Source organism: Juglans regia, chromosome 8 (assembly GCF_001411555.2).
Source record: "Juglans regia cultivar Chandler chromosome 8, Walnut 2.0, whole genome shotgun sequence".
Lineage (NCBI taxonomy): Eukaryota > Viridiplantae > Streptophyta > Magnoliopsida > Fagales > Juglandaceae > Juglans > Juglans regia.
The window spans coordinates 11,994,162-12,066,100 of NC_049908.1; the positions used below are offsets into that span (position 1 = coordinate 11,994,162).

Sequence of the window (71,939 nt, forward strand, 5' to 3'; positions counted from 1 at the left end):
TTATTACTATGCTTCTCCTTTCTCTTCGTGGTGGTGATTGATAAACGTCCTCTTAGAGCATTAGTATTGGCTTATGGATAATTGTAGCTAAATTTAAACTTAAAAGGAGATCCAAGTGATTTCAGCTAACTTCAATCAACTTCATCCCACATTGAATGAGGTATGAGTTGGCTAATTTTCTTTTTCTTTTTTATCATTTTCAAGCCACGATGTATTGCCAGCTACGATGACTATCAAGATGTTAGAGAGAGAGAGAGAGAGAGTATAGCATCCAATGACGTGGGAGACATTGAGAGGTTGTTTCTGGCTCAAGAGTGGTGTTTGAGGGTAAAGAAGCACTAGTCGATGATTTTTGTGGAAGCCATGGTGGTTTCCGGCGTGGGGAAAAGTTTTGAGTTTTCAATGACAAGAGAGACCATGAAAGACATTGAGAGAGAGAGAGAGAGAGAGAGAGAGAGAGAACAGTGAGAGGTTGTGTCTTGCTCAAGGGTGCGTGGCGTCTGGTGGTATAGAAGGGCTGATCGGCTACGCTTCTGCGTGGCGTCTAATAGAGAGATTTACGTTTTCAGGTTAAGTTGTTAAAGTGTTAGATTGAAAATAATGATCTGAGAATAAAATTAAAAAGCACAAGAAAGAGAAAAGAAAATCTAACACAATCGTAATATTGAGTAACTCTAGATATAATTTTAGGATATATAAGTCCTATACACTATTTTTCTTTTAAAAAGTAAAATTTATTATTCGCTTATTCAAAAAGAGTATGCAGTCCTAGAACAAAATTAGAAGCTCTTGTTTAGAGGGCCAAATGGAGTTGAAATGTACAATCTGTCATCTCATTGAATCTAAAAATAAAAGAATAAAAAATAGTGTTGTACCCTTTTAGGTGCATATATATATATATATATATATATATATATTTTATGCAAAGAGATGGTGTGTTTCGAATCCAAATTTTTTATTTGAAAAATCAGGTCATATGTCATCTATTAGACTCTTAGCAATATATGTCATCTTTTAAGATGCAATGTTACCTTTTTATCTTTACAACTTTCCATAACTTAAACAAAATCTCTATTTCATCACTAATATATGCAAGTACATAATCTACACACACACATAGGTATAAGCTAGCCAATCAAATCTGAAACTTTGAGAACACTGGAGATCAGCTCCTACGTAAAATTTATAAATCTAACCGTATTAAATAGCGATTAGAGCAAAACAATTTAATTGGACCAAAATTCATTTGAAAACTTAAAAAACCACAACTAAGGAAGACTTTTCCATATTATACAAATACTTATTCTTTTTTAATAATTTGTAAATTAAATAGATTGTAGGTTAAACTTTGAAGATGGCTAAGGCTTGTTAGCATGCTTAAAGTATTTTAAGATTTTGTGAATAGCAGTAGAATAGCTTGAGCGAAAATGTTTTATTGAATTTTGGGAAAAGAGGAAAAAAACTAAATAAAAATATATTTTAAAATAAATATTTTATTGGAGGTTGTGAAAATGAATAGATAAAGTTAAAAAATTGTTTGAATATAATTTTTCAGTATTAATTTTGTTTTGAAGTTTGTAAAAGTTGTATTGATTTTTGTGTTTGAATAATAATTACGTAATGATTATATGTAAATGTAAAAAAATTGAAATTAGAAAGTGTTTTATATTTGAGTAATGTTTGATAATAAAATTATGAAAAAAATCTCATCTTTGCCAACATGCTCCTAAATTTGATGGGTTCTCACTTTTTTTAATTATTAAAACTTAATATATAAATAATTTTATTTTAAAAAATCAAAACTAAGGAGGACCATAGTCCATGCCGATTAGCCCTAGTTTCGCATTCACATAAGATCTTAAAATTATACAAATTATGAGTATTGTTGCTGAGTTATTCGAAACTTACCTCTCAGATGACCCTCTTGGTATAGCATCACCAAGTAGTGCCACAAGATTTATTAAAACATAAAATATATACTCAAACTAAAATGACGTCCGAAATATAAAATGAGGAAGACTAAGGCCCAGTTTGGATGCAATAAGTATTTCATCTCATCTCATCATTATAACTTTTTTAAATTTCTACACAAAATATAATAAACAATTCAAATTTTTAAAATTTCAAAACAATAATAATATTAAGAAATAATATTCTAACAATATTTTATTCAACTTTCATCTCAACTTATCTTATCTGAACTTACTATCTAAACAGCACCAAAGACTGTGTTTGGGTAGTGAACACTACTATTCAATATTTTATCATTATTTTCTACCAAATTGTCATTATTTTTTTACTATTATTCAATATTTTATCATTACTTTTTCATAATTTTTTCACTACTATTCATAGATCATCTGAAATCACCTCACTACCTAAACGTAGTCAAACTCTAAGTTCCCTCCACTGCTTTTATATTTATATTTTTTAATTTTTTTAATAAATTCAATGATCTCATATGGTGTTACATTAAAGTCTCATTTCGTTGTTAAATTCATCTGAGCTCTACTCAGTTCAGTCTAATTTTAAGTCAAATCTAACATCTAAATGCACAACTCTCAAATTGCTAAACTTATATCAACTCAAAACCTCTTTACACGTGAGACCCACAACCGTTTTCAACTTTTTATAAATATATCTAAATTATTCTTAACATTCAAATACATTTAGATTACGTTTCGATGTTGAGCTGAGTTGGGATGAGTTGAGTTCTTTAGGAATAATAGTGAGTTGAGATGGTGGAGTAAATGTATTTGGATGCTAAAATGAGTTTAGATATATTTATAGAAATTTGAAAAAGGTTGTGGATCCCGCATGTAAAGAGGTGTTGAGTTGAAAAAGGTTATGGGTCCCGTGTATAAAAAGGTTTTGAGTTGAGATGAGTTTAGTGGTTTGAGAGTTGGGTGTTTGGATATTAAACTCAGCTTAAAATTAGATTGAACTGAGTTGATCTCAGTGCAATCCAACAACCAAACAGGGTCTTTAACTTATTTTAAGTAGACTCTACAAAACTCACTCTCTATCATCTCAACTCACTATTATTCATAAAAAACTCAACTCAGCTCAATTTAGCTCAACATCCAAACATAGCCTAAGAGAATATAAGTTTCACGTGTCCAAATAGAATTTTTCTACAAAATAGTTCTCCCGATATTTTCCTAACGCTGTAATCTCTAAACCGCAACGTTAACTTTATGTCACAATTACCAATAGGGGTGTAGAATCGGGCCAGATTTTTTTCCTATCTGGTCAAAACTCGAAATCCTGGAGCATCTGGGTGTTTATCCACTCGAATTACACCTAGAGTGGTAAGATAAACCTAGATCCGGTTACGAATCCAGTTTTGTGACTCGGTTATCCATAATCGGATTCCTTTTTTTTTCTTGTTCTTTAAAAACTCTACAACGATGTGAAAAAAAGGGTGCCGATGATTTCATAGAGAAGGGAGATTTGAAGTCTCCTATAGATTAAGGTTGATTCTGCCATTTATACAAAACAAAATATTGGAACTTTGGACATAAGCAAAACATCAGTTTATTTTGCATTATTATTAGTTATGAAGTACTATTATTTGTTTTATTCTTTGTAAGCTAATATCTGCATTGTGATGTAATAACATATTATTTATTTTGTTATTTATTTTTTTTTTAAACTTTTAAAAAGTGTTTAAATTATTTTTTTTTTAAATCTGGGCAATTTAAACATGATATCTTAATTTTTTTAAAAAAGTGCTATACAAATATTTTTAAAGTTTTAAACAGTTTTTTTTAAGTATTAATATTTATTTTGGATTAAATCTAGTTACAATCCGGACTAAATGTGGATTAAATCTAGTTATAATCCAAATATCTGGATCTATAGCCGAAAAAGGGAGAAAAATCCAGATACAACCTGGATATCCGGTTATCCATTCGGATTATTTTATTTTCTAAAAAACACTGTTTTTGTTCCAAATTTGATAATACAAGTTGTTTGATCAATACTTGTACAGAAAATATTCGACAATATTATTTTTTTTTGCATTGTTATGTATTAGTTTAATTAGTTGTGATGTATTATTATTTGTTTTGTTCTTTGTAAATTTATGTATTGCATTTTGATATAACAACAATATTATCTATTTTGTATTTTTATTTATTTTGTTCTTTAATTTTGTTTTTTTTTATAAAAATCTTTTAAAAAGTGTTTAAATTATTTTTTTTTTTTTAAATCTGGACAATTTAAGCATGAAATCAATTTTTTTTAAAAAAACAAAAGTGGTATAAAAACATTTTTTTAAAGTTTTAAAGTCTTCTTTTTTATTAAAAAAAATTAAAAATCTGGATTAAATCCGGATATTGGGTTTATAGTAAAAAATGTGAAAAATCTGGATATTCGATTACAAAACGGATATCCAAATTGAATCTAATTATCCATCCAAATTATTTCTAGATTAATCCTGACGATTATCTGTATGCATTTTAACATCCGCATCCGGTTGAAAACCCTAATTGCCAAGTTACTCTCCCCAAAATAAAGACTACTCTCTATCTCTCTCTCTCTCTCTCTCTTAATGGTTAATATATAGGGTGCCGTCGAGAAGCATCCTTATTCTTTATTACTTCATAGCCTAACACAACGAGTTTTCGTGGCTCCCAAGCACCCGTCAGATTTAGAAGTTCATGAAGAACCTAACTCTTCAGCCAGTATTTCCCTGAAGAATTATTCAAGCAATCAAAAGAGAACAATTAAAGCTGTCTCAGGCAAACTTGCTGAGTCGATTATGTTTGATTTTATCTGTTCAAGACAACAACTGTTACTTACATACAGGAGGACCCAATTGGGTTTCATTCAGAAAAATGCATTCTTTTTTGTCAAGTCATTTGCATCAATAGGTTTATTTCAATATGAGATCAAGCAACAAGAAGGGAAACCTTCTGTTATAGTGTCTTACCTCATAAATTCTTGTGGGTTGTCCCCAAAATCAACTATTTTAGCTTCCAAGAATGTAGACCTTAAAAATCCAAATAGACCAGATTCAGTGCGTAACCTACTCAAAGAGAATGGATTCACCGATATCCAAATCACTAAAATTGTACAAATGCGCCCACAATTGCTTTTAACTGATCTTGGTAAAATTATTTTGCCCAAAATTGAGTCTTTTCGTTCTATAGGGGTTTTAAGCTCTGAACTCTAGAAAATCATCACCATGTGCCCTAAACTACTGCGAAGAAGCTTAAATCAACATCTTATACCCTACTATAATTTTCTTAAGAGCATACTTGAAGATGATAAAGTCGTCACTACTTTAAAGCGCTCGTCACAGGCCTATCTAAATAGTGTAGTGGATAATATGGTTCCAAATATTAAACTTTTGATAGCGATTTGAGCACCTCAATCTACCATCTCTCTGCTAGTGACTAATTTGCCGGATATGGCGTTCATTAAGCATATTAGGTTTGATATGGCTCTCCAGGAGGTGAGAGAAATGGGATTTGATCCTTCAAAATCAGCATTTGTCATTGCACTCCAAGTAATTTTAAAAGTGAAGAAACCAAAATGGGAATCTATATTGGAGGTATATAAAAGGTGGGGTTGGTCCAAGGGTGTTGCTTTCTTAGCTTTTAAAAGGGCTCCCCAATGTATGCTTGTATCAGAAGAGAAGATTTGCAAAGCAATGGACCTTAGATGTTCAGTTGTTAAAATTTTGCAAGCCAATGGTTTTCTCAAGAATGATATAAGCTCAGGGACTTTCTTACTCTACCTACTGAAAAGCGCTTTCTAGACAAGTTCGTGATCAAATTTCTAGATCATGCCCCTCAACTGATGAATGTGTACCGAACTCAGATTGAGCTTCTTGATGTAGAAATCCATCTACTAAGGTAAGGACTGAACGGTTGTAACAATTGAATTTAAACTTGGATATCTTGGGTTCTAATCTTTCAATTTTGTTTGTTTTGTGTTAGATTTGAAATATCTGTATATGAATGTAGTTTCCAAGACAATAATCTGGGATAAATTAGTAGCTTCAAAATAGACGTTTCAACTTATGCTTGTAACTACTATGTAGAATAAAAAGGATCTCTAGTTGGAGCCTCCTTGATAAAGGGACATGAGTAATTTTGATGGCTTTAGCTTTATCATGTAACTTTCCTAAGTACTTAACTTGATTTGTGCCATGTTCGCAGTGTATTTGGCATCATGTATCTAGCAATGCCATCGACTTGCCTTCAATTGGGTCAGTAATGAGATCTCATAGAAATTGAGTCTTGACAATGTTGAGTTTTCAAAGTAGATTGAGATACAATTAGCAATTTTGAATTGAGAATCTCTTTGTATGACTTGTGTTATTATATATGCGAGTTAAATATATTAAACTGAAATTGAATTGACTTATTAGATGTCTTTTGGGTGCATCTAACTTGTGGTTCTAACTTTCTAGGTTTAGTACCTAGGTTTTCTAATGTGGTACAGACTCATCTGTTGTAGGACTACCTTATATGCACTCCGGAGTTATATTCATTTTTTTTTATACCGTAACGTAACGGCTGGTACGGCCAATATATGATGTACTGGCCATCAGTCTGGTACAGATAATAGCTCTGTTTTGTACCACCCCAAATACGGTTCACATTCTGCAGCATGCTTGGATGGTATTTTCACAATTTCAGTAAACATCTATATTTCGAAAAAAGTATGTTTGTTGTAACTATTTGTTTTTTTTTTTATATGAAGTTTGTTGTAACTGAAAACTTAAGAACTTATGTTAGTTGTAACTTAAAACTTGTATTGAGAATTATAGAGTTTATGACTTATTTTGTTGTTATTTTGGAATACAGTTAATGCTTATATATATATATATATATATATAATATTTATCTAGGTATAAACTATTTCGAAACGGTATACGAAACGGTACCGATATCGAAATCGAAATATTATTCCGAAACGATACACGAAACGGTACCGGTACTGAAATATTTCGATCTGGTGCCTTGATCGGTACAGTCTCCGGTATGGTATTTAAAACTTTGGTTATATTTCCACTTTTTGTACGCTCCAATATCAGGGATTTATGATGTCTTACGTAACTGATTTGTACATATATTGTCCTGTGGTTGTATGCTTCCACTCTCTACGAGTGAACCATTGCCCTTTTACAAAACCAGCAAACTCAGAGGGGCTAACAACCCATTATTTCAAAGAGCGTCGCCTGTATTGCTCTCTTCTGAGTGTGCTGCAATTCAGAATCCCACTCTTATAATTTGTTATCACTAATTCCTTAGATTGCCACAAAAAATGGTAATGCTAAGGTTTATCCATGTTGTGTTCAAATGTAAATGAGACGCATCTGTAAAGGATATGGAATTCTTCACACTATAAATGGAAAATTATATGTACGTGTTTCATCAAGAAGAATTGATTAAGACTCAAAAACAATCCAGGGAAGGTATTCCAGAGCTCTAGCAAGATTCAAGTCCCGCATGAGGTAAAAAAAAATTCAATATTACTCATCCACAACCAACATGTACATGGAAAGTATCACCTCATCTTCTAAAGAATAAGGCTACTCCATCTAAAAGCTCATGTATTTAACTCAGTTCAAATCCTCAAAATCAAAAGGCATACCATAACAAAGTGAATTGCTCCAATGTCAAAGATGCCAAGTTGTTCTTATTTCTATTTGTAGAGCCTCTGCCATTGACCAAATAGTTGTAGCTGCCCGTGCACCTGAAAACACTAAATGCTGAGGAGAATTGCAACAAATGAGTACGTTTTAAACAATCTAAAATGCCAAACAGATAGTCGTCAAAAGTGGAAAATACATCTAGAACAAGCTACTGATAATCTCCATTCTTGTGACTTCCTTGGATTTTTGTATTTTTGGGTTCACATGAGAGAGAGAGAGAGAGAGAGAGTGTGTGTGTGTGGAAGGAGGAGGTGGAGTTCTGAACTACTCGGGAACAGTGGAGGAGGTCTTTTGGGATTTCAGAGGCAGTCGAATATGCATACTCAAAGCCCTCACTATTGATGCTGAAGAATTCTATCGGCAGTGTGATCCAGAGAAGGAGAATCTATGCTTGTATGGCCTTCTTGGTGAGCAATGGGAAGTTAATTTACCTACTGAGGAAGTGCCTCCTGAGCTCCCAGAGCTTGCACTGGGAATAAACTTTGCCAGAAATAGCATGCAAGAAAAGGACTGGTTATCTTTAGTTGTTGTCCATAGTGATGCATGGCTGCTTGGTGTTGCCTTCTATTTGGGTGCTAGATTTGGATTTGATAAGGCTGAGAGGAAGCGGCTCTTTGACATGATAAATGAACTTCCAACAGTCTTTGAAGTGGTGACCAATACTGCATAAAAACAAGTAAAGGAAGAGTCGTCTGTCTCAAATCATGGTAGTAACAAATCCAAGTCAAACTCCAAACTACTGACATCATAATCTCAAGAAAAATATCTGAAGGGCATGCAGGCAGAGGACGAACATCAAATCATTGATGAGGATGAAGAGCATGGATTGACCTTGTGTGGATCATGTGCGGAGAGTTTTGCATCAGATGAATTTTGGATTTGCTGCGACATCTACGAGAAGTGGTTCCATGGCAAGTGTGTAAAGGTTACCCTAGCTAGGGCTGAGCATATTAAGTGGTACATGTGTCTATCATGCAGCAACAAGAACGCTGCATGATGGACACTGCTAAGTGCTTGGCCGGGGTCAATGATCTGTCTCTCTCTTTAGTTTTAGTTTTAAAAATTAGTACAACTTGCGAATGCGTCTTAATTTTCGATATCTTGTTATTCAATTGTAGTTTGAATGTTTTCCCCTGTTTATCTTGACACGCCTTGTTATCTTTCTAATTTAAGAAATCTATCTATTTGTAGTGGGGCAAGTTTTTGTGGCTCCCAAGCACTCGTCAGATTCAGAAGTTCATGAAGAACTTGACTCTTCAGCCAGTATTTCCCTGAATGATTATTCAAGCAATCAGAAGAGAACAGTTAAAGCTGTCTCAGGCAAACTTGGTGAGTCGATTATGTTTGGTTCTATCTGTTCATGACAACAACTGTTACTCACATACAGGAGGACCCAACTGGGTTTCATTCAGAAAAATGCATTTTTTTTTGTCAAGTCATTTGCATCAATAGGTTTATTTCAATATGAGGACAAGCAACAAAAAGGGAAACCTTCTTTTACAGTGTCTTACCTCATAAATTCTTGTGAGTTGTCCCCAAAATCAGCTATTTTAGCTTCCAAGAATTTAGACCTTGAAAACCCGGATAGACAAGATTCAGTGTGTAACCTACTCAAAGAGAATGGATTCGCCGATATCCAAGTCACTAAAATTGTACAAAGACGCCCACAATTGCTTTTAGTTGATCCTGGCAAAATCCTTTTGTCCAAAATTGAGATTTTTCGTTCTATAGGTGTTTCAAGCTCTAAACTCCAGAAAATCATCACCAAGTCCCTTGGACTACTACGAAGAAGCTTAAATCAACATCTTATACCCTGCTATAATTTTCTAAAGAGCGTACTTCTTGAAGATGATAAAGTCATCACTACTTTAAAGCGCTTGTCACGGTCCTTTCTAAATAGTGTAGTGGATAATATGGTTCCAAATATTGAACTTTTGAGAGAGATTGGAGTGGCTCAATCTACCATCTCTCTGCTAGTGAGTGATTATCCGGATATGGCATTCATGAAGCATAGTAGGTATGATGTGGCTCTCCAGGAGGTGAAAGAAATGGGATTTGATCCTTCAAAATCAGCGTTTGTCATTGCACTTCAAGTGCTTTTAAAAGTGAAGAAACCAAAATGGGAATCTAAATTGGAGGTTTATAAGAGGTGGGATTGGTCCACGAATGTTGCTTTCTTAGTGTTTAAAAGGGCTCCCCAATGTATGCTTGTATCAGAAGAGAAGATTTGCAAAGCAATGGACTTCCTCGTAAATCAAATGGGTTTCTCTTTTGAAGATATTGCTAGAAATCCTACTGTTATACTATTAAGCTTGAAGAAGAGGATTATCCCTAGATGTTCAGTTGTTAAAATTTTGCAAGCCTATGGTTTTCTCAAGACTCATATAAGCTCATCGACTTTCTTTCTACCTACTGAAAAGCGCTTTCTTGACAAGTTCGTGATCAAATTTCTGGATCATGCTTCTTTACTGATGAATGTGTATCGGGCTCAGATTGAACTTCTTGATGTAGAAATCCAATCTACTAAGGTAAGGACTGAACGGTTGTAACAATTGAATTTAAACTTGGATATCTAGGTTGCTAATCTTTCAATTTTGTTTATTTAATGTTAGATTTGAAATATCTGTACAAGAATGTAGTTTTCAAGACAACAATCTGGGATAAATTAGCAGTTTCAAAATATGCATTTCAACTTATGCTTGTAACCATTATGTAGAGGAAAAATGATCTATAGTTGGAGCCTCCTTGATAAAGGGACATGAATAATTCTGATGGCTTTAGCTTTATTGATGGGCACCAAGATGGACCTAGTTTTAAAGATCTTTTGCAAGTTCCAAATGAGTCAATTACAAGGTCAAGGCCAAGAATATTAAGGAGGCAATGCAAGGATTGGCACAATCCACTTGGGATGAAACTAGCAAGACTCCAACACTCAAGATGGACTTGAAGGATGATGATCCAGTTTTGATTCATTTGATAAGTTATGGAAGAGGGAAACAACATGACTTAAAGGTTTTGGGCTCTTGAAGGCTTTCAATTTATTTAATTTATTTAAATGACTTATTTTATTAGTTTAGAATTATTAAATTTAATTATGAGAATGACTTAAAGGGGGCCTATTCAAGGGTATGTTGAAAATTTTATTATTTTGTTGAACTAGAGTTTCAAAAGTACTGTAGCTGAGTTACTGTAGTAACGTACTATAGTCGCGACACTATTCACTTAGGGGTATTTTTGAAAGATGGGGCTTTATTTTTGCTAGGGTTTAATTAGGTTTTGATTTAAATACTTTTTATAGCCTCATGTTAAGAAGTTTATGAAATTTAATGAATTTATTTATTGTGAGTTGAGTTTTACTTCTCTTGTTCTTGATTGAGATTTTGAACTTATCAAAAGTAAATCACAACTTTTGTGGCGTTCCTCCTTGTAATCTGGGTTCTTGAGACAAGTTCTTTAACAAGTCTAGATTTTAATAAAGTCTAGGTTCTTGAAACGAGTTCTCATCGGATCTAGATTCTCCATCCATTGACTTGATTTTGGCTTTCTTGGGTGAGTTTCAAATTGATTGTGGGTTCAAGGGATTCCATTCACGCAGGTTCATATCATTTGGTATTCAGAGTAAGATTTCCAATCAGATATGCCTCTATTTTTTAATTCTTGCATCTCTATATTTAATTCTAAGACTTTATTGTTCTAGGATTATAAAAAAAAAAAGAGGTGGCTACCGAATTTCTTCACTATTCTTAGGGCTACCAAATTTCATTATTCTAGGGTTTGTGTTGGCTGAAATCTTTTGTTCTAGAAGTTGCCGTATATCACACTTATCCTAGGATTTTTGAGTTATTGTTAGGATTTTTTCAATTGCTTATTCTTGATTGTGATCAAATTAGTTGGTGAAAAGACAAGAAAAAAAAATTCGAAATTTTTTCTTGAGCCTTATCATCAAAGGGGCTGCATACATTATTATTCTAATTGGTATATGTTCTTATTGTTACTATTTCATTCGTATCATTTCCTTGATTCACGTATCATTTTTATTCCTTCCGTATTTCTCTTGTTCTTGTTTCTTGGACCTAATTACTTGTTGGGATAAAATAAGGTTGCATTGTCTTGATTGAGTTCAATAGGTTCTTAAAGAACTTGAGTGGGAGAACTCTTGAGGTAAAAAGGCATGAGAGTGTGAGATTATTATCGAATAAAAAGTCAATTAAGAGTGAAACACGAGTGGAGTGCCATTATTTGAGTGTAAACACGTAAGAGAGTGTATGAAGTTTTTCACTAACATTCTTTTTGTGCAGCACATTACAATGTCTCATAGGAGTAACTTATCACCAAATAGAATGACAGATAACTCATCATTTTTGTTGCTAGCCATGCAACAACAGTTTGACTGGTTGAACTTAGTGTTGGGTAAAATGAAAGATAAGATGGATCATTAAGAAGAGGTAATTAGAAATCTGTAAGGTGGGAGAGGTAATAAGTGACATGAGCCTAGTTTTGAGACTATGTTTAAAAATGAAGAGTATGGTGAGTCTCTTGTTGTCAGACATGCACTCAATACACAAATTAATATGGATGATACGGAGCAGCAGAGCGAGAACATTTTTCATACTAGATGCCACATCAATAACAAGGTAGTAGTATGATCATTGATTTGAGAAGTTGTATTAATTTGGTTAGCACTACTTTAGTTGAGAAATTGAATTTACCTACCTTGAAACACCCTAAACCATACAAGTTACAGTGGTTGAGTGATTGTAGGGGAGGTTAGGGTAAATAAGCAAGTGCTAGTTTCTTTTTCAATTAGAAAATACCAGAATATGGTCCTTTGTGATATAATGTCTGTGCATGCTGGTTATATTTTGTTGGGGAAGCCATGGCAGTATGATAGGAAGGTAATTCATGATGGGTTAAGGAACATGTACAGTTTTGAAAAAGATGAAAAAACAATTAAACTTGCACCTTTAAGCCCAATACAAGTTCATGGGGACCAATTGAAACTGAAAAGTGAGGTTGCTCAAAAAATAAAGAGTGAAAATGAGAGTGATAAAAAAAAAAAGAATGAAAGTGAGAGTGATAAAAAAAAAAGTGAAAAAGAGTTTGAGCTAAAAAGTAAGAGTGAAAGTGAGAGTGATAAAAAAAAAAGTGAAAAGGAGTATGAGTTAAAAAGAAAGAGTGAAAGTGAGATTGAGCTGAAAAGCAAGAGTGAATGTGAGAGTGAAAGTGAGATTGAGCTGAAAAACAAGAGTGAATGTGAGATTGAGAAAAAAGGAAATAGTGAGGCCGAAATGGAGAAAGAGAGAAAACAGAAGAGGGTGAGACTAAGATCTCAGGAAAAAAAGAGAATAAGTTGAAAAATAATTGTGAGGTCGAGAGTACAAAAAAAGATGAAGAAAAAGAGAGTGACAGAAAAAAAAGAGAGTGAAAAGAAAAAAGAGTGTGAAAGGAAAAAAGAGAGTGAAAAATAAAAAAAGAGTGGAAAGAAAAGAGAGAATAAAGAAAGTGAGAGAAAAACAAAGAGAAAATTGAGTTTTTATGCTAAAGCGAATCTTAATACTAACGAACTTGATGTATGTTTGCCTAGTATTATTGTCTCTTTGTTGTAGGGATATGAGGTCGTGTTTCCTACCGGTGTGTTTAGTGGATTGCCACCTATTAGGGAGATAGAGCACTACATTGATTTTGTGTTAGGTGAGACAATTCCTAACCGACCTTTCTTTGAATAACATTAGTCTTTGACACCCTTAAAGGGACAATGTAAGTTGTTGACTAAAATACGTGCTAAGCAGGAGGATTTTATTGAGACTTTTCCTCATGTATTCAAATACACACAAGGTATGAAAAATTTTGTGGTTGATGCTTTAGCAAGAAGGTATGTCCTTGTCTTTATTTTAGATACAAAATTGTTGAGACTTGAATATGATAAGGAATTGCATATTAATGATGATGACTTTGCTAGTGTATATGGAACATGTAAGAAAGCATTGTTTGGTAAGTTCTATAAACCAGATTGGTACTTGTTTAGAGAGAATAAATTTTGTGTGCCTACTAGTTTTATGTGTAAGTTGCTTGTGTGTGATAAACATGGTGGTTTGTTGGGTAACTTTGGTGTAAGGAAGACTTTCAATGTGTTGCATGAACGTTTGTGAGAGTATTATTTGCCATTCATTGACATATTGTATAAACGTTTGTGGAAGTATCATTTGTCATTCATTAACGTGTTGCATGAACATTTGTGGAAATATTACTTGCCATTCATAGAGTTTGCATGTAATTGGAGTGGTCATCTTAGTCTAAGGAAAGCTTTAGGTGTGTTTCATGAACGTTTGTGGGAGTATCATTTGTTATTCATTAAATTATTATATGGACGTTTGCGGGACTATCATTTGCTCTTATTAGAGTATGCATATAAAACCTTGCATACTACTATTTCTTATTCTCCGTTTGAAATTGTTTATGGTTTTAATCCACTTACTCATTTACCTTTGATGCTTTTGCTTGTTGATGATAACAGTAGCTTGAATGAACATTTTCAAATTCTTGAGAAAATTAATGAAAATGCATATAAACTGGATCTTTCAAGTAAGTATCATATTTATGCTATTTTCAATGTTAATAACATTTTTCCTTTGATCCAGGTGGAGATTCGAGGTCGAATCCTTTTGAGGAGAGGGGGAATGAAGGGCACTAAGATGGATTTAGTCTTAAAGATCCTTTGTAAGTTCCAAATGAGTCAATTACAAGGTCAAGGCCAAAAATATCAAGGAGGCAATGCAATGATTGACACAATCCACTTGGGATAAAGCTAGCAAGACCCAAGATGGACTTGAAGAATGAAAATTCAGTTTTGATTCATTTGATAAGTTCTGGAAGAGAGTAACAACATGATTTAAAAGCTTTGGACTCTTGAAGGCTTTCAATTTATTTAATTCATTTAAATGACTTATTTTATTAGTTTAAAATTATTGGGTTTAATTATGAGAAGGACTTAAGGGGGGCCTATTCAAGGGCATGTTAGGAAATTTATTATTTTGTTGAACTAGGGTTTCAAGAAGGACTGTAGCGAACTAGGGTTTCAAAAGTACTGTAGCCGAGTTACTGTAGCGTCGTACTGAGGCCCGGTACTATTCGCTCAGGGGTATTTTTGGAATATGGGGCTTTATTTTGGTTAGGGTTTAATTAGGTTTTGCTTTAAATACTCTTTATAGTCTCATGTTAAGAAATTTATGAAATTTGATGACTTTATTTATTGTGAGTTGAGTTTTCCTCCTCTTATTCTTGATTGAACTTTTGAACTTATCAAAAGTAAATCACAACTTTTGTGGCGTTCCTCCTTGTAATCTGGATTCTTGAGACAGGTTTTTCAACGGATCTAGATTTTAATATAGTCTAGGTTCTTGAAACGAGTTCTCATCGGGTCTAGATTCTTTATCTATTGACTTGATTTTGACTTTCTTGGGTGAGTTTCAAATTGATTGTAGGTTCAAGAGATTCCATTTGCGCGGATTCATATCATTTATCATGCAACTTTTATAAGTACTTAACTTGGTTTGTGCCATGTTCGCAGTGTATATGGCGTCATGTATCTAGCAATGCCATGACTTGCCTTCAATTGGGTCAATAATGAGATTTCATAGAAATTGAGTCTTGACAAGGTTGAGTTTTCAAAGCAGATTGAGATACAATTAGCAATTTTGAATTGAAAATCTCTTCATATGACTTGTGTTATTATATATGCGACTTAAATATATTAAACTGAAATTGAATTGACTTATTAGATGTCTTTTGGGTGAATCTAACTTGTGGTTCTAACTTTCTAGGTTTGAAAAATTATATACATAAGCCTCACACTCCTGCACACCACTTAAAAGTATGTGAATTTATTTTTTTACCCTCATGTTTCATGAAATATGAAATATGAAATATGAAATATGAAATATGAGGATAAAATAGTAAAATCACATATTTTTTAAGTGATGTACAGAATGTGAGGCTTACATGTAGCATAACTCTTCTAGGTTTAGTACCTAGGTTTTCTAATGTGGTACCTTAAATGTAGGGCTGTAACCGGTCCGGTCCAGTCCGGTTTTGGATAAAATTTAGGACCGAACCGGTATTTACCGGTTTTGTATTTTTCAAAATCGATTATGCACCAGTTACCCTCATAAACCGGTACTTCTGATTTTACCGGTTTCCGGTCCGGTCCGATCCGGTTTTCCGGTTTTTTTAAAATGTAAATTTCACAATTTTTTATTAAAAATTTGTTTAACAAAAAAAAAAATTTGATTTAAAAAAACTGTTTTATACTTTTATTAATATATTAGACTATATAATAGTATTAATATTAGACTATTGGTATAGTTATAAGTTATATATTAGTATTAGTTATAAATTTTTAGTGATTTAGTATTAACATTTTATGTAATAATTTATAAATTATAATAAAAAATTATTTCATATATGAATATATATGTTATATATAAAATTTCACATAAAAATTTATAATTATACATTATATATAAACCTTATATATATTAATATTTAATATATATAAAATATTTTGTATAAAATTTATATATAAAAATATTATTCTTTATTTTTTTTAATCAACCGGTCCAGTCCGGTCCAAAAAATTTCGGAACCGGAACCGGCCGGTTTTTACGTTTTAAAAATCGGTTCCGGACCGGACTGGTTTAAAACCCGTAAAATCGATCCGGTTCTATCCGGTCCGGTCCGGTTTTCCGATTTTCCGATTTGAGTTTACACTCCTACTTAAATGCACAAATTGGGACTTTCTCATGTGCATTTTGTAGTGGCATCAAATCGGGGGGTTTGGCTTCAGATACATGAAAGCAAGAAGTCAAAGAGCTCTCTTCCTGTTGGAACAATGCATTACCATGATGCACGTCAAGCAAATTCAATCCCATCTCACAGTTTCAGGCGCCATATTGGATCCTCAAGCCACTTCCAAGATCATCTCCTTCTGTGCAGTGTCCAACCGCGTCGACTTAACTCACGCCTGCCAACTCTTTTGCCATCTACCGCATCGAACCACATTGGTATGGAACAGCATGGTCAGAGCTCTTTCCGAGAGGGGTGAACCCCTTAAAGCTTTATCTCTCTATAAGGATATGCTCGAGAGTGGCTTCTTACCCAACAACTATACCTTCTCTTTCCTGCTTAGAGCTTGTGCTGACCTCTCTGATGTCTCCTTGGGCTTAATTCTCCATTCCCAAGTCATCAGATTGGGCTGGGAATCGTATGACTTTGTGCAGAACGGGTTGATCCATCTGTATGCGACTTGTAACTGCATGGGCGCAGCTCGTAAATTGTTTGATGGGAGCGTAAATCGAGACGTCATTACGTGGACAACTTTGATTAACGGTTATGTGAAGGGTGGATTGGTTAGGGTTGCACGGGAGTTTTTTGATCAAATGCCGGAGAAGAATGTTGTTTCTTGGAGTGCGATGATTAATGGGTATGCACAAGTTGGCTTGTTCAAAGAGGCTTTGGAGCTTTTTAACTATATGCAAGTTTCTGGTTTTCGACCAAATCATGCTGGCATTGTGGGAGCACTCACTGCGTGTGCTTTTCTTGGCGCATTGGATCAGGGAAGGTGGATACACGCCTACGTGGATAGAAATGGGATGGAATTAGATAGAGTGTTGGGCACTGCTCTTGTTGACATGTATGCAAAATGCGGGTGTATTGAAACTGCTCGTTGTGTATTTGATGAGATGCCGAATAGAGATGTTTTTGCCTTTACTTCTTTGATTTCGGGCCTAGCAAATCATGGCTTGAGTACAAGTGCGATTGAGTTGTTTATTAGGATGAAGAGTGAAGGAGTTATTCCTAATGAAGTTACATTTATATGTGTCTTAAGCGCATGCAGCCGAATGGGGCTGGTGGATGAAGGGGTGAGAATTTTCAATAGCATGAGTCAGGACTATGGGATCGAGCCAGGGGTCCAACACTATGGCTGTTTGGTAGATCTGTTTGGGAGAGCAGGGATGCTAGAAGAGGCAAAGAAGGTGGTGAGGGCGATGCCAATGGAACCAGACTCGTATGTGTTGGGTGCATTGCTCAATGCTTGTAGAGTTCATGGAGATTTTGAGCTGGGTAAAGAAACGGTCGAGCACTTCGTTCAGCAGAGTCTAGACCATGGTGGGGTTCATGTTCTTCTTTCCAACATGTATGCTTCTGCTAACAAATGGGATGATGCGGCAAAGGTAAGGAAGGGAATGAAAGAGAAGAAGGTAAGAAAGGTACCGGGATGTAGCTTGATTGAAGTGGATGGTGTGGTCAGTGAATTTGTTGCTGGAGATAGGTCGCATTTGCTCATGGAGAAGATCACTTTAGTCTCTCGTGGCATTGACAAGCACCTAAAGTTTCTTCGGCGCGATCACGATGATGATAAGATAAATGAATAAATCGAATTCTAGCTGAGAATTGATGAATACACTGCTGCCATTGAGGAAGAAAGCTTTGGCTTTATTATCGAACTGTTATGTTCCTCTGGATCATCCATCTGTTTGGCTTTTGGTTCAGTCTGCAGTTTTAAGGTAAGCCCTTTTACGTGTTTTCTCAAAGTTCAATTTATAGTGTGTATTCTTTCCGGTAATGTCGTTGTTCCAACATTGACGTGATGCCTCTTTAGCATGCAGAGATATGCATCTATACAACACCCGTGCGTCAATTTTTGTTTAGAAAGAAATTGCTACATTTGCGGGGAAGAAGAAACATACAACCTTTTTGCCACATTTCCCTTCAAGGGGAAAAGAATCAATTTGTTGACATGCTGCTTGCCTGAAGTAAATGGGGAAACCAGATTTTTGGCAGGCTTGATTTTTGTTGACTGAAATTTGAAAAGAGAAGTCTTGACGGATATAGAAAATGCCTTTTTACAAGGTTTCCTATTCTTTATCCCTCCCATCGTTTTGTTATGTTTGTAAAAATTACAGAGTTCTACTAAACTTGTAAGTTTTAATCCTTCAAAGGACAGAAAATTATAATCTCTCTCGCATAATATGAAGGTTTGTTACGTGAAGGTGTTGGACCCAAACAAGCAAAACTTAATGATTGCCAGATGAGGATATCTATTAGTTAAGCTTGGTTTTGATGTTGGTGCTAAGTTCTAACCATAGATGAAGTCTCATAGACAGAATTTGAAAGACCACTTTGGAAGTGCTTGTTGCAATAAGCTTCAGCACTCTATCTACACAATAAGCTTGAACCCTAACCTGTACTCTTCAGGTATATGGTAATTGATCTTCCCGTTCCTCTTCACCTCGGGCTTTCTGTATGAAGAGTGTTAGAAGATCTTGTGCTTGATCTTGTTCTATTTCATTTGGATCTGTACTTCAAAAAAAGTCTAATCTTGGTCTTGGCTGTGTTTTCAGTTATATTGGACTTGATATTGGGGTATATTGGGATGAAGGTTCCCTCAAGGTCCTCAAGTATGCGGAAAAATGAATCCAAAACTAATGAAGTGAAGAAGTATGGACTACAAATGGAGAGGTCTCCAAAATCTGGAAAGCGTATGGAAAAACTGAAAAATAGCTCCTCCTCCTCCTCCAGCATCCCACTATTTTGTCCTCTCGAGCTTCATTTCAAGTTCACATGGATTTCATCAACCCCATTAACGACAATCCTTTTATTGATTAGCATAGAAAACTCATGATCAGACCATTAACTATTCTCTGCTTCCCACTGTTTTACTCTTTATTTAGGACTATTATGAGTTTGAAGAGGGTTTTGTTGGAGCTCCCCACCCTTCATCTTTCAATTAATACAAACTTGCCTATAAAAAATGTTGTTGTATGGAAGATTTAATTAAAGTTGGTATGCGAAATCAGAGTACCAATTTAGTTGGACTCGTGGTTCATGCTTTTTTTTATTTAGAAATACTACTATGCCGCCCTAGTTACACTACTCACTTTGTCCCATTGATTAGGGTCGATGAAGTTTATGAATATTTAGGTGTGGATTTCTAGGATTAATATTAACAAAAAAGAAAAGAGACAACAAGTGCTACTTTTGAGGTCAGTATTTATCAATTTCCAACTTTATTGTTCTATATATGATCTATAATCTCAACCTTTGAGATCTTGCATTTTGTTTTTATTGTCGTCCATTTATTTATATCTCTGCAAATTTCTTAATCATCTTATGTTTTTTATGTTAGGTGTTATAATTGAATCAGGGGAAAGTCTATATAAGTTTGACCTCAGGTCGTCTTATGGATGTGTTCTTTGGGTTCAAATTTGTAGTTGAGCTAACATCCAATTTCAAATTTCCTCTTTTCTTCTATAATCGTGATAGTTGACCATTATGTTAGATTATGGCATATGTGTCTGTGGTAAGTGCCCCTTCAGGGCCACCCCTTGTTGGTCTGAAGGAACCCAGCCAACTCATTTGGGCATATGTTTGACAACTCGTTTGGGTGAGTTGTCTTGTCCTGAAGGAACCTAGAGAGAGAGAGAGACCGAAGAGGGAGGGAGGCGCTTGTTGGAGTAGGGGCATTTGTCGGTGAGAATCTGGTTGTGGTCGAAGATCTGAAGGAACCCAGCCATGCAACCCATTTGCTTCTCAATATGTTTCTTGTCTTACACCATACCCAGTCATTTTCACTCAGGTCATTACCCAAAGCCTTAAGCCTCAACATTCCCATCATCATTTGCTCCCTGCGTGTTTCTGACCTGAGTGAGTGTGTGTGTATTATTAGACTTTAACTGCAGACTCCTGCTTTTGAGGACTTTTTAAAGTGAAAACAATTGGGAAAGTATTTGGGGGGCATTGTGTAATTTTAGTGAAAAAGAGAGAGAGAGGTTGAGCTACAGGGTTGTGTAGAGGAGTTGGGACAGGCAGGTTACCAAATCACTCTGTGGGGATTTAGGGAGTGTGTATGTGACCGAGTTAAGAGGAATGGATTGTTTGTTTACGATGAAGGTTATGGATAAGGCCATATTGGCTGGGAGGAAGAAGCTGATGAGAGCTAGATTGAAAGGGACACATTTCGAGACCGACAAGTTTTCTTGCCTGTTAATGGAGTTTTGCAGTGATGGGGATTTTCTATGTCTCTGTTGGGGGCTCTGGAAGGGAAGCGAAAGGGGGAGAGAGGCTGGGAAGAGAGAGAGAGAGAGAGGGGGGGGGAACTTAGCTGAGGTGGCACAGTGCCACGTCAGTTTGTGGGATCCCTTTGTGTCCCTAGTGTTTTCTCTTTGGGTATTATCCTTTCTAAAACTTATGCATCCATGTATTGCTTTTTATTCAACTGTCTAATTTCTACTTGCCAAATTGAGTTCGGGCTTGACATATCTAAATCATAGGCTGTGCGCACAATACCCACACATAGTAATGCACATATACACTTGTACACGTGTGGAAGAGTGTATGAATGTACACGAGTAGTTTCAATGTTGCAGGATCAGTAGTAATTTATTGGTCATAACTCGTAAGTATTTCTTTTGGTTGTCTATAGTTGGGTATGGGGGATGAGTTGTGGTTGGTTTTGATGAAGAAAGAGAGAAGAAAAAGGGAGGGGGAATGGCTTGAAATCTGGATGTGGAAGATTTCCTGGCTGAGAAAAAGTGTGGGTGTGTTTGGGTAGTGAACATTACTATTTAATATTTTATCATCAATTTTTACCTATTTTTCACTACTTTTTACGATGAGAAATGATAGTTACAGTCATTAATGTGCAAGCGCTACGCAATCACTTTGAATAAATTGAATAAATACGAGATCCACATGAAAAAAAAATTAATTTTTTAATAATGGACTTTACTTTTTTTTCAAAGCGGCTGCATGACGTTTACACACTTCACGATTATATGTAGTATTACACTTTTACTATTATTCAATATTTTATTATTACTTTTTTATAATTTTTTTGCTATTATTCACAGATCATTTGAAATCACCTCACTACCTAAACGTAGCCAAAATCTAAGTTCCCTCCACCGCTTTTATATTTATATTTTTTAATTTTTTAATAAATTCCATGATCTCATATGGTGTTACATTAAAACCCTATTTGATTGTTAAATTCATCTGAGTTCAACTCAATTTAGTTTAATTTTAAATTAAGTCTAACATCCAAACACCCAGCTTTTAAATTTCTAAATTCATCTCAACTTAAAACCTATGTACACGTGAGACCCACAACCTTTTTTCAATTCAACATTTCTTTACACATGGGACCCACAATTTTTTTCAAATTTTCATAAATATATATAAACTCATCTTAACATCTATTAGTTGAGTTCTTTATAAATAATAATGAGTTAAGATGGTGGAGTAAATTTTGTGGGGTCCATTTAAGATGAATTTAAATGTGTTTGAATGTTAAAATGAGTTTAGATATATTTATGAAAATTTGAAAAAGATTATGGGTCCCACGTGTAAAAAGGTGTTGAGTTGAAAAAAATTATAGGTCCCATGAATGTTGCAACCCTAAACTTATTTGCACCAATTGACTCGTGACAGGACTAGGTAAAGTAAGCAATAAGTGAGAAACAGACTTGAGAATATAGAAATGTTAAGTGCAAGATTCACAAAAAAATCTCACAAAAAAATAACATCACAAAATGGCTTTGTCTAATGTATTCAGAAAAGTTGATATACCACAACAAACAATATTAGTTTATAAATTTTACTACTGCAAGTCTTTTTATAAACCTAACACTTTAAAAAAAAAAACTTTTACTCACTATTTTATTGAGATCATGGTACGAGTGAGCTTCAACAATCATGCTTCAAGAATGATTATGGCCAACCAAGTAAAAAGGTGGATAACCAAATGCAAAAATAGTTGCAACCCTAAACTAGTCAAACAAATTACTTGATCTGTCAATAGACCTTAGTGAAGCAACAACTTTCCTAGAAGATGTTCTTCATTCTATCTGCTAACGATTAGATCTACCTCAATCTTGTCAGATTAAATGCAGAAACAGAGTTTCCAGATGGCTCTGCAGCAGAATTCGTATAGCTTTTAACATTGTTTCGACATGTCTTTATTTAGACAAACTTGATATTCAGATACTTTTAAAGTCAGATCAAGCGGAAAAGGTTTCTTAATTCATAAAGTTATTAACAATTCTATTTTCTCAATTTAAATGTAGATAATGGGTTGTCTTGGTTATATAGTAAACATAAAACACATTGGCTCAAAGTATAATGATATGATCCCTTTGTCACCCCCAAAACGAGTCAAAATTCAAATGATTTCCGATTAGGGAGATCAAGCACATGCCTTGTACATACATGTTCGCTTCCCTAATAGTTATAAAATGGGTTATAAAAAATTATTATTTACATATTATTATTATTCTTAGTTAGAGTTTATGTTTTGATTTTTTTAATTTCACATTTTAATTAAAAAAAAATTAAAATTAGGATAGAATATGTGAAGAACCCCCCACAAATATTTCATAGTAAACGTTATAGTGCATTAAATAAATAAAATAAAAAAATAGAACCAAAAGAATCTCATCCAATAGTTTCTTGATCCAAGAATCTCAAAAAGCCATACCACTAATTTTCAACACAAAAAAGGTTTGAGTTGATTATTACACTTTTGTACAAATTTGATGATGCTGAACGACATCACTAAAGAAAGCAATTGAAAATGCCATGTGCCGTATATGGCTGCGTATGGACACGTGAGTTACCCAAATGGCATCTTCCTATTGGGCATTGCCAAATAGCTGTGATGACTTTGTGCACAAATGGAAAAGAACAAAAGAAAAAAAGAAAAGAAAAAGAGGTGCAGGAATCTTGGATCGTGCTACAGCTCCCGCTGGGGCTCCCGTTGGGGGCTGTAGGTATATATTGTATGTGTTTTTTTTTAAGTTATTTTTTATATAATATTTTTTAATATTTTTAAAAAAATAAAATAAATTTAGAACATCATTAAAAACACTTTTTTAATCAAGAAGTAAAAAAAAAGTTATTAAAAAATATTTTTTTAATCACGAAGTAAAATAAAAAATCATAAAAAAATATTTTATATTTTACTTCGTGATTAAGCAAGTATTATTTAATAATATTATAAATTTTTTTATTTTTTAAAAATATTTAAAATCATTAAAAACATTTATATAAAAAAAGAATTAAAAAATACACATAATAAAATACACTAGAGCTCTAGCGGGAGCTCCAGCATTATCCTTCCAGTTAAGTTACTTCCCAATTTAAATGTTAAAAAAAAAATGCCATTGCTGCTTTTGCTAAAGAATCTTTTAGCAAAGTGTAAAAGTTCATTGTATCGTATGACATGATAATGTTTTAGGGTGTAATATGAATCAAGATTTTTAGAGCTTTTATTCAAGTTTTAAGATTGAAATAAACTTTATAATATTTTAACATGTTTATAGCATTAAAAATATTATTAAAATATAATTTTTATTTTATAATTTAAAAAAGTAGAATTATTATTTTTTGTTTGAAAATTTGAAAAATTTGTAATTAATGATTAGATAATAATTAGATGAAAAATTAAAAATTTGAAATTGAAATGCTTGTGTTGGAGTGATATTTGAATGTTGAGATTAGATTTTTCATCCTATCTCAACATCCAAACGAGCCCGGAGATGTTTGGAAGTTGTTTTGGTTTCATTTTATCTCATCTCATTTTCTTTCCAAGTATCACTTAAATACAAACACTTTCAAACTAATCATTAAAAATTTTTCAAACTACTCATTACAACTTTCTCAAACTTTCAAACAAAAAATAATTTAATTTTTTTCAAAATTCAAAATAAAAATAATATTAAAAGAATTATATTCTAACAACATTTTAATTTTATAATATTTTTTGTTCAACTTTTTCTCTCTCATTTTTCAAAATTCCATAAAACATCAAACTATCGCACTACTATTTATAAATCATCTTATACTATTCATCAAATTCGCGTCTCATCTCATTTTCCAAGCTGCATTTCTCTAGCAAACAAATCATTTTTCCGAAAGGATGGTAATTCCATACACACATCATTTATAAGAATTAAATTAATATAGATAAGTTGACAGCAAATAAATGATATATTGATTTACATGGTTCACTATTGAGGCCTACGTTCATAGATATTGAGTATGAGATCTACTATTGAGGGGGTTCGATACGTAATTTCATGTTCTTTCTAAGCTTACACGGTTGAGAGTGAATATAAAAAGGAAATATAAGTCGAAACTCTCTAGTCTTTTGCCTTGAGATGTCGAATCCTAAAAAATAAGTTCTTTTTTCTTGTTTCTCTCCATCTTATATTTCTCTCTTATAAGCTTTTAAGTATTCTCTTTGTCATTTTTGTCGTTGTCTTATCCCATCATATTTTATGGAAAAATATTTTAAATATAAAGGGACTATACAAAAATAAATTTATAAATTGACGTGATTTGATATAGTACGTCAAATTGTAAAATTATTTTTATTGTAAAATATATCTAACGGATCAAATTAAACCATATTAATTTATAGGTTTAGTTTTATATACTCCCTTTGTATATGTAGCAGTTCTCAATTTTATGTCTTTACTTCTTACTCTTATGAGGGTCCATGTAATAGGTTTTGTCTCCAAGAGAGCAAGATGGATGAATGTTTTATGTTCCTAGGAGCAGCTAAATACAAATTGAGGCCTAAGGTAAAATTTAAATAAGTTATTCGTAATTATAATACAATTAAATATAAATTATTATATAGAATATTTTCAAAATTTTCAAAAAAATGTGGTTTTATTTAAAATATTTGAATAATGTTTTTTGAATTTATATTTAATACAACAATTTAAAATGAGGTCTCAATGTAAATTTTGTGTCTCAATTTAGCAAGATCTTAAAAAAATTATTTAAAAATATAAATAATTCATTGTATTAAATATTAAATTTAGTATTATAGGGCCTTGCACACATTGATAAATACAAAAATCATTTAAAATATTATGTAATGAAATATTTTTTATTTTTTTCAAAAGAAATTAAAAAAAAAAAACATCTCACTTTTATTTTTAGAGACCTTGAATAAGGTGAGGTCTTAAGCGAGGGCCTAAATGACTTTACTATTGAGCCAACTCTAACTATGTTCTCAATCCTAAACCTATCTTGAATCATGTTAAAATCTTAATCCATGTACTTCAAGGCAGTCATTGTCAAATTGAACAATGAACACGAACATTATATATATATATATATATATATATATATATATACACATATTACTTGAACCTCATCCCTTTGCAAAAGAAGCAAAACCAACCCTACCATTCTTGGTGAAAAAATAAAAAAAATAAATAAATAAAAAATAAAAAAAAAAAAAGAAAAAAAAAGATGGCCTTTAAGGAAAGCTAGTATACAACTCCAGACCCTTGAATACCCCTACCTAGTCAATACGCCCTTGACTCAAAGACCCACAAGAATAAGGACAATACCAGATGAAATGACACTTTTGTCCACCTCGGACCCATGTTGTAACTCATACCACCTAGTAAGGTCCAATTTTGGGGAATCTAAGGACATATGCGTAATTTAATCGAGTTTCTCCAGTGTCGGTTACCCCTTGAAATTACCCTTTCCAAAGGGTCAGGTGCTCCCTCCCGCTGGCGGGTACGTCCAGGAAATTAATAAAAATAAAAAATAAAAAAACCAAACAAAAACAAAAGGAGACGGACGACACACGAACTGGGAAGGCACAAAACCAGACCGTACGGTCTTAGATTTTAGAGAGTGTGAATGAGAGGCAGATTGAGAGAGTGAGAGCGAGGGGGGGGGGGAGAGAGAGAGTGTGAGGAGGGTAGTGAGAGAGAGCTCCATTATTACAGTGAAACCCACGACTCTTTATTTTTTTTGTCTCTCTGCTTCTTCGCTGCGCGTCTCCGCGGATCGAGCTCTCTGATCCCTGGGATAACATTCTAGAGTAGCGTTTAATTCTTGTACAAACGTCCCAGTTTCGTTCCTGTAACCTGTACAGAACCAAAGCTTTAAATAAAAAGAGAGGGAGAAACCAGTTTCGATGGAGTTCTACGGTCGCAACCAGCCGACGAATGGGTACCAATTGGGTCAACATCCGGAGTGGGCTCCCTCCGGAGGCGAGACCGGGCTCCAAGGTACTTCCCATTTGTTAGTAATTCGAATTCGCCTCGTTCGTGTTCACTAACTATTTATTTTTTTGAGTATATATGAATATTGGGGGGGAAGGGGGTTTAGGGTTTTTGCAATGTGGAGGTTTTGTTGGGGTCTTTTGATGATTTGGGTATTGTTTGGATGTCAATGATGGTAGACCCGATGTGGCATTTGGGGATGAGGGGCAGCGAATCGTATCCGGAGCGACCCGGCGTAGCCAACTGCGTGTACTACATGCGAACCGGCTTCTGTGGGTACGGTGGCAGGTGCCGTTACAATCACCCTCGTGATCGCTCCGCGGTAAACTACTCTACGGCTGTAACTTATGTGCATTTCAATCGGTGACATTGTTTTCCGGTGTTTTGATGCATGGTTTTCAATGTTGTGTGTATTTTATGAACTCAAATTGAAGTCTTTCATGTTATCTGTGCAATGAGTTATCTAATTCGTTCAATTATGTAGAATTAGAATGTTCAGGCTGTGTTTTGCTCTAATTCGTTTTACGAACTTTTGTGTGAACTTGGTATTTGTTTATTTGCTGAGAGATCTGAGATTAAGGAAAGGAAACAAAATCTGGAATTTCATGTGTTACGTTTCTTTCTTTTATTGTGATTTTGGCACAATGAGAATTCACTTGGGCTGTGATTGGGAATGATTTTTGTGTAATTGGGTTGGTGGAATCTTGTTTTTTTATGGTTTTATTCAGTGGCAAACAGAAAAGTTTTGTGATTCAATGATTTTAATCTTTTTTCATTGCTATGGATTTCTATTGGCGAGGATTCAAAAGTGTGAGAATTGGGTTTCTCAGTGCTAAATTGCTAATTGGTGTTTATGCTGCTAGGTTATGGAAGCTGTAAGAGCTACAGGGGAGTACCCGGAGCGAATGGGGGAGCCTGCATGTCAGGTATCCAGTTGCATAGTGATTGATTGTAACACCATAAATACACTTCTGATTGTTGATAACCTGACGAAGCATGTTCCTGGGAGATGTGCTTATAATTGTTGTTGTCTGGCTTCTATTATGAAACTGTATGTTCCTTTTATATTTATTATGTTTGTTATTCAATATGCAGTATTATTTGAAAACTGGGACGTGTAAATTTGGTGCGTCCTGCAAATTTCACCATCCAAAACATGGTGGTGGATCCTTGACCCAAGCTCCACTAAATATTTATGGATACCCGTTACGACCGGTTTGACTTCCCTTCTTCTCATTCCCATGCGTGCCTGCACACAATCTAATATTACTAAGTCATGGAATCTTGAGTTTACTACAATTGAATCATGTGTTTTTTTAACAGGGTGAGATAGATTGCTCCTACTATTTGAAAACGGGGCAGTGCAAATTTGGTATAACTTGTAAATTCCATCATCCCCCACCAGCTGGTACCTCAATGCCAGCATCTGCACCTCAGTTTTATCCGCCGGTGCAGTCTCCTTCACTTCCTACAGTTGATCAGTATGGGGGTGCATCCACCAGCTTGAGGGTGCATAGGCCTCCACTATTACCTGGTTCTTATCTGCCAGGGACTTATGCTCCTGTTCTGCTTTCCCCAGGGGTCGTTCCTATTCAGGGTTGGAATCCTTATTCGGTATGGTACAAGCTACCCACATTGAGAGCTAGACATGTGAGGAAGTTTGCTCTTTTCTTTTAATATCGTTGGCTTGCTGCAGGCTCCTGTCAGTCCTGTACCTTCTCCTGGTGCTCAACCTGCTGTTGGAGCTACGTCTGTGTATGGAGTGACACCATTATCTTCATCAACACCTGCATTTGCAAGACCTTATCACTCTTTACCCTCTTCTGCTGACCCTTCAAGCAGTATCCACAAGGAACAAGCCTTTCCTGAGAGACCTGGCGAAGCCGAATGCCAGTACTATATGAGAACGGGGGATTGTAAGTTTGGATTATCTTGTCGATATCATCATCCTCGGGATCGAGTTTTTCCCAAACCTGTCCTCAGCCCTATTGGTCTTCCCTTGCGTCCGGTATGAAATTGTCCTTATCTGTATTAGATCAAACTTTTGGTTTTAAGTAAGTTATTCACCTTATTCTTTTGTGGAAACTGGGTTTTGGGTCAGGTGTTTAGTATTATATAGTATGGGTTGCAGGTTGTAGTTTATTATTTGGTTCTTAACTTCTTATTTTCTGAACTATTGATACAAACAGTGACTATAAACGTAAGATTGTTGTATGCCTTTTTTGTGAATTTAGTTATGAAATTATGTTTTGGACATTTAAGCAGTTTTCTTTTGTGATCATTGAAGGTTTGCTTTGGACTGTTTAAAAGAATCTATCATCTGTCATAGTGGTTCTTTGACTTAAAATTATTAGTGCATGATACGAGGAACAAGGATATTGATGGTTTTTGTATCCCGAACGTGATTTATATATGTAGAAGTCAGAAAGCTGACATTGTTATATACACACTTAAGCTTTTTTCCACTTTGGTCATTAAAGTGATAACTTTTTTTTATAGAAAACTCAAATATGGTAGCAAATATCAGTATGTTCCAAAAAAGGATTGATGGCTGCAGTTCTGTCAAAGTCTTGAAAAGTGATTCTCTCGGGATGTGTCCTTGCTGTACTGTTTATGTCTCTTGGTTAAGTTTATATTACTGGAAGACCTCATTCCATAGGGCAATTGCTACATTGATTTTCCCAGTTCGAGAAGAGTGTTTCTTTTCACTAAGTATTGGGTTTATGCATCATAAAATTCTTGAGAAAAAGGCCAAAGGAGAGGAAATGGGAAGATTTCCATCTTCTTCTGTGTCCTTGCTGTACTGTTTATGTCTCTTGGTTAAGTTTATATTACTGGAAGACCTCATTCCATAGGGCAATTGCTACATTGATTTTCCCAGTTCGAGAAGAGTGTTTCTTTTCACTAAGTATTGGGTTTATGCATCATAAAATTCTTGAGAAAAAGGCCAAAGGAGAGGAAATGGGAAGATTTCCATCTTCTTCTTCTTGGTTGATCATAATTAGTAAATATAAATTTTCACTTTAAGTATGTTGGTCCTCGTTTGTCTCTCAACTTCATCCTGTTTAAATGAATATGTAATATTAATCCCCCATGAATTCCTCCACCTTGAGAGTATAAAACAGAATAATTGTTGATATATTGAACCTAATGTTATTGAAATTTCATTATAGTTTCTTTCTTTATATTAATTATGGGCATTAGTTGCAAGGTTGGTTTCCAATTGCAATAGTATTATACCTTTTTGCTACCATGTACCTTCCTCCGCCCTTCTCTGTTTGATAATAAAAGCAAATTAAACTCTATCAAGTTCTGTCTCTTTTTGTGCATCGCATTGCCATCCAATTACATGTTTATCTTAAATTTGCTATGAACAGATGTGTCAATTGTTGCAAGCATAGTGAATGATGCCGTCTTCAATTATCTGCAGTATTTTAATTCTGCACTATTTTCCCTTTCCAATGTTGGTAGTGATATCTTGAACAGTAAGTCTATCACTGGTTCACTTGCTTCAAACCATATTTTCGTAGTGCTGAAGATGCAGACTTTGCATATCAATGTCATTTATTCAATAATTTTTTAAATTTGTTTTCCCAATTTTCCAAAAACAGGGGGTACAACCTTGTGCATTCTACTTGCAAAATGGGCATTGCAAATTTGGATCAACATGCAAGTTTGATCACCCGATAGGGGCGATGAGATACAGTCCATCAGCAACATCTCTCATCGATATGCCTGTGACCCCATACCCAGTTGGCTCTTTCCTCACTACTCTGGCTCCTTCATCGACCTCTTCAGAGCTTCCTCCTGAAATGTATTCAGGGTCCAAAAGGGAATTGTATTCAACCAGAATGCCTTCTTCTGGGAATACCGGTAGTTCAGTTGGTTTAATTTTTTCTCAAACAGGGTCAGTATCACTTTCGGAAGTGCAACTTTCAAGTCAGATTTCTTCCCCTTTAGGCAGTGAGTGGCAGAAGCACCAGACAAGGGGGTGAGGTTCGTCGTTCAGGCTGATGCAAAATCTAAAAGCCATTCTTAATTATCTTCTGAACATGGTTTTAGCAGCATCATTATGCTCTTTGTTTATAGATCCCAGTAAGTGTTTAGAAGTCGATAATGCAGAGTTCCATTCTGCACTCATAAGGATTATAATCCATAAAAGTTGACCAATTTGGTTTACCTCACACGTGGATTCATCATCTCTGATTATCATGTCATCTATGTATAGTCATATCTATATTGTTGTAGTATTTATACATGATATGAAAGTGAGGAAGTATCTAAAGGTGTTTTTCACACACTGCGTTTGTAAAAACAATGTCTCTTATTGGTTGGTGCTGATATGGTCTCCAGTCACCCAATAATCGTACCTAATGCAAAGCTTATGATGTTTTTGAAGGTTGTAATTGTAGTTTTTTCTACATAACTTTGTTCGGAACATGAAATCTAGATTCTTAACAAAGGGATTGCCAATACTTCACCAATGTCTCTGACTGACATAGCCATCTTGGCTACATACCATGTTTTATATAGACTATAGTTAATAAATTAATGTACTTATACTATAATATAAATAGACTAGTTTAGTATATGTAAACATTGTATTATTACTAATATACATAATCAAGTACAGAAATAAGTTAGACACTTGTGTAATTACATGGAATTAGACAAAATAGAATAAGTCCATAATAGAAATAAATTAGACACTATTTACTAGTATATAATTAAGTCTAGTATTATAAGTTAGAATAAATCTTTATATCAGCCGCTGAAGCACACCTAACGTGTGGACCGGCTGATATGCCATGTCTGATGTGGTACAATGAGCTGCTCAAGTATGTAGAGGAAAAAAAAAAAGCCAGCTCAGGTGTGCTAAGGCTGATGTGCTACAGTGAACTGCTATGTAACTTTACTCTATAAGTTAATATCACTAATGATATTATACTAATTTAATATCACTAATAACTATTAACTAATATCTTAATCTCACTAATAAGTTAGACACTACATATATTATACTAGTAAAATTAGACACTAATGAATTAGTATTTATTAATAATAAATATTAACTTCTAACAATTAAATTTAGTGTTGAAAAAATTATAAAAATCATAAAAAGCTTATGGATAGCAGCCTAACACAAAGTTTAAAATTAAATTTATGGTCTAAAAAAAGGGAGTTTGGTTTAGGATCTTAAAAAACAAGATTCGGTTTAGAGTTGGGAAAAAAAAGTCCAAAATATGAAAATAGGGTTTAGGAGCCCAAAGGGCCAAAAGGCCCAAAATCGCAGAGGCAATAGCCAAGCCCAAGGACCGAAGGCCCAAAACACCTACTCAGTCTTTGTCAAAACTAGGGCTGTACAGGAATCGGTTGGACCAATTGTCTTCGACGCGGACCGGCCGTCGGATTCAGGAACCGGCTGAAACTGGTGAAGAACTGGTTGGCAGGCAAGAGGATTTGAAGAAAAATCGACGTCAGCGGTTTGACGCCAGTTTGAACCCCTGGGAAACCACTGAACTGGCCGATCCTTTCTTTTTTTTGAATATATGTATATAAAACGACGTCGTTTTAAAAAGTGAAAATTAAAAAAAAAACATATAGAACGGCAGAAACTTCTTCCTCTCTCGTCTTCTTCTACCTTTGCAATCCTAAACTCTAAGCTTCTACTCTCACTCAACAATAGACGCAGCATCCCTCCTCTGTCACATTGACGCCGATGACAGACTGAAAAATCGAACCGCACCGCATCGAGATCGATAATATTGGTTTTCTCTCCCCAATTGAGCTGTTTCAGCCGGTGCTGAGCTCTCTTTCTCGATGTCGATGGGGTCTCAGTTTTGCGCCCAAACCATCGGTGTACACCCCTAGTCAAAACCACGTCGTTTTGGTTCAAACGCTAGGGGAAACTCCCTCATAGCTAGGGGTGGCAATAAATGACACAACCAGTGAACTCAATACGAACACGACACGAAATTAGCTAATTTGAGTTTGATGTTAATGTGTTCGGATAAAAACAGGTTAACCTGTTAATTTTATTTCAAAATTATAATTTTATTATTGTTGAGTTGTAATATTGATATTTCTTAGTATGCTTATGTTTTTATTATTGGGATTGCAATTTTAGAATTATAATTATATTTGTTATTGTAGGGTTTGTGATATTGATTTTATTATGTGTTAAAATTTGAAAAATATTGATAATTTTTGTTAATATGTGTCTTATTTTAAGATATTGTGATAATTAATAAATATAAATTTTAACTTTTATATAAAATTATATTAATAATGTCAAATAAGTTATAAGTGTTAGTTCCACCAATTTTCATGATGAGTTGTTTGGATGTATGAAGTATGTTGAGTTATTGACTTTTGGATAGATAATTAAAAAATGTGTAGGTCCTATCAATGATTATTTTTTTTTAATGATGATTTTATTTATATATAATAGTGATAAATATTATAGTGAAAAGACTTTGGTACGAAGATGGTTCGTTGTGCTTGGCATGTTGAGTATTTTTATCTGTATGAGAATACTTAGAAAGTGTTGAGATATCTTCACTACCCAAACGTAGAATCAGTCATGTCGTATTAACTTATTTCTAATTAATTATTAAATGGATCAAAATGAGTGACATGACACGACTTATTATCTAAATGAGTTAGATTAGGATTTGAAAGTTTGACACATTTAACTTAATGGATCATGTTCAAGTTGATTAATATAATCAAATAGACTTTACACAACACGAAGACTCGAAAACACGATTTGCTACCCCAGTCACGGCCCCTCCTCAATCTCATTGTGATTCGCCCATATCCTTTTGACTTACAACCCCTCCACGAAAGGCCACCACGCCCCTCGCCATCGATTCCTTCTCGGTTCTCCTCCAGGCGTCCGGTGTCTCCCCTCTCGAGATGGTTGCAAAAATCTTAGATCTTTGATTCCGCAAACCTGGGCACCCTATATACGTGATCTTTGGATTTACTTTCCGAGTATTTCGACATTCTTAGGTCTGTGATAAGTAATTATTGATTAGAGATTTAGGACTCTTTTTTAAGAGTTTGATGACTTGAGAATTTTATAAAAAAATAAAAAAATAATTTATGAATAGTAATGAAATAATTTGAAGTAAATAATTTTTGAATTTTAAGAAACGAAAGAGAAAAAAATTGAATAAAAAATATTATAAAATTAAAATATTGTTACAATATAGTTTTATAATGTTATTTTTATTTAAATATTTAAAAAAATTGAATTGTTTTTTGTTTTAAAATTTAAAAAAGTTGTAATGATTAGTTTGAAAAAATTATAATGATTATTTTGAAAATATTTGTATTTAAATTATATTTAAGAAAAACATAATATGAGAATTTTAGAATGAGATCTATTTCTAAACAAACTCTAATATTATAGATTTGATTTAGGTCTCATTTAAATAGTGAAAATATTTTATCTTATTACATCTTATTTAATCATTATAATTTTTTTAAATTCTCACATAAAATATAATAAATAATTTAATATTTTCAAATAATAAAATAATAATAATATTTTATTCAACTTTAATCTTTTACTTAAAATCATTTCATTTTATTTCACTGTACAAATCGCACCTTAGAGTAAGTTTAGAGATGAGATGAGAATTTTATATTTTATTTTAATATTTAAAATATTATACTTTAATATTATTATTATGTTAGAATTTAAAAAAATTAAATTGAGATTTGAAAAAAATTTTAATTATTTATCATATTTTAAATAGAAATTTAAAAAATATATAACGATAAAATGAGAGGAAATAAGAATTTTGTATTTCATCCATCCTCCCAAACCTGCCCGTCTGATTATTTCGAAAATCTTAGGCAAACCTTGCGACTCACAGCCCTTCCTCGAACAGCCACTGCCCCTCGCCGTCTGCCACCATCGTCCCTCACCGTCGGTTCCTTCTCAGTTCTCCTCCAGGCGTCTGGCGTCTCCCCTCTCGGTATGGTTTCAAAAATCTTAGATATTTGATTTCGAAAATCTTAGATTTGTGATTAGTAATTTCTGATTAGAAATTTAGAATATTGCGGCTTTGATTTACTTTCTGGTTACTTCGAAAATCTTAGGGAAACCTTGCGGATTTGATTAACTTTAGGATTTGATCTGTGAATCTGTGATTACTGTCTTACTGATTAGAAAATTAGATAATCAGTTTTGATTTACTTTCGGATTTGATCTCTGAATCTGCTGTTAGAGTTTGAATGTTTATTCAACGGTTACTTAACTTATTTTCCTGAGATTGAGGTGAAAGAACACACCGGAAAACCTAACCGAACCCGAACTGGAAAAACCAGAAGTTCCGGTTTCGATGATGAATTGGTTCTTAAATTTTCAAAACTGGTGTATACCGATTTGGTTCTAAAATTTGTCCAAAACCGGACTGAACCGGACCAGTCACACATATGGTACTTGGAGAAACAGTGGAAACGGGAATGGCCATTCTAGTAGAAATCCTACGCGAAATGGGTTTATTGTATTTATATTATGATACTAAAATCTGGTTACTTTTGTTTGTTTGTTGAGAGAAGGGAAATTTGTTCTACTGTCACTTTCGTTGCCAGATAATGAAACCCGCTTGTATGAATGTATTTTTCTTTTCCTACATCTTCTGAGAAGCAAACAGGTTAGCATAGAAATTAAGTGGTTTCATCTCCCTTGTACTTAAAAAAAAGTGGTTTCATCTACCTCTGGGAGAGTTCTAACTTCTACCCCATTGTTATGGAAAATAGCAGTAGTATCCTCTGTTTCCCCCCTCCCTTCTCTCTTCTACTCTTGATATTTGTTATTGTCTTGTTATGCCAAAGTATTGATCTCATGTGAAATTGATTAAGGTGATATGTCTTGTAGATTCTGAACTAATAAAAAAATTATCTTTCGTTTGGGTAGCTATTAAGTTTTCAAGTTGTACTTTCTTCTATTTTCCTCTGCAATTGAATTATGCTTTGTGTGTGTGCTAGTGATGCAAGTGAATGATGCATCCTTTGTACTGTGATTTTTAGGAATGAGCCGATTACAAGGGCCCTCGCTCCTGAAGCGCAAACGGCCAGACTCAAATTCACCTTCTGTGTCTTTGACAGAACATGAGCGTCTCCTCTATGATCTGATCCAAAGCAAGCAAGACATGGCAATATGGACCAGGGACATGAAACGAGAAACAAACCTCCCTGATAATGTGGTTACCAAATCCCTTAAGTCACTTCAAACCAAGAAATTGATAAAAGAGGTAGTGAACATACAAAATAAAGGCAGAAAACACTATATTGCGACAGAGTTTGAACCATCAACGGAAATAACTGGTGGGACTTGGTATGCTGAGGGGAACCTTGATACGGAGTTTATAAACTTTCTGAAAAAACACTGTGTAAAGATCATTTATGAGCAGAAGGTCGCTACACTTGAGGGAGTCTTGGACACAATCAGAAGGAGTAGAGCCTTCAATATTGAGTTCACAACACAGCAAGTTGAAGAGATAGTGAATGTTTTGGTTCTGGATAATGAGATCATGGAGGTGAAGAGCAATGGAATAGGGGAGTTTGGTTCTATTCCTGTTGGGAGAGTTTGTTATACATGCACAAACAAAGGAGGCAATAAAGGTGAGCCGAAGATCGGGGCCATGGCTTCTATTCCATGTGGAGTTTGTCCACGGATAAGTTTATGTACACCGGATGGCATAATTTCCCCAAAGACCTGTGTCTACTTCAGCAAATGGTTGGATTTCTAAATATATCACTGCAGAGTTTCTGATATAGCATGTAGGGCTTTCCTCCCTTATCTCTTCTCTCTTTCCCAGGGGCCTAGTTTTGTTTGTGTTAGTGCCTCACAAGAATGCAACAAGTCTATCCTTTTTCAGTTGTTTATGATATTGATTGCCACTTTTTAACATGAAATATTGGTTAGATCATCTTGATGGGTTTTCACAATTTTTGTTATTTACAGTCTAAATGATTGATGAAAGTAATTTTACTTAAAATTTTTCTTTCATCTCTTATTCTCTTGCGAAGGTAAGGGTAATGATAATGAAGAAAATCTCATTATCAGTATGAGTTTTGTCTAGTACAGCCTGAAGTCTCACTTTGGATAAACAAAATTGAATAAGCAAATGTTGGGCACATAACAAAATTATAGGTTCATTCTTTTCCATTCTAAAGAACTTGTGGAGCCCTTCTTGAAACAACTACTAATATTTTCAGATTCACTGTAGTACTTCAAGGTTGCTTGCTATTATTCTATGAACATCGAAGAAAAGAGAAAATCAGCTTTTTTATTGATCACCTTTCTAGAGGCCCAAAAAGATGATTAGGCATATTAGAAAATGCTTGTTTTTGAGAAAGAACAATGAATCTTTCCTTATCACCAGCGCAATCCACAACGAATTATTCCTTATTGTTCTACATGATTTTTTGGGAATTGACTATCTGTTGTTAATTGTCTGTTTAAGATTTTATGAAAACTGATGATTAAATAAGCAGAGAAATCATAAAATAATCTCTTCCTGTTCTTTTCATTTGATTTTCTTCAGTTAGGATTTGCATATTGTGGTAATACTTTTGATGCTGTGATTTTGTTGCGATATATGGTCCACTTTCGGTCTGGAAACCTCCACATATATCTAAGTTTTTAAATTCCATATCTGTAGGAGATCTTTTATTTTTTGAACTAAGGGACTTATGCTCCTGTTGTGCTTTCCCCAGGGGTCGTTCCTTTTCAGGGTTGGAATCCTTAGTTGGTATGGTACAAGCTATCCACACTGAGAGTGAGACATGTGAGGAAGTACGCCCTTTTCTTTTAATATTGTTGGCTTGCTGCAGGCTCCTCTCAGTCCTGTACCTTCTCCTTGTGCTCAACCTGCTGTTGGAGCTACATCTGTGTCTGGAGTGACACCATTCTCTTCATCAACATGTGCATTTGCAAGACCTTATCCCTCTTTAGCCTCTTCAACTGAACCGTCAGGCAGTATCCACAAGGAACAAGCCTTTCCTGAGAGACCTGGTGAACCTGAATGCCAGTACTATGTCAGAATGGGGGACTGTAAGTTTGGATTATCTTGTCGATATCATCATCGTTGGGATTGAGTTTTTCCCAATCCTGCCCTCAGTCCTATTGGTCTTCCCTTGCGTCTGGTATGAAATTGTCCTTATCTGTATTAGATCAAACTTTTGGCTTTTGAATAATTTACTCACCTTATTCTTTAGTGGAAACTGGGTTTTGGGTCAGGTGTTTACTATTATGAGTCACAGGTTTTAGTTTATTATTTGGTTTTTAACTTCTTGTTTTCCAAACTATTGATACAAATGGTGACTATAAATTTATGATTGTTGTATGCCTTTTTAGTGAATTTAGTTATGAAATTATGTTTTGGACATTTAAGCAGTTGTGATCATTGATGGTTTGCTTTGGTCCGATTAAGAGAATCAATTATCTGTCATAGTGGTTCTTTAACGTAACATCATTAGTGCATGATTCGAGGAACAAGGGTATTAATGGTTGTTGTATTCCGAACATGATTAATATATGTAGAACTCAGAAAGCTGACATTGTTATATATGTTCTTAAGCATTTTTCCACTTTGGTCATTAAAGTGATATTTTTATTTTATTTTATAGAAAACTCAAATATGATAGCTAATATCAGTATGTTCCAAAAAAAGATTGACGGCTGCAGTTCTGTCACAGTCCTGGAAAAAAATTATTCTCTCGGGATGTGTCCTTGCTGTGCTGTTTATGTCTCTTGGCTCAGTTTATATGCCTGGATGACCTGCATTCTATAGGAGAATTGCTGGATTGATTTTCCTAGTTCGAGGAGACTGCTCCTTTTCACAAATATTGGATTTATGCATCATGAAATTCTTGGAAACAGGGCAAAGGAGAGGGAGGAAATGGAAAGATTTTCATCTTTTTCTGTAGATCATATTTAGTAAATATAAATTTTCACTTTTAAGTATGTTGGACAGTGTTTGTCTCTCAACTCCCTCATATTTCAATGAATATGTAATATCTATCCCCCATGAATTCCTTCACCTTGAGAGTATAAAACAGAATAATTGTCCAACCTCATGAGTATTATTTATGCCTTTCTGCTACATGTACCTTCCTTCCCCCTTCTCTGTTGATGATAAAAGCAAGTTGAACTTTTATCAAATTCTCTGTCTCTTTTTATGCATCGCATTGCCATCCAATTGTGTATTATATCTAAAATTTGCTATGAACAGATTTGTCAATTGTTGCAAGCATAGTGCTGAGATGCAGACTTTGCATATCAATGTCATTTATTCAATATTATTTTAAATTTGTTTTCTGATTTTCCAAAAACAGGGGGTACAACCTTGTGCTTTCTACTTGCAAAATGGGCATTGCAAATTTGGATCAACATGTAAGTTTTATCACCCGATAGGGGCAATGAGGTACAGTCCATCAGCAACATCTCTCATTGATATGCCTGTTACCCCATTACCCAGTTGGCTCTTTCCTCACTACTCTCGCTCCTTTATCGACTTCTTGAGAGCTTCCTCCTGAAATGTATTCAGGGTCCAAAAGGGAATTGTATTAAACCAGAATGCCTTCTTCTGGGAATATCAGTAGTTCAGTTGGTTTAATTTTTTCTCAAACAGGGTCAGTATCACTTTCGGAAGTGCAACTTTCAAGTCAGATTTCTTCCCCTTTAGGCAGTGAGTGGCAGAAGCACCAGACAAGGGGGTGAGGTTCGTCGTTCAGGCTGATGCAAAATCTAAAAGCCATTCTTAATTATCTTCTGAACATGGTTTTAGCAGCATCATTATGCTCTTTGTTTATAGATCCCAGTAAGTGTTTAGAAGTTGATAATGCAGAGTTCCTGCACTCATAAGGATTAGAAAAATTCTAAACATAAGCCTCACACTCTTGTACACTATTTAAAAACATGTGGTCTGTTTCATGAAATATGAGGATAAAATGGTAAGATCACATGTTTGTAAGTGGTGTGCAGGATATGGGCTTCTGGTGTGCAGTAGTATTTATACATGATATGAAAGTGAGGAAGCATCTAAAGGTGTTTTCACGCAGTGTGCATGTGTAAAAAAATGTCTCATATTGGTTGGTGCTGATATGTCTCCAGTCACGCAATAATCGTACCTAATGTGTATTGCAGGTTAGTAAGAGCAGATGCTCGGGTGCCACATCAGCTTTGATGATGCCAAAAAGGCTAGAAAGATGAGGCTATATAGCCCATGAGAAGCCGAGCCTTATTACCTCAAGGGAGCAAAAAGCTATAAAATAAAATAAAATAAAATAAATAAATAAAAAAAGAAGCAACCTTTAGGTGGTTATCTTTTTTATTTTAGGGTTGTACATCTCACTTCAGCTGAGAAAGGTGATTGAAAGAAATTTCAATTATAATTTTGATTCTTCTAAATTATATTTTATAATAAAAGAGCGAGTTTAGATTTTTTTCCGTAGAAATTCATGTGATGACTTGAATGAAAGCGTTCATCTATAGATGTCATGTTGGATTGAAATGCCTTTACTATAGATGTTGATCCGACCAAGATGCCCCTACAAGAGGCTCGGATTGCACCCAACAACCAATAAGAAGAACATAGGGAAATCCATGCAAACTATATATAAAGGATAAATTCTTATTAATGGAGCTATATTTTGAAGAACAACATATACTTAAACTATGTCATGGAACAGCAAAAAAGAAACTTTCAAGACCACACTTCCTTCTATTTCCGTGGCCTTTTAGATATTTTAATCACTCGGGCAAGCGTGGTACTTTTCTTAAACCTAAAACAAAGGGAATTCTATTGAAAATTGTGATTCACATGAATAGGTAATGTGATACCCATATTATAAGGATACGAGTAAGTGGTATATGAGATCTTACGTTGTTTGAGAATGAAAAATTTATTTTTTTAACAAAGTTCTAATGGAACTTCAATTGTATCATTGATTAGTCTTTTTGAAATATAGATCATGTAGTTTGGATTTTTTATTAGGGCGTTACAGATAAAAAATAAACAATAAAAACAGAAAATTATTCATTAATTTTCACCGGAACTAATATACTCTTTTTTTTTCCATTTATACTTCAAGTCTTTAAAATTGGCATTTTGTACTTTTAATTATCAAATTCTGACAATTTGTATCCAAGTCAAAAGTTTTATCTTTTAAAATCGATAAAAAATAAATAAGACAAGCGACACAATCTTACATAAAATCTTGACTAGTCCGAATTTTCAAAAAATTGATATCTGATGGTACAAATTATTGATTTAGATAGTTTAAAGTGTAAATTCGAATAATAATAAATAATAAAAGAATATATGCAAGGGATGGATTAAAATAAACAATAATTTTTTATCGGAGAATAATTCCTAATTACTGGCTTCAAGTTTCCCTGTACTCAATTTAGATATCCATATCAGGAATAATTGATTTGCAAAAGTGGATTAACGACTAATCATTGTTATAAGAAAAATTCTTTTTACCGTTTATTATTTATTACCTTACATTTCACACTCTATGAAAAACACTCTACGCTCTATGAAAAGAAAAAAAAAAGTATAGTGTGAAAATAAATAATAACTGATGTATAGCATTACTCTTATTATAAATAGTCTTTTGCAATGAAAAATAAGCTATTTACAACGAATTTTTTTCTTGTAGTGGGTACTCTTATCTAGGATCCAATGAGACAGTAATGCAAAGTGGAAGAAGCAAGCTACAAAGTTGGTGCTTTGGTCCCAAACACACCCCCAAATCAGTTTTTTTTTTTTTTTGAAATCTTCCACTTTTAACATTGATATTCTTAGCGTAAAGTATGGCTTTCTCCCTTTAACCTTTGTTAAAAAGAAAAAAGAAAAAAGAAAGCTTACCTGAATGATTTTTCAAATGATGGAGTTCTGAACAGCCATCATTGACATGGGAAACAACTTTGGTCCAAAAAAACAGAAGACTTAGAAGAAAGTAGCAGCATCCTGCATTCACTAGAAACTCATCTCCTGAGTGACTTGGAACAAAATAGTAAACGTTCATTCATCTCAGCCATTTTGGGTCATTTGACAGCTTGAGATTTGGGTTTTCATGGATACTATACCTCGTGAGAGAGAGAGAGAGAGAGAGAGAGAAAGAGATGCTTGAAATTGATGGGAGTGGGGTCTTTGTGCCTATCACCATCTTAACTCGAGTATTCTCTACCTATTCACGGCATGTAAAATCCGACATCTCCATGATGTGTAATTCTTCTTATGGCTAGATCCAATCTCCTGCTCCCTACTAAGAGAAAACATATTTTCAACTGATATAAATCCACGATGTGATTGTATCTGTTTTATCCCCTCTCCAAAGAGATGGTATCATTAATAGGAATTTAGGGTCGGTTTTGATAGTGAGTTGAGATCATAAGATGAGTGTAAATAGTTGTGAGATATTTGAATTGAGATCAGATGAGTTAGAAATGATTTGAATTAAACTGTTTTATGGGATTTTGAAAAATGAAAAAGAAAAAATTTAATAAAAATATTATAAAGTTAAAATATTATTAGAATATAATTTTTGTTTTAAGATTTAAAAAGGTTGAATTGCTTTTTGTGTTTTGTTTAGTTGTTTGAGAAAGCTGTAATGATTAGTTAAAGAGTTGAAAATTTCAAATTAAAAAGTATTTATATTTATGATGTTTAGATATTGAGATGATATGAGATGTGGGGCTTTCATTATCCAAACCAATTTTATCGTTTTCAATTATATATGTTGATATTACACATTTTAAGTGACTATACATTTCACCGTTGATATGTGGAATTATTTAAAATGTAACACATCAATAATTGAATATGTCAAAACTTAAGATGAAAAAGTAGAATTACTCGGATGAGAAATACCTTAGCCACGTGCAAATATATTATATAAAAGTAATTTTATAAATTAATATAGTTTAATGTGATTCGTCAAATTATAAAATTATTTTTATTTTAAAATAAATTTAACAGAACATACGAAATTATATTACTATGTAATATTACTTTTATATAATCTTGTATAATCGCTGTAACACTTTTTATTGGAATACGAATTCATGAAACCGACACCGCATGAACAGAATTAAATCTGAAGACTTGATATATATATATATATATATATATATATATTATAGTTGGGGCAGGCCAGGGGTGGTGAATGGATAGTATAGAGGATATCATAATGATGGATCCATGCAATCATTCTTGTGCATGCGATGTGCAGTGAGGCCTACGCAGCAGTAATAGTCTCACATTGCAGAGGATCATTTAAAATGGTGGGCGCGTATGTTTTCTATACGCCATAATTGTGGCCACCAGCTTTTGCTCACCTGCACACAATGACTCCTTCAATGCCTTCCACCCAAGCTTGGTGCAAAAATTTAGACTCAAAATAAAAACTAGATTCCTTAGTTGTATTAATTTTGTTTACATGTTCCAATATTATGGCCAATTTATAAAATTAGAAATAATACTTATAGTCGTGAATATATAAGTATTGCGTAATTATTTTTTAAAAAAATAAAAAATACAAGATCTACATAAAAAAATTAATTTTTTAATAATGAATCTCACTCTTTTTCAAAATAATAACACGATGCTTGAACACTTCATAACTGCATATATCATTACTCTTACAAAAATGAAGCTTGAGAAATGGGTTTCACAAAATTTTGAACTACTGTGGAAGGGATATTTAGGTCTTTTGGTTATAAGTCCACGACTAGAGGACAGGTTTAGCCTATGGGTCCAAGACTGGGAAATGTACTGTCCAAGAGTTCATGTGACACACGGGTCTACCCGTGTGATATGATAATATCGATAGATCAGGATGATTATCTCATCCACTTATTATGAGATAACTAGTGTCTATCTATGTCCATCAACGCCTCTATAAATAACATCTAAAGGTAACATATAATGCATTTTTATTTATATGAAAAATTCTAAACATAAGCCTCATATCCTGTACACCCATTTAAAAATATATCATTTTACTTTTTAACCCACATAATGAAAATGATTCCAAACATGTTTGTAAGTAAAATAGGATAAAAAAATAAAATGACATATTTTTAAGTTGGTGTGCAAGGTATGAAGCTTATGGATAGCACAGCTCTATTTATATACTCATATTGAGATTACGCTTCTCTAACTTAGGCATTGGAGTTCCTCTAGGCACCTAGTGCTGCCCTCTTACCTGTTGCAGATAATCCGAGCAGTTGGTAGTGTGAAACACATCATTAATTACATGCTGTATGTATTGAATAACTTCATCAAAGTATAAATTAAAATGGGAAATTTTATTTATATTTTTTATTATTTCATCATTCTAGATATTATATATATATATATATACATGATTGGAAAATTATTTGTTATTAAAATAGAGAAATGCAGCCACAAAAGAATTTTGTGGTTTCATGTTATTAGTTATATCTATTTTACGATAAATGTAATTTTATAACTAAGGTACTATATAAAATCGTGTCAATTTATAAGTTTAATTTTGTAAAATCCTTTTGTGACTAAAATATTTTTCATTAAAAAATGTTGTTAATCATATTTTTTAACCATCATTTTTTGATATGATAATTAAAAAAATGTCTATTATTTTCATTTATCTATCAATTATTATTTAAGGCTACATAAAAAGATAAGAAAAGAATAATAATGGTTAAAAGAATGACGAATAACATTACTTTTTGTCATTCAAGATTGCATGTGAATTATTAATTTTATATCACGTCAAAAAATAATGAACAATATGATAATGAACAATATTTCTCATGTTAGCAAATGGTATTCATGACCCATGTAATGTCGACATTGATGGATTTTTTTTTCTTTTTTTTTTTCATGTAATCTTCATTAGAAATTTTAGAAACATTAGGGACAACGGTTGATGGTGCAAGAAATTAAAAGTACAATTTAACGGTAGTAAATAGTTTAAATAGAATTTCAACAGACATTGAGAGATTCTATTCAGACATATGCTACCTAACATGTTGTTGGTTGTTGCCTATTGAAATGTGCGCATCGATTCTGAGATGTTTATTGGGTTAGACTTTTTTAATATCAATATTTATTTTTAAACAAAAAACAAGTATTTATAGAGAGAAATTTAAGATGAAATGATCAAATGCTAATCTTGTTGATCATCTAATTACAGTCATTCAGCAGCACAAAAAGCTGGAATTGATGGATTCATCATTACTTCTCCATCAATTGCACTCTTAGGCCATGATGACTTCAACAGTTGTCACACTAAGCATCCATATTCACTTACATATTCCTTATATAAATTCATTTTTTAAAAAATAATATAATAATATTAATATTACATTATTAGAATGAGGTAAAATTGTAACAAAATTCTAAACCAATGCTTTGAGTTATCTTATTTATAAGAGAAATACTTTAGACAAAAAGAGATAGTAATATAATTTGATGTAGTACGTTAGATTATAAAATTATTTTTATTGTAAAGTTTTTATATAATATGATGTGACATATTTTCATATCAACATTGTGCTTAGTATCTCAATAATCAAGTAAGTTTATTTTTTTAGATACAGAGGCGAGGTTCGAACCTGATTCTCCTATTTAAAGACCAGAGCTTATACCATATGATCTAAAGGAACTTGGACAAGTAGGTTTATAAATTATTATAACGGTTGATGTTTATGTGTCGGTCAAAACAAACAAAAGAAATGAAAGTCAATCACGGATGACCATTCACACTTTGCAAGTATCAAAACCTCTGCCCCCTCATTCACCGAGATTAGTGCACAGACATGTCCAAAATCACCAACATTGTTACTGTCTGCTGGTGAAATCAATATGGTTTTTGGTGCGTGGGACACAGCCAAGCCACATATTACTTAACAAAACAACAGAGAAAAAGTTCTGCTGTGAGGAGATCAGAGATAGCATAGGCAACATTTCCACTCTTTGTATTTGGTTTCTAAGTTGGAGGCAACAGTGGTTTTCATTATGACATCTAATCCAACTCATCCCTCTTATTTTGCCACTTTAATTTGCTAGCTTTATACATAATCTATTGACTTAATTCAAGCTAATCTTTTGGTGGGTAGCTTTCACTAGCCATGATTATAGCCCCCCAAAAGCATTGCAACCCTTCAGGATTCCTGCAATTTTCTCAAAAACAAAAACCAATATCTAAAAGGAGGTCACTGCCCCTCCTTACTTTTCACCGAAAAGTGCAAGCACACCTGCATTTTTTCTTGACTTTAGATTAAGCACATTATAAACACTCATTTAGGTATATGTTTTGAAGTCATCATCATCACCCCTTGATCCAACATGGGGTTCTAGTGATTTTCACCTCAGTGCAGTTTTCATTCCAGAGAGAGCAGGTGGGAGAGGAGGGGTCCTAAAATTTAAAAAAAAAAATTCCCAGTTTTGGTTTGCAACTGAAATGAGAGAGGCTGTTAGTAAAGTTATATTCTTGAACGACTGACACTTGTTGGTGGGAGGTGCAGAAGTACTGTCAGTGAGAATTTTAAGGCCAAGTTTCAAGGTTTGTTTTTGAAGAGATGGGTGTCGTTACTGTTGGTGATTTGAAGCCAAGCATATCAGGGAAGAGGTCGTTTCGTCCAAGTTCCAGCATAAGGCATGCCACTGAATGGTAATCCTCTACTTCATGGCTCTTTTCAACTTAGTTCTGTTCCTTCCATGCTTGAAGTTCCTGTAACCTGCACATTATGGTAAATAAATGGAAATTTCCAATTAGTGGCTTTTTGAAAACCAATCTGAAATGTCAATGCTTGAACAAGAAAATTTACCGAATAAAATATTATGGTAAATTTAATCTAAGAGCAGTAATGCAAGCCTAGAAGTAAAGAAATCCAACATCTTTTTGTAGTTTTCTTTACTCAAACTGTCAATATATTCTGAGGTGAAACATTGCAGCAAGCCTGCAGGGTGAAGAATAAGCAAAAAAAGGTCTTTTTTTTTTTTTTTTTTGTTATTCCTTAAATTTTCTAGAGAGCCCCAAATCTTTGGGGGGGGGAAAAGAGCATTTCATGATACATTACAAAAGCATTAAGCATGACTATGACAGACCAACCTGTGGCTATGACCGTGACCCCTTGTACAACATTGGCACGAGGCTGAGCTGATCAATGTCTATATTCCATACCATAACTATCAGATCGTGAACTGCATTTAATGTTTTCCGGGCAATAATTTGTATGTTATTTACTATCCATAGGGCCACTGAAAAGGACGCACAGACCCCAGAATTGGACATTGTTTCTGACAAACCTTCTAGCTTAATGTACACAGAAGACCCCGAGCACGGGTAGTTGTCAAATTTATCTAAATAGGGACCCTCCATAAGGCTGCTATCATATCTCTCTGAAAGTCAGTAAATTGGCCAACTTGGTTTGCTAGACCACAAACATTTTTCTTTGATTTTCAGTTCAACTCTTTTTACCATTGTGAATCTAACCATATTGCCTAGAATACTTCTTGTCCAGTCCATGTCATGACTCTGTATAATTGAGTCATCATTTTTCTCATCTGGGCCATCCAAATAGAACCATATAATGAACAGGGATCACACCCTCTTAAGGTTTAAGGTGCCTAGATTTAGGAATGCAAGTTTATGGTAGAAGAAACTCCAGCAAGGTTTTTCTGAAACATGTATGCGCGCGCAAGCAATTCTTTCTTTTTGTTTTTGGATCTCTGCACTTCCACTTATCTAATTCTCTCTCTTTCAGGCCAATATCTGATGTTTCTAGTGATCTTACTGTTGAAGTCGGAGCCTCAAGCTTTGCACTTCATAAGGTAAGGAGGGTATTATATCATTAGTTTTGCATTTTTGTAAGAGATCATTTGCTATTCTTACTGTTCCATGCTTAAACCTCACTGTATGTAGTCCTAAAATATACAAATCTAATCATAAATTATCTCTGTGAATCCAGTCCTGCATTTGAGTCTTTTAAGATAATTTAAGGCTGAAAATTCATTATGCCAATCTCCATGGCTGAAAAATTCTACTGCTAGGAATGAAACTACCGTCAATTCTTGAGAATGAGTAGATGTTTGATAAATCAATGAGATTTAAAACGAGGATAAAAGAAGAAAGAGATGGAAAAGAGAACTTCACCAGAAGCTTTAGTCATATTGTCATGGTTCTTTTGCAGTTCCCTCTAGTTTCCAGAAGTGGAAAAATCCGGAGGCTGTTGTTGGAAACAAAAGATACAAAAATTTCACGCATAAATCTCCCTACTGTTCCTGGTGGACCAGAGGCATTTGAGCTAGCAGCAAAGTTCTGTTATGGAGTAAATGTTGAGATCACACTCTCAAATGTTGCTATGCTACGTTGCACAGCTCATTTCCTGGAAATGACAGAGGAGTTGTCGGAGAAAAACATGGAAATTCGAACTGAAGCATATCTAAAGGAGCTGGTGCTCCCAAATATATCAAACTCAGTATCTGTTCTACACCGTTGTGAAAGCCTATTGCCAATATCTGAAGATATCAACCTGGTTAGCAGGCTTATCAATGCAATTTCCAATAATGCATGCAAAGAGCAGCTCACCTCTGGCTTATTAAAACTTGACCATAATTTCCCTGCAAAAACTATTCCCAACATGGAACCAGATACACCAGCAGACTGGTGGGGGGAATCACTCACAGTTCTTAATCTTGATTTCTTCCGACGGGTTGTGTCTTCTGTAAAATCTAAGGGTCTAAAACAGGATCTGATTAGCAAAATTCTGATAAACTATGCCCAGAATTCTCTTCAAGGACTTGGAGGCAAGGACTCCCACCTGCTCAGAGGAAGTCTCATGGATTCGGAACTGCAGAAGAAGCAAAGAGTCATTGTTGAAGCACTAGTTAGCTTACTACCAACCCAATCAAGGAAAAGTTCAGTTCCAATGGCATTTCTTTCAAGTTTGTTGAAAACAGCAATAGCTGCATCAGCATCTACTTCTTGCAGATCGGATTTGGAGAGGCGGATTGGTCTGCAACTGGACCAGGCAATTCTCGAAGACGTCCTACTTCCGGCAAATTCACATGGAAACATCCACAGCACACTTTATGATACAGATTCACTCTTGAGGATTTTCTCCATTTTTCTTAACTTGGATGAGGATGACGAGGAAGATAATCACTTGAGGGATGAGAGTGAAATGGCATATGACTTTGACAGCCCTGGATCTCCAAAACAAAGCTCAATTCTCAAGGTATCAAAGTTATTGGACAGTTATCTTGCAGAAGTTGCAATTGACTCAAACCTGACGACATCAAAGTTCATAGCACTAGCAGAACTGCTTCCAGACCATGCTCGTATAGTAAGCGATGGATTGTACAGAGCTGTGGACATATTTCTCAAAGTGAGCTACTCTCTCTCTCTCTCCCTCCTCCATAAGCAATTAAACAGCATACTACATTATCATTTAGAAATTTCCTTACATGATTCTAAGCACCAAAGATGTGCTTCTAATCACAGGTTCATATAAATATTAAGGATTCTGAGCGCTACCGACTTTGTAAGACAATTGACTGTCAGAAACTATCCCAAGAAGCTTGCAGTCATGCAGCACAAAATGAAAGGTTGCCTGTGCAGATGGCCGTCCAAGTCCTATACTTTGAACAAATCAGGCTTCGGAATGCCATGAATGGTGGTGGCCAAAACCAATTCTTCTTTGGCGCAAACAATGGCCAATTCCCTCAACGTTCAAGCAGTGGTGCAGGAAGTGGAGCCATCTCACCAAGGGATAACTATGCATCAGTGAGAAGAGAGAACCGAGAGCTGAAGCTTGAAGTAGCAAGAATGAGAATGAGGCTTACCGACTTAGAGAAGGATCATGTGTCTATGAAGCAGGAGCTTGTCAAGACCCATCCTGCCAATAGGCTATTCAAGTCATTAACCAAAAAACTAAGCAAGCTCAATTCCTTGTTTCGGATTAATGGCATCAAGCCCATAGGAGGTAAGGCTAACTCCGAGAGTCGATTTCCTTTTCAGAAGCGAAGGCGTCACTCAGTTTCATGACTTGTGTAAATGTGTAATATAAGCAGGAATGTATAGTATATTTAGTGTGATTGTGCCTGATGTCTCTCAGATTGATAGCTTTTTCTTCTTCTTCTTTTTTTGAGTGTTGATCTTGGGTTGCCATGTTCAGTGACCTCTCCATGGGGCTTTGGAGGCAGGAATTCAAATCATCAAAATTGTATGCAAGAGGTATGTCCGGATGTGTGTCAGTCTTTAGTATATTGGCATAGAGTTTTGAAAGGAAAAAACAATTGTTGCATCAAATTTTTTATGGTTATTTTTTCTTTATAGGGTACCCGAGACGAGGGGGCTAGATGGGGCTGTGATGCTAATATGAATGCAGGGATCTGCAGGTGTTTCTTCAAGACAGATCAAACTATAGCCTGTCCTGAGTCCTACCTACCAAAGACATGATGAAGGGGTTTAATGGACACCACTCACTCACTCACATTCTCTTAGCTTCTTTGTTTATGAAAACTCCAAAGCATTGGGCTCTCAAAATATTAATAATCTTGTCCAAAGAACATCTCTGTATTCATCACCGCATTATACATTTCGGAGAAGACAAGCAGTCCCCGATTCTTCCACCTTGTTAAACCTTCGCTATACTCTTATACATGTGAAAACTAAAGTTCTCGTTTCGTTGTTGGCAGGATCAGATATTAATAGCTTAACAAGATGACGATTCATTTAGATTTATAATTATATTGAGCTATACATCAATGGCAACATGTCAATTTCATTCATAAAAATGATTAAATACATAGTCACCAGTAAAGCAAACTTCACAAACAAAGAGCATTAAACGCTAGAAATCCCATCATCTAAAGCTATCCTGTTGGCAAGAAAAGAAGGAGGTTCCTGCCACCATTGTAAGAGTATCTTCCACTGTAATGATCCGATCCAGTGCTATTAGAGATGCAATATGGATAATTATTTAAGTTTAATGAGTGATAATAGATTTAAGCCCATTTAATTATTTATCCATATTGCATTTCTAATAACACTAGATCGGGTTGCTACAATGAAAGGTCTGCTGTGAGGAGCATATTGCTATGGTATTTTCGGAAGATTTTAGGAAGAGAGAAATTTAAAGATGGGAGTAACGCCTCGACGTGTTTGACTTGGAACTCATTTGTGACTGCCGCAAGTCATGGTTACGGAGAGTTTGATTTGGACTCCAGTAGTGATCAACCGAGGAGAGAGAGATACTAACAATGTTGTTCGTGATCACTCGAGAAAGAGAGTTTGAAATTTAAAAAAATACCTTAACAATTAATTAAAAAGGTCATTTAACGTAGGATTGAGAGTGTGTTGAGTGATTGAGACTTGACAAGAGTATCTCTTTCAAACATAAGTTTACTCAATCTATTTTATTGCTAACATTTTTTCCGTAATGAATAGAGCAATGATCTTTTTTTTTTTTTTTAATATGGACTTAAAGAACATGATCCGTGTAGGGTGTTTATCTTTTTCTACAGTGAATTAATACCGACTTATTCTATATGGATCAAAATTTTATGTCCAGCAAGAGGAGACAACTTGACTTTTAGTACTAAGTTCAACTAGTATTAATCAATTTATAGTTTAGAATCCTCTTGGGACAACATCCATGAATCTTTATTGAACGTACTTAATGACTAAAATGTTATAAATAAGTTCTTCACAGAGTACTAGAATGTGACTTTGGACAAATATGAACCATGAGGTCTACACTCACATTGTGATTAACAAAAGAGATTTAGAGAGAATGTTCCAACTTCAAGAATGGACAAGTGTGAAGGTTCCAGTACTCTTGACTTAGCAAGGCAAAAATGATCATTTCATTTTTCATATTTTTGGTTATAAAATATTTTTCTGTTTTTATTATCATTTTTTTTATAGAACAAAACAAAAAAAATAGAAGACAACTCAATCGGACCAAACAAAAAGAAATAAAGAAAAATAGAAGTATGTGAAATGTATGTCCTAAACTAATGATATGCAGGGAATGCAAGAACATGTAAGTGTTCCTATCAATTAATGTCACACACATATATGATTTTCCTTAAAAACTCAAACCTTAGGCCATCTAAAGGTTTAGTAAATAGGTCAGTCAGTTGACGCTCAATAGGAACATGGTCCAAGCTGGACACAATTTTAGACTCAACCAAGTCTCTAATGAAATGATGTCTAATATCAATGTGTTTAGTTGTAACGCCCCAATGGAAAGCCCAAACCACATAGCCTATGCTCCAAAAGGACTAGTCAATGATACAATTGGAGCCCCACTAGAACCTTATAAAGAGCAAGAACTTCTCCTTCCCAAGCAATGTGGGATCTCATACACCACCTACCCTTATCCATATCATATGAGGTATCACAATCTACCACCCTTAAATTCCCGACGTCCTCGTCGGGCCTGTCCATTGTAAGTGGCACGGCTCAAGTCTCACATTTCTGGTTGGGATAGGCTCTGATACCATTTGTAACGTCCCAATAGAATGCCCAAACCACATGGCCTATGCTCCAAAAGGACTAGTCAATGATACAATTGGAGCCCCATTGGAACCTTATAAAGAGCAAGAACTTCTCCTTCCCAAACAATGTGGGATCCCATACACCACCTACCCTTATCTATATCATATGGGGTATCACATTAGTTCTAGGATGCTGAACAAGATTCTTAGAGATACTAATGACACTTGATTTATCACAATAAATGGTCATAGTCTCGAGAGAGAATCCATAATCTTGGAGCATATTTTTCATCCATAACAGTTGAGTGCAGCAACTTCCAGCTGCAATATATTTGGCTTCAGCTGTTAGGGGTGTAAATTTTAACCGAAAAACCAGTCCGGTGCGAAACCAGTTTCTAAAATGCCAAAATTGCCAGAACAGGTCCGGTTCCGGTTCTATGATTTTTAGGACTGGATCGGACCGGTTCTATTTATTATATATTTAAATTAATTTTTTAAATATTTTTTATATTATATATAATTTTTATATAAAATATATAATAATATAAATTATAATTATATATAAGATAATGTTATTATAATTTTTAACATAAAATTTTAATTTTTAACATGAAAACTTATTTGATAATATATTTTAAGCATAAAATATATATTAATAACATTTTATTGTCCAATAAATTCTCAACATATCCTTTTTGATAAATGCATAATACATTAGTATATTAATTACATTTTGCTTTAGTTAATTAGTATACAATAGTATACTAATGTATATTAGTATAGTAATTACATTTTATGGCCTAATACTAATATTATTAGTATTATTAATCCACTTTAAGTTTATATATAAAGAACTATATAAATTATTATAGTATTAGTAGTTATACTAATACTATTATATAATTATACTAAATTAAAATCACTATAAATCTATAACAAATACCAATATATAGTTATAAACTTATACTAATCAGTAATCACTATAACTTTAACTAATATTTATACTAATACTAACATAGTTATACTAAATCACTATAACTAATACTAATATATAATTATACTAATATTATTATATAGTAGATTTTTTATAGCAAAATTTTTTTTTTTACATTTCAGAATTTTTTTATAAAACAAATTTTTGTAAATAATAATAGATTTGTAATAAAACAGATTTTTTTAAAGTAGTTTTTTTCTTTTATAAACAGAATTTTTATAAGAAATTTGCATTTTATTAAAACCGGAGGTACTGATTTAGGATGGTAATCGGTGCGTAATCGATTTTGAAAAATACAAAACCGGTGCATACCGATTCGGTCCTAAATTGTGTCCAAAACCAAACCGGACTGGACCGGTTACACACCTATTAGCTATAGATATAGAACTTTACTTTATACTCATCCAAGCTACGTGGTTTTCACCTACATAAAAACAACTTCCTGAGGTACTCTTTCTATCATCATCATTTCTAGCCCAGTCCGCACCCGAATAGCCTACTAGCTCCAAGTTTGTATCCTTGGAATATCAAATCCCATAGTCAATCATTGCACTAAGATACTTAATGATTCTTTTGACTATAGTGATGTGTGATTCCTTAGGATTTGCCCGAAACCTAGCACATATACCTACACTAAAGGTTATATCGGGCCTACTAGCAGTAATATAAGTAAGGGTTCCTATCATGTTTCTATATAGAGTATGATCAACATTTTTACCTGTATATCAATGCTAATTTTTACATATGTGCTCATGGAAGTACGAGCATGACTCTTACCTTCCATACCAAACTTTTTAAAAAACTCTCTAGCATATTTAGATTGTGAGATAAAAATTCATTCTTCAATTTGTTTTACTTCAATACCCAAAAAAAATTTAACTCACTAATTATACTCATCTCAAATTTAGATTATCTTTCAGTAGCAAACTCATACGAAAGTGAATCAACTGTTGCGCCAAACACAATGTCATTAACATAAATTTGAGCAATGAGTAGCTGCGTACCAGATTTTCTGATGAAGAAAGTCATATTAGCTTGTCTTCAAGTGAACTCACGTTCGAGTAGATAAGTTGTGAGTTTTTCATACCAAGCACGGGGTGTTTGTTTTAGTCCATAAAAGGTTTTCTTCAAGCTGTAAACATGATCAGGACAGAGATGGTTAGTGAAACCTTTAGGTTGTTTAGCATATACCCCTTCTTGTAGAAGGCCATTTAAAAAGACACTCTTGACATCCATTTGATACAACTTGAAGTTCCGATGGCAAGTAATAGCAAGAAGTATGCAGATTGATTCCAACTAAGCAACAAGAGCAAAGGTTTCGTCAAAGTCAATTCCTTCCATTTGAGTGTAGTCTTGTTTCTCACAATAGTTCCATGTTCGTCTGACTTGTTTTTGTAGATCCACTTGGTTCCAATGATATTATAATTTCCAGGTCAAGGAACCAACTCCCAAACATCATTTCTTGTGAATTGATGAAGTTTTTCATGCATGACATTGACCCTTCATCATTCAAGGCCCCATCTACCTTCTTAGGTTCAACTTGGGATAAGTAACACAAATAGGAGACTTGATTTAGCACTCTTCCTCGAAGTCGTATACTATCATCTAGCTCACCAAGAATGTTTTCCCTTGAATGATTGTGTGTAACTGTGAGGAGGGTTCTTTGTCACTCGAAGTAGGGAAACTTTGAGGAGTTTCTTCCGTGTGGTCTTCGTTATCTATTTTCTGAAGAGTATCTTCCATGTGGTCTTCGTCATCTATTTTCTGATCATACTCTTCAGCAGCTTGGCCAGTTTTCTCTAAGTTTGAAAGCTCCATTTTAGTGGTCTTGGTTGTCTCATCATCTACAACCACATTAACAAATTCCATGTCAGGTTTTGTCCATAGATTGTAGACTCTATAAGCCTTACTATTAGATGAATGTCCAAGAAATAGCCCTTCATCACTCTTGCTATCAAACTTGGGTAAGTTTTCATGATCCCGTAAGATATAACACCTGTTGTTGAAGACTCTAAAGTCTAAAGTACTTGACTGTAGGTTTTTTGTTTTTCCACAAGGCATAATGGGTGTGCTTCGTACCAGGTCTCAAGACTACTCGATAGATGATATAGCTTACTATATTTATAGATTCTCCCAAAAAATATAAGGCCATTTTTTTTGCAGCTCAGCATAATTCGGGCAATTTCTTGAATAGTTCTATTTTTTCTTTCCACCACTCCATTTTGTTGAGGGATGATAGGAGCAGAAAATTCTTGGTGAATGCCCTATTCATCAAATTAGAGTTGTCAAATTTATTTCCATGATCACTACGAATTCTAGATATAGAAAGATTATTCAGTATTTGCAGCCTCTTGAATAGCTTCTTGGCAAGCTCGAATGCTTTAGATCTTCCCCTTAGGAGGATAGTCCAAGTGAATCTTGAGAAATCATCTGCAATGACCATGATGTACTTCTTTCCTCCTAGACTTTTAGTTTGTGGAGGACCCATTAAGTCCATGTGAAGCAAGCTGAGAGGTAAGAATTTTTGTAATTTTTTTATTTTTTGCTCTTGTTTGCTTTCTTTCTTGGCAAGGTCTACACACCATCTTCTTCACTTTGAGGAGTTTAGGCAAACTCACAACAACTTCTTTTTTGGAGATCTTAGACAAGTCTCCGAGGTTGAGATGTCCAAGACGTTGGTGTCACAGCTTGGCTTCATCCAATAGAACTCTATGGCAACAAAGTTGGGTTGTTGAAGAGACTCCATAGTAATTGTCGAATGTTCTAGTGCCCTTCAAGATCCATTTTCTAATTTTGCTGTAAACATTGCACCCATCCTTAGAGAACTGCATAGTAAGATTATCATCACAAAATTGACTAATACTTAACAAGTTAGCCTTAAGACCTTCAACAAATAAGACATCATGAAGAAGAGATAGTCCAAGTATTTCAACAATTCATCTTCCTTCAACAAAGGACTTGCTTCCATCACCAAAGGTCACTGTGCCTCCTCGACTTGAATCAATCTTCTTGAACAAGGTCTTGTCACCGGACATGTGTCTCGAACATGCACTATCCAAGTACCAATGGCAGTTGTTCATTGACTTGAGGGCTATGTGAGCCATTAAGCACACGACATCTTCTTTGATCACCCACTTTGCTTTAAGTTTTGAGACAAGTTTTACATCATCACAAGTTTTTGTTGCCACTTTACTTTTTGTTGTCTTATCCTTGTTGCCAAGAAAAAATTTAGATAATTCGCATAGCTTCAAACTTATGGTGTTTATTTGTTGGCTTAGCTCTTGGACTTGACTTCCAAGGGTCTTTACATTCTTCTTTGATTTCCTTTCACTTCCATCTTTTTGCATATTTATCATATTAAAGTAGTATGGTCTTATATGACCAAAAAAATCACAAGGATGACAAATAGATACAAACTTACCTCTATTTAGTTTCTTTGAAGTTGATCTTAGATTGGGCTTGTTAGGACGATTGACTTTGAAGAAACTTCAATCAGAGTATCCACAACTTGACTTCCTTTGATAAAGATAATACTCTTAGAGTTAGTGGCAGTCGATGATTAGGCTTTAGGATCTTTGTCTTGAGAAGTTGTATACCCCAACCCTGTACGGTCACTGTTGGGCTTTTGAATGCTTAGCATCTGTTCTAACTTTTGAGTTTCAGATTTTTGTTAGTTCTCTTGAGAGCTCTTCAACTCCTTGTCTAGAGAATCCTTTTGAGTCTTTAGCTTTGAGATCTAAATTTCAGAAATTTTGAGTGCTTCGGAGAGATTATTTTTTTTGTGTTCCACTACTGTGAGTTTGTTGTACAACTTTTTGTTGAGCTTTTTCAGCTTGGCAACTTCTTAACACAAATCGTTATAGATATCTTGTATGCTTAGCTCATGATCAACATCTACAACTTCTACCTCCGAGTCATTATCATTAAATCCACTTTCAGATTTAGCTAGTACAACCTCTGGGAATTCTTCAACAATAGTGGTGAATGCCATAAACGAACTTTCATCATCAAACGATAAAGTAGAAATTTTAGATTTTGAACTGTCACTAATTGTGACATTCAATATTTTTCCCTTATTTTTCTTAAAGTTTGGGCACTCCACTCTAATGTAATCATAGCTGGAGCACTCATGACACTTTATTTTTTCATTCTTTTTTGTTTTTTCTTTATTCTTCTTTTCAACTTCGCTTTTCTTTGTTAAAAACTCTTTAACTCGCTTTTGTTTTCCATTAGCTTTCTTAGGAAACAAAAATTTTCTGAACTTCCTAGCAATGAGGGCTAGGTCCTCATCATTCAAATTTTCTTCGTTAAAAGAGTCATCTTGATCTTCTTTAACAGTTTTCTACACAATGAACTTCCCTTTCTTTATTTGAGGAAGTGAGGACTCATAAGTTTGCAAGGAGCCAACCAGTTCTTCAAATTTGATTGCATCCAAGTCCTTTCTTTTCTCTGACTTTAGGACAAAATCTTTCAGGTAAGGACCTTAAGATATTTCTCATGACTCTTGAATATTCCACCTTCGCACCAAGATTAAACTTGAAATTCACAATATCATTAAGTTTAGCATAAAACTCATTAAAGGTCTCATCTTCTAACATTTTAATCTCTTAAAATCTCTATGTTAGCATTTGAAATTTTGAATTTTTGACAATCTTTGTGCCTTCATGTGTAACCTCCAAAATGTCTCAAGCTTCATTGGCAATCTGACATATCAAGATTCATTTAAATTCTTCAGGAGAGACAACCATGAAAATGGAATTAAGCCCTTTACTATTCCAATTGCAATTGTTGATTTCATCTCTAGACCAGGTGTCCAGACTTGTCTTGGGCTTAGTCCACCCTTTTTCCACTGAGTACCACACATGTTCATCTTGAGATTTGATAAAGGCCTTCATTCGAATTTTCCAATAAGCATAGTTCTCCCCATCGACAAAGATATGGATCACACTCGAGCGAGTGTACCGCTCTCTAATGCCAATTGAAATTTTCCAAATACCCCTATACAATAAAACTTCTGAAACTCTACTAATTCTATCAATCAATTTGTTAATCAATATTCATACAATTATTCAATAAAAATAACATTAAAATAAAATGAATAAATTGCATAACATAGAATTTGGTAACGAAGAGAAACCCTTTAAATGACACTTTAAGAGTAAAACCCTATGAGACAGCCTACCAAAAAAATCAATCCACTATTTGTCTTTTACAAGCAAGTTTCAAGTATAAAATATTTGTTAATTGACACTCTTACTTGATCAGACAAACGACTCTTTTGTGTCTACCACAGTAGTAGCTAGAATCTCTAACGATCTTCAAATATTGACTTCTCTACTGGAACTAGGGCTGTAAATGAACTAGTTTATTCGATAGCTCACTCGGTACTCGCTCGATTAAACTCAAATCAAACTCGACTAGTGAAAAATAAAAGAAGCTCGTTCATGAAAGCAGATACCCGCTCGATTTGTAAATGACACATATTTGACAAAACTTGACTCAGCTAAGACTCGTTAAGGCCCGCTCGAGTCGACTCATTAGAGCGCAACTCGATTAAAACTCATTCATATATTGAAAAATATACACATACACCTATGTATATATACATATATATGTATTAGCTAATAATATAAGCATACTACTTTTATAATTAAATATATAATATGTAATTTAATTACTTATGTATATATAGTGAATATACTTCATATGTATATTTTATAATGTGTATAATAATTAGTTGATAAAATTTAATAATTTCATATACTAGTATGTGGGAATCATATATGAAATAGATATATGCTATCATATTAAGTGTATGTATTAATATTATATGTATGCATATAATATATTGTTATTTTGGATAAATATCAACTAGTTAGATATTAATTATTTATAAATTTTTTAAAATTTTATAATTCAATAGATGTTCTACTTTTTAGTTGTATAAATTAAATATTAGATTTTTTATTTTTTCTTTGTTTAATTTATTGATTATTAAATCTTATTCAAAAAAATTAAAAAATAAGCAATTCGAGCTCGAGCTCGACTCAACTTAACTCGAACTCGTTTGTGAGACGAACTCGAGTTGAGAGTTTAGCTTATCGAGTCGAGCTCGAACAAAGAATAAAAAAAAATTTCGAGCTTGGGCTCGGGCTCGAGCTCGAGCTCGAGTATTTTGAGTCAAGCCAAGCTCAGCAAGCCAAAGACCGACTCAGTTCGGCTCGATTACAGCCCTAACTGGAACTCTAGTTGCTGAAACGATCACATTATCTGAACCTCGAATTACGATCGCACTCTTTAAGAGTTACAATATGAAAATTATCAAGGAAATTTTCTTACCAAAATAAGCAATGGGAAGTGCTCTCTAAATCTCTAGAATTGAATCTTTACCACTCCTAATTAGTAGGACAGTTTAAATAAATTTCGAGAAGTAGTTTCCCAGTCCTAGTGAAATTTGACTGACGGTTTTGCTAACAGCAGGAAACTATCTCCACATCATTGTACCAGTGTCAAATTCAAACTCTTCAATGAATAAGATAAGAATTTTGAGACTCAGAATTACATGTTTTGAATTATCTAAAACACTGAATTACAAACTCCAAAAAAATTCAAAATATTTTACATTTAATAACTCACATAATTTAAACTTAATATGATGTATATCATCTTAGTCACCTAATGCTAGCCAAAATCTTGAAATTCACATTTTCACTAATTAATTAAGGCTCGCTTGATCCATTAAATATTTAATGGGTTTAAATCTAATATCGCTTATTAAACCTAATTTAGACATAATAAAATTATCCATATTGTATCTCTAATAACACTGATCAGATTGTTACATCCATAGATCGTGCATGACGTGCCAAAAGATGTGCAGCCTGATTTCCTTGTCTGCCAACATGAATAATCTCTAAGGTATGAAAATATGATAGAAGTAATTTGATCTCTTGTATCAAATGATAATAATGTGAAAAATGCTCCTAATCTAAACAAATAGCTTTCACAACAATCAAAGAGTCACCTTCAAGAACTAAGTTTAAAACCCATAATTGTATGATCATTTGTAGACCTCTTAATACACCTAGGGCTCAATCTCTTCTACCTCATAGAAACCCTCATCTTTCCTATGGAAACACCTGTGGTTTTCTGTATGGTCTTTTTTATGTGTACACTTGGTGCTCTAAGAATGATAAGGGGAAGATTTACTTCTGTTTTAGCCCGGTTTGGCCACCGAAGTTAGCACAACCCTACCACTGGAGTTAAACATGGTCTTTGTCCTGATATGATGATTCTATTATGATATGAAGATGTTCAGTATTGTTATGCCAAAGGACTTTTATATATGAATATTTCTGAAACTGTCACTGATATTTTGATAACATGTTTTATTATGTATTATAAAATTAAAAATATTTTGTTCTGCATTGTACTCTATAAATGGCTCATGCTTACATATTAATATTTGTCTTCTGCTTACTAATTAGTTGATAACTCACCTCTTATCTCTATAATATTTTCAGATGATTTGGATGTTTTATTTAAGGATCTAGAATAAGAAGTGTAGACAAGATTGTTGAGTGCAGGGGATAAGATTTAAGATTATTGGAGACTATTATTTGGTAGATCTAATTTATTTTGTTGATTTGGTTTATTGGGATATTGAAAAATTTATTAAGACTTTCAAAAGTTGTTGAATTATATGTTGGGTTATTCCATTAATGACCTTGTAGAGGGATATATATATATATATATATGTATATTTGGTGGAATAGATGAATTTATGTTTATGGTGTCTTTGGAAATAGATGAGTTTATGTTGGAGTCTTTGAAAATTATATTTGTATTTTGGAAGTTAATTTTCTAGGTGACAAGAAGTAACTATCTGACCCTTCAGGTATGGGAGTTACCAAACCAATAGCTTTTTGACCATCAAGGGTTGGGAGTTGGCTCCTGGCCACCTATGAGAATAAGATGCTAGCGCTAGTTGCATCAATACAAAGATGGAGGTCATACTTGTCAGGGTCTAATAACTACTAAAATATGATTATGAGATTGAATGTAAAAGAGGAGGAGACAATTCCACTACAAATGTGTTGTCCAGGCAAGAACCTGAAGGCGAGATAGCTGCTATTTCCTACCCAATGTCGAACTAGATAGAACCAATTCAAGCCGAGGTAAGAGCCAACCCAAAGTTTCAATCAATTGTTAAGAAGCTTAAAGGGGGCAAAGCACTAGGGCCATGGTTATATTGTGAAGGACTCGTATTGTTTCGAGGGTACATATACTTACCTAAGAAATCTCATTTCATCTCCATCATCATCTCTGAGATACATGTAGCATCCATGAGAGGTTCTTCAAGAACATAAAATGCTAAGGCAAGATTTCTATTGGATTGGTATGAAGCAAAGAGTCAAGGATCAGTTTAGCCCGTAGTGTGAGGTTTGTCAATGTCACAAGGTCAAAACCACCAGACCAGCCGAATTGTTACAACCCTTACCGATACCCACGCAAGTGTGAGCGGATGTGTCTATTGACTTTATCGACAAGTTGCCTAAATCAAGGTAAATAAACAATCATGGTTTTAGTGGATCAAGTCTCAAAGTACATGAACTTTGTTCCTCTAACCATCCATTTACTACACAATAAGTTGCTTAACTCTATTTTGAGAATATCTTCAAGTTGCACTGGTTACCAGAGTCCATAGTGTGCCATAGAGACCCAGTGTTCATAGGTAAATTTTGGATCGAGTTATTCACTCTAAATGGGCAAATCGAAGTATTTGAACAAGACCGTGGTTGTTGTGAGTTGAGTATTGCTGTAACATAGGGATGCACTCTGCCCACAATCTGACCCCATTCGAGTTGGTGAATGGCAACCTCCCCATCCTTATTATCTGACCCCATTTGATTTAAAGATATACATCTAGATGCATCGAATGACCCAAGAATGGTTATGATATATGATCAACAATGAGACGTGATTCTACAAAAAGAAAAAAAATTAATATTATGATTGCAAGGATGGTCGGGGCTAAACTAATGCATATGATTTCGTCTTGATTTCTTTTTACAGATATTTCAATAAATTAGAATGTTTTATGGTCACATCCAAATAGAGAGTTTCAATCTCTGATCTTCCCATCTCATGCCCTTTTACATAATTGCTAATATATGATAACAAGAAGTAATTCTAAAACGTTAGAGAAAAAATTCAAATTAATATTATGATTTCAAGGATGGTTGGTAGGGATGCATAGATCAATGTTTTGAATACCCGTACCAGCCGGAATGGTCGGAATTTACCATGTCAGAACAGTAACCAGCACAGGAGAAGTAGGTGTTTTGTACCGGATCAAATACCAACCATTTCGGTGCATTTCAATCAATACCAGTCGGTTTCCAATGTACCGGCCGAAATTCATATTCCAGTCTGAGAAGTGAAAACCAGGGCATGGTTGTGGTATTTTTGTAATTAATGTAAAAATCTAGGTTTTTTCATAATTTTTGCTCTAATTCTTACATTTGAAGACTATTTTTTAACTTTTTTTAATCCATTTTTCTTAAGGATTGAAAATCAAATCCCTACTTCCTAGGCGCTGATTATGTATGCTGAAGTGGAAGGACTTGATAGGGCCACGAGGGTTACCTAAATAAGAGGGGATCAATCAAAAGGTTTAGAACTCAAAACTGGCCCCCAACAACAGAAAACTTAAATTGGGTGTCAAGATAAAATCAAATCATTATTTCTCTTCCAACTTTTCTAGAGACCAAACAGCAATATACTTGTAGTCTTGTTTCCTCTAACATCAACAAACAGCTAGTAAATTGACTTTGCTAGCCAACTTTTCAGTGCTTTCTAAAGTTTCTCAACCAAGAAAAGAAAAAAGATTCACCGTTGAATTTTGGGTGGAGGTGTCAATGAGTGAGTATTGTCTTTGAAGATAGTGATTATTGTTTTTAATAGTTTGATTGAGAACTTAGAAATATTATTAAGTTTTATAAATATATGTTTTTAAGACTTGTATTGATGTTATTTTGAAATATAATTTATATATATATAATTAATTTATCCATATATAGACTATCCCAAAATGATATCATATTTTATATAATGTCTTAACCGAAATGGTCACCAGAACTGTATTCAAAACTTTGTCATATGCCATATATGATGTCATCTAGATCTTTTCTTAAAAACATTTCGTAAAATTAGAATATTGTTATGGTCAAGTCGAGAGTCCCGATCTCTGATCTTCCTGTTTTATTCCCTCTTTACATGATTGCAAATATAAATATGCAAGAGAATCCATGTATCAAGGATAGCTACTGTCCTATTGGGTATGGGTAGTTATATTCGTTGATATGAAGACATCATTACACGTGGTGAGGGCGTGTCAGATTCTCTCTACTTTAATTACAAGGATTCTTGCATATCGATGATCATCTAGAACAAAGAAGAAGATGCATTGAATTGTTTGGTGAAAGAGCCAAGCAGAATTTATGAATCTTTTTTTTTTTTTTTCTCCTTTGTTGGGGCTGGTTTTACATGTTGTCCTTTGAACTTCGCCAAAGGCTATGATTCTTATCAAAAGCAACCATTTACAATGGCGATATCAATATAATCCCATCTGTATTAAATGTTCATTTCTTGCTCAAAAAGTGTGTTATGTTCTAAGCAATGTTTTTCTATTATTGCTTACCAATTTGCTGATCATCCAGTTGCATTTTATACATATACCAATGAATTTGATGTGGGGACCAATATTACAAAAATAAAAAATAAAAAAGTGGGAATGGAATTTGGATAAAATCTAATCTTTTCTCCACATCAGCTGAATAATTCTACCATGACTGATTTATTGAAATATAGCATTCAACACCCAAAAAACAAATATAAGTTCCAAATACAACACTTAACAAAGAAAAAAGCAGATCAAGGATATGAATTTTACAAACTACATGAGCATGCCATGAAACAAAAGTCTCGAATGATTTAGCTTTTATACATGAAAATGGTTAGGTAATTGTCTCATAAAAGAATGGGATTTCAATGATGGTCGAGGCATCTACTGTTATGGTATAATTGAAGCATTTGCCTATAAAAATGAATGAGATTCAGATACTAACCTATGTTAGGTCCTTGAAATTCCCTAAGACCCCATCACGAAGTATTCAATTCCATTCCCTTCGGAGTATAATGGCGTCTCTTATCGGAAGAATTCTTCTCTTCAACCTTATTCCATTTTAATATTGGTAGTTCCATGAATGATGCTACCAAGCAGGGCCGAAAGCACTTCTGTAACAGTTTATAGATCCTTTTATTCCAAAACTTGTCGATGGCACATACATTCCCAGAGATTGGAGTTACAGTACAGTGTGACGATGCCACATGCATGAGACTTGTTTACAGAACAACAGGTCACTATCAAGAAAACAGAGTTGGGATTTCCCCTTATCCAAACAAATGTCAGAAGGAACTTTCTCTTTTTTATCCATGTAAAAGTTTCAAGCCGGTTCATCCTTTTGGATTAAACAATGCATTCCATTTGTCCTCAACAGCCTATATAAATAAGGGTGATAAGATTTCCAAATCCATAGCTAAGCCTCAGTACACAAACAAGCTTTCCGCATTACCAGCCTGCTCACTTGCATAGTTTTTCTGAAAAGCCTTTAGCTTTCAACTGGATTTCATTTCACCCTCAGCTACATTGCAACTTATTTTTCTGCTCTTCATATAGCAGTTGTTCCAATCTTCTGCTTCTTTTTGTCAAAGCATACGAACCTGATTCAAATGGATAGGGTAAAAGATTTGGCATCAAAGAAGGCTGCTGTGATATTCACCAAGAGCTCATGTTGCATGTGCCACAGCATCAAACAACTCTTCTATGAGCTTGGTGCCAGCCCTGCAATTCATGAGCTTGACCAAGTTAGCAATGGGAAGGAAATGGAGTATGCTCTACGAGGGCTAGGATGTAATCCCTCAGTCCCAGCTGTGTTCATAGGAGGAAAGTATGTAGGCTCAGCAAAAGACATCATATCCCTCCATGTTGATGGGTCTCTCAAACAAATGCTCATAGATGCCAAGGCCATCTGGTTCTAGTAATAGCAAAAGAAGTCTCAATATATGCTAGTTAAACCTGTAGAAATATGATAAAAGCTCTGATACCATGTTGAAAACAATGTTTTATAAGGCTTTTGATTTTTCTTTAGTTTCCTGGCAAACTGTGAAGACAGTTATACGCTACATGGAAATAGCCTTCAGACATCTGTTCTTCAAAACCTTGACAATGGATTTGAGTTTTATTGATAGATACAAAAATCAACTCATGCGCATGTGTGTACATGCAGTTTAAGTTTCTGGGATTCATTCCAATCTTACCATAACAAAGCCAAGACATGCATCACATTATATTCTGAAAACTAGGTCATGATCAGACAACATTCAAGGGTATTCTCAATGGGGAATAATAATCACTAGGACTCTTTTACAAGCTAAATTGCATTGATTTTTTATTAGTGAAACATGTTCCAACAAAAACCTATTAAAAGTGATCCCTGCATCATGCGACTTTAGCATTTATCATAGAACCAAGTGCTTTTAGTTGTATGCGTTGGGACAATTAGTTTCTATATTCACAGGGTAAATATCTTATTTATATACGCATAAATGTTTTGTGTACATAAAAATTACATATATATTGGATACGCTTATGTGAATCACTGAACTGAAGTTCTTACATGTGAGAATCAAATGGTTTGTTCTCAACTTTCTGGATCTGACACCAACTAGACTGAACCCGTGGTGCAATAGGGAGAGATCAATACAATCTGGCAGGTTAAATCAACAGCTAGTTGGTGAAGGTTATGGTGATTGCATGTGCATGCTCCTTTGCCTAAAGATGGGAACAAGATGTTGATGCTAAAATTTTTTGGCCTCCCTAATATTCCTCTCCACATCTAGAAAGCCAGGAAGTTTTCCTTCTTGCCTTCTTCTCCTACAATCCAAGAACAGATTCTTAAATACAAACATGTAAGTACTACATGAAATGATAGCCAGTTTAGCTAGTAAAGTTTATGAGAAATGATATTTTCAGTTGTGGAGTGCAAGCGCCGCACAATATCTTTGAAAAAAGTGAGTAGAGTGCGGCGCTCCCACACTCTACAACTGTATGTAGCATTACTCAAAGTTTATTGACAGCATAATAGAAATCCAGATTAAATCCCACCTTTCACTGAGAAAGGAAATGTTAAGGAATGATAATGGTTATCCTTCGTTGATTATAAGCTGCATTAGCTTACAGTGAACCTAAAAACGAAACTTCATAAAATCATACATACATCATTTATCTACAAGCAAAAACATTTACACGTTTCAATATATATGTACTATAAAATAATGTCTAAGAGTTGCCATATCCTAGAATCAAAGAAATATTTGTGCAAGCGATAAACTGCATCTGTTGCTATATACCCCCCATGGATGAGCATGAGAGCAATGCAATTATGGTAAAGCAGATGACCGGTGGTTCTGCAGCTTGTCTAAAGTCTGTCAGTGGTGGGAATTCATCACATGCTCATCAACGTCTGTGACATGCTAGCATGTGAAAAAGAATCGTGCAAGTAGGTGGGTGCAACAGGAAGAATCGCAGCCACTGAAAGCCCATCCATTCACAATCTTTATGCATGAGAACTCCAAGAGAGTGGTTGTAAGTATCTAATTGACTAGCCCCATAGAACTTTCAACTTTTGTTGTGTCACGATTGACAGTATTCTTGTTTACAGAAAATCTGCAAAAAGTTGAAGAAATGGTCAATAAGCCATACATGTCTCCCACTTCTAGCTTGTATAGCTCCCATCCATCTATCATGACAAGAGGAACAAAATTCTATTTATCATGTGGCTATATACTCATGCGAGTCGAATAAGTTGAGTTATATGTGTGTAGAAAATATGTCTGCCAACTTGTTATACCTATTGAAAATGCTGTAGTCTCATGTCGAAGAAATAGAAAAACAGTAGTCTTTATTTTAGAAAGTTTATTTATTAGTCTGGGCATCTAAACAAAGCACTTCTGCTTTTGAAATGTTCTTGTTCAGAAAAAGCAGCCCACCCTAACCTGTCCCTATAAATAGTCTAGCATAAGAGCTCAAAATTCAAACCACCTTAAGCTTCAAACACTTTTCTCTATAACCCAGTTCTCCTCCCTTTATTTATTTTTTTATTTTTTTTTTATAATTTAAGCCAATTCTCCTCCTCATAAAACCAAACCAATATAACTATTGGATTGAATTCATTTCGGGTTCAATCCATTGTTTTACAGTTTTAAGAAACTCAAAGGCAACCTAAGAACTCCTGAAGATTAGACACAGTTTGTCCTGTACCAGTTCCTATCTTTACACAAGATTTCCATACTTATTAAGAAGACATTCGTGTTCGGGATTGTCAAGATGGACAAGGTGACAAGATTGGCTTCAGAGAATGGGATAGTGATATTCAGCAAAAGCTCCTGTTGCATGTGTTATGCAGTCAAAATTCTATTTTCTGAGCTCAGGGTGAGCCCCACGGTTCATGAGATTGACCAAGACCCTGAAGGCATGGAAATGGGGAACGCTCTCATGATGTTGGGTTGTAATGCACCTGTGCCAGCTGTATTCATTGGAGGAACACTGGTCGGATCCACCAATGAAGTCATGTCCCTCCATTTAAAAGGCTCGTTGATTCCATTACTGAAGCCTTATGCAGCTTTAGCTTAAACTTACTACTCCAATAGCTTGTCAGAACAATAAATTTGGCTCAAACTAGCAGTGCATTAAGCACCATATGGAATTGTATTTATAGGGTTTATGTGTGAAGTACTGTGTAGCATTTGATTGCCTATAGTGTGTAATATGTTTCCTATTCTTAATGAAGTTGACTTTTAAATACACTCTGTTTTCAAGTGCTTTATGCAATTTAACTTGAATGTAATTTTCGAAGTTGAGACTTGACAGTTGTTCTCTGCTTCCCTGTTTGACTACAAAGCAAGTATTTCACTTCCTATTATGACCAACAGAAGGGAGTATGTAGTCCTGGTCCTAGCTGAGGGAGCTTTGATATATATAACATCCGTGGAAATCTACAGCCCTTGAGAGTTGTACATCAGTCTCAGGATCCCCATTTACATAGAAGTATTTCCATAAGCATTCAACATAATCGTCTCAACAAGTACCAAAAGTTCCACCAGCACAGAAGCCATAGGCATTTTTACTTCATCAATTTCCAGAGAACGTACATTTGTTTGAGTGCATGTGTAACAGGGTCCTGCATAGAAACTCAGTGAGATATATTTTTTTAGCACCGGCAAAAATTAAAGAGGAGGGGTCATGTAAGCAAAAGAAAAATAATGTCACTTATAACAATTTCCCAAAAATAAAAGTATTTCTCAGAGGGAGAGAATCTAACTTTTGAAATCCTTATTGCATTCCTCCATACGCGAAAGTTCAAAAAAATAATTCTTAACTTTCAGGACTGTGCTGCCATTGATTTTTCAACTTTTTTGGTAAAGAATCGTATTCCATTCCTTGCCTTTTCCCCCACTTTAAACCTTTAAATTGTTCTGCCTTTCATTCTCTTGGTTATGTAACATTAGTCAAGCGACTATAGTCAGTGTAGTCACAAGAAACCTGGACCCATCACTACGGTAGACTATTTGTGCTATGTATCATCAGAGGGTGGCTAGCTAAAATCTTCATTAGTTTCCTTTTCTCATTGCCCCTTGTACTACTCTAGCAAAGTATGGCATATCCAAACGAGGAGAGAGAGAGAGAGAGAGGGTGGAATATTCTTGCACATTATCTCAGAAACCTGGATTTAGTGCCACGATCAAGTTATTAGGGGCTACATACATCAGTAAAAAGTACCAGTCTCTTTTGAGATGGATAGCAGCTCAGAAAACTACAATCAAAATTGAATATTAACAAAGATTTATAAGCATAATCTTGCGATTGAGTTCCATTCTAGTTTTTTAACCCTGCTAAAAGATATTCTCATCAGCCCAAGTATTCTTCACTGTATCAAATGGAATAATGAAAGTGGCAAAATCATTCTCATCTTTACTAAATAACAGTTTGAGAGTGTGAAAATGATGTTCGGACATGTAGGAACAAAACCTGGAGCTAGTTTAATTTGTCGATTACATAACTAACTAATCTATATCTAGTTAAAACAGTAGCTATCGACCTTGAAGTTTCTCATCAAAATCTTAACGTTTCTTTTGATAAAAATGTACACAAATTCTATTCTACTGTGAACTGAAAAATTAGGTTGAGCTAGGACAGGCTTAGCTTCACAGGCACTGAAAAATCAGGGGAAAAAGAAAAACATTTACATTTTCTGGTAGGTTTGGATGGCGATGGCCATTAACATCTGGGATATTATATTATCTTAGCAATGCCAAAGATGAAAGAAAACAAACAAATGCGGCTAAGGAACTAAAGAAAAGAATATCATCCATGTGCTGTCTGACTCAAAGAATCCAACCAAACCAAAATACTTCTTGGCTTTTGCTGATCAGTCATTATCAATCTTAATCGAGAAAAATTCTTCAGGAGAAATCGATATATGACGTTTGCGAAGTTACATTTGTTGTCAAGAAATGAGGAACAAGTGATATCGATTTGTACCTTCCGGTGCCTCCGTTTAACCCACCAATCTGGGCTGACACAAACTCCCTGCATGTGAATCGAAACGTTGAACATTCTTTCTCTTTCAAACCGTTTATGTTGGGGGTTTTAGAAACAAGTTAGATAGGGATATTTTTTCCTTGGCTGGGGGGAAGGAATTGAAGACGACAAAAGTAAAGTAGCAGGATGGTGTCTGTATATGTAATAGTGGACTTTCCCAATGAGTTAGGATGGGTTGAGATGATTTATAAATAGTAGAATAAAAATTTAATTATTTATTATATTTTATGTAAAAATTTGAAAAAGTTATTTTATAATTTGAAAAAGTTGAATTGTTTATTATATTTTGTATGAAAATTTAAAAAAATTATAATGATGAGTTGAGATAGATTTTGAATGCAAACAAGACTGTTTTACATAAATTAGTTTGGTGTCAATAATAAAATATTTTGTCATGAATCCAATTACATATAGTTATCATACGTATTATATATGAAAATTATACTAATTAAGTTACAAAATAAATATACGGATCAAATCAACCTATTTATATGAAAGGAGTTAAATGGACTGAAGCAGGTTAAACTAATTAAAACGAGTTCAACAGGTTGAAACAAGTTAAATGGATTATGTCTAGAATTATTAAACGAGTTAAGCGGGTCGTGTTGTATCACCCATTATTTAAATGGATCATGTTAGAATTTTAGGGTCTGATTTATTTAATTAAATGAGTCGTGTTTGGGTGGACTTATATGATTTGACACGATACGAATATGACCGCGAACACAATTTGACACCCCTCTCAATTGAGGGTACATTGTTACAACTTAATCTAAACACTTTTTTTTTTCTCTTCAAATGTATATATAGTTGGTCCTCTCAAAATACATCACATTAAAAAACAAAAAAGTACTTATAAAATTTTATGATTTCTCTTTAAGCAATGTTACTTGTCATCTCCCATCAAACTTGGTGATGTGCCACATTTTATTTGCTTCTTTTATAAACTACTTATATAGCTATCACTTGAAATGTAACAATGAGTCCATCACAAAATATGACTGGAAATGACAAGATCTAGAATGAAGGTAAGTATTACTCATATTTATTTTCTCTAAACCACCAACAACTTTTTCACCTAACGGGCATCAACTAGTCAATACCAATTAACTCTTTTTTTCTTCAAAAGAGTCAGGAGGGACAACCAGCGTAGCTTCCTCCTCTAGACATGACCATAAGGGCCCCCACTCGCTATAGCATGTTCAGATTGAATCATAGCTACTGACTCAAGGAGGAGCAACCCGTCGCCGCCCGCAACCCCACCAAATTGCTAGCATGCAAAGGCACCCACAACAAGATAGCTGGTTCACATGTTTTACTAAGGCAAGTCGTTTCGAACATATAACCGCGTGCAAGGGAGGGAAGAATGATTCCTGAGCCTTTGCCAACTGGACTACTTGTCAATACTAAAGAGAAAACTATGTTGGGATCGAGTGGAGATCTAGAGACGAACTAGATGCAAAGAAAATAATAGCATAAGCAAATTAGAGTCAAAACAAAAACGAAAATCAGCAATCACACAAAGACACCAAGATATAAGTGGTTTGACTTCAAACGATAGCTTACATCCATTGACGAAATCAATCTTCAAAGGAATTCACTAACAAAGATGGAGTACAAGAGAGGTATCACAAATCACATCTCAATTTCAAAATCCCAATACACCCAATGAGCTCTCAAATATCACAAAATGAGTTCTCTCTTTTTTCTAGCCACACTCACCTCTTCTCCTTACAAAAATGCATTTATATATATAAAACATTGCATGAATTTTGTTTTCTGAACATTCTCTCGAGTAAAGTGTCAAGCGCGCATTGAGCAAACAATCTATCTAAATTAGCTCGAGCGGATGTCAAGCAAACAATCTGTTTAAAATTCACTCGAGCCACAGTCAAACCAAGTTTCTGGAATGACGTTTTCAACAGAAAGCAAG

At 34.3% G+C, this 71,939-nt stretch overlaps 6 protein-coding genes and 2 pseudogenes across 15 annotated transcripts; all 8 read left to right on the top strand.

Annotated features, from left to right (window-relative positions):
• Positions 1-7,514: 7,514 nt before the first annotated feature.
• On the top strand, positions 7,515-8,669 carry LOC108997960 (annotated as a pseudogene).
• An 82-nt stretch (positions 8,670-8,751) lies between these two features.
• LOC108997986 (transcription termination factor MTERF15, mitochondrial-like) lies at positions 8,752-10,221 on the top strand. The gene is made up of 3 exons (XM_035692767.1): positions 8,752-8,755; positions 8,864-9,001; positions 9,125-10,221. The coding sequence occupies exons 1-3, from the start codon at positions 8,752-8,754 to the stop codon at positions 10,219-10,221; spliced, it is 1,239 nt and encodes a 412-aa protein (XP_035548660.1).
• A 6,274-nt stretch (positions 10,222-16,495) lies between these two features.
• Positions 16,496-19,462, top strand: LOC108997985 (pentatricopeptide repeat-containing protein At5g66520-like). 5 transcript variants are annotated; one of them, XM_035693007.1, is made up of 3 exons: positions 16,496-18,234; positions 18,330-18,580; positions 19,072-19,462. In XM_035693007.1, exon 1 carries the CDS (start codon positions 16,519-16,521, stop codon positions 18,100-18,102), a length of 1,584 nt encoding a protein of 527 aa, XP_035548900.1. In that variant the 5' UTR covers positions 16,496-16,518; the 3' UTR covers positions 18,103-18,234; positions 18,330-18,580; positions 19,072-19,462. The 5 variants fall into 5 exon arrangements, with proteins under 5 accessions (XP_035548900.1, XP_035548899.1, XP_035548902.1 ...); XM_035693006.1 differs by lacking the exon at positions 19,072-19,462 and adding an exon at positions 18,721-19,063; XM_035693009.1 differs by lacking the exon at positions 18,330-18,580 and having other exon boundaries at positions 19,072-19,091.
• Positions 19,463-26,337: 6,875 nt separating this feature from the next.
• LOC108997973 lies at positions 26,338-31,169 on the top strand (annotated as a pseudogene).
• A 3,429-nt stretch (positions 31,170-34,598) lies between these two features.
• Positions 34,599-40,234, top strand: LOC108997974 (DNA-directed RNA polymerase III subunit rpc6-like). Of its 5 annotated transcripts, none has more exons than XM_035693080.1 (5): positions 34,599-34,751; positions 35,809-36,561; positions 37,501-37,929; positions 39,121-39,605; positions 39,932-40,234. In XM_035693080.1, the coding sequence occupies exon 2, from the start codon at positions 35,811-35,813 to the stop codon at positions 36,528-36,530; it is 720 nt and encodes a 239-aa protein (XP_035548973.1). In that variant the 5' UTR covers positions 34,599-34,751; positions 35,809-35,810; the 3' UTR covers positions 36,531-36,561; positions 37,501-37,929; positions 39,121-39,605; positions 39,932-40,234. The 5 variants fall into 5 exon arrangements, with proteins under 5 accessions (XP_035548973.1, XP_035548974.1, XP_018829909.1 ...); XM_035693081.1 differs by having other exon boundaries at positions 39,121-39,506; XM_018974364.2 differs by lacking the exon at positions 39,932-40,234 and having other exon boundaries at positions 39,121-39,178; positions 39,417-39,845.
• A 5,508-nt stretch (positions 40,235-45,742) lies between these two features.
• Positions 45,743-50,354, top strand: LOC108997989 (BTB/POZ domain-containing protein At1g03010-like). 2 transcript variants are annotated; one of them, XM_018974399.2, is made up of 6 exons: positions 45,743-46,452; positions 47,549-47,615; positions 47,975-49,171; positions 49,288-49,768; positions 49,961-50,019; positions 50,122-50,354. In XM_018974399.2, exons 1-6 carry the CDS (start codon positions 46,361-46,363, stop codon positions 50,242-50,244), a joined length of 2,019 nt encoding a protein of 672 aa, XP_018829944.1. In that variant the 5' UTR covers positions 45,743-46,360; the 3' UTR covers positions 50,245-50,354. The 2 variants fall into 2 exon arrangements, with proteins under 2 accessions (XP_018829944.1, XP_018829945.1); XM_018974400.2 differs by lacking the exon at positions 45,743-46,452 and adding an exon at positions 47,347-47,471.
• Positions 50,355-64,348: 13,994 nt separating this feature from the next.
• Positions 64,349-65,494, top strand: LOC108997992 (glutaredoxin-C11-like). Its single transcript, XM_018974402.2, has one exon. It carries the CDS (start codon positions 65,077-65,079, stop codon positions 65,383-65,385), a length of 309 nt encoding a protein of 102 aa, XP_018829947.1. The 5' UTR covers positions 64,349-65,076; the 3' UTR covers positions 65,386-65,494.
• A 2,133-nt stretch (positions 65,495-67,627) lies between these two features.
• LOC108997993 (glutaredoxin-C13-like) lies at positions 67,628-68,581 on the top strand. Its single transcript, XM_018974403.2, has one exon. The coding sequence runs from the start codon at positions 67,733-67,735 to the stop codon at positions 68,036-68,038; it is 306 nt and encodes a 101-aa protein (XP_018829948.1). The 5' UTR covers positions 67,628-67,732; the 3' UTR covers positions 68,039-68,581.
• Positions 68,582-71,939: the final 3,358 nt, after the last annotated feature.

What these genes read in the sequence shown, in the direction of transcription:
- LOC108997989 (XM_018974399.2), top strand. Translation starts at nt 46,361, where the DNA reads ATGGGTGTCGTTACTGTTGGTGATTTGAAGCCAAGCATATCAGGGAAG. An exon ending in ATAAGGCATGCCACTGAATG is followed by an intron (nt 46,453 to 47,548) that starts GTAATCCTCTAC and finishes TCTCTCTTTCAG; the next exon opens with GCCAATATCTGATGTTTCTA. An exon ending in TGGCATCAAGCCCATAGGAG is followed by an intron (nt 49,769 to 49,960) that starts GTAAGGCTAACT and finishes TGCCATGTTCAG; the next exon opens with TGACCTCTCCATGGGGCTTT.
- LOC108997985 (XM_035693007.1), top strand. Translation starts at nt 16,519, where the DNA reads ATGAAAGCAAGAAGTCAAAGAGCTCTCTTCCTGTTGGAACAATGCATT.
- LOC108997974 (XM_035693080.1), top strand. Translation starts at nt 35,811, where the DNA reads ATGAGCCGATTACAAGGGCCCTCGCTCCTGAAGCGCAAACGGCCAGAC.
- LOC108997992 (XM_018974402.2), top strand. Translation starts at nt 65,077, where the DNA reads ATGGATAGGGTAAAAGATTTGGCATCAAAGAAGGCTGCTGTGATATTC.
- LOC108997986 (XM_035692767.1), top strand. An exon ending in AGCTGTCTCAGGCAAACTTG is followed by an intron (nt 9,002 to 9,124) that starts GTGAGTCGATTA and finishes TTGCATCAATAG; the next exon opens with GTTTATTTCAATATGAGGAC.
- LOC108997993 (XM_018974403.2), top strand. Translation starts at nt 67,733, where the DNA reads ATGGACAAGGTGACAAGATTGGCTTCAGAGAATGGGATAGTGATATTC.